This window comes from Hyperolius riggenbachi, chromosome 8, assembly GCF_040937935.1.
Source record: "Hyperolius riggenbachi isolate aHypRig1 chromosome 8, aHypRig1.pri, whole genome shotgun sequence".
In the NCBI taxonomy this organism is placed as follows: Eukaryota; Metazoa; Chordata; class Amphibia; order Anura; family Hyperoliidae; genus Hyperolius; species Hyperolius riggenbachi.
In genome coordinates, this window is record NC_090653.1 from 35,372,483 (window position 1) to 35,444,571 (window position 72,089).

The 72,089-nt window shown below is 44.7% G+C and overlaps 1 protein-coding gene across 1 annotated transcript; it reads left to right on the forward strand.

The window, feature by feature from the left end:
- The first annotated feature begins 9,305 nt into the window (after nt 1-9,305).
- Nucleotides 9,306-50,901, forward strand: LOC137527278 (class I histocompatibility antigen, F10 alpha chain-like). Its single transcript, XM_068247786.1, has 5 exons — nt 9,306-9,427; nt 23,199-23,459; nt 33,603-33,881; nt 37,395-37,670; nt 50,840-50,901. The coding sequence occupies exons 1-5, from the start codon at nt 9,373-9,375 to the stop codon at nt 50,899-50,901; spliced, it is 933 nt and encodes a 310-aa protein (XP_068103887.1). The 5' UTR covers nt 9,306-9,372.
- Nucleotides 50,902-72,089: the final 21,188 nt, after the last annotated feature.

Genomic DNA, 72,089 nt, shown 5'->3' on the forward strand with positions numbered 1-72,089 from the left:
ACCCCTGCAGACGCTCGGGACTATGATCGGTTAAAGGCGGAGATCCTGGCCCGGCTAGGTGTAACAACAGCGGTTCGGGCCCAGCGGGTGTACAGTTGGAAATACCTGTTGGATCGGCCAGCCAGGTCCCAGATGCATGACCTAGTTCAACTGGTGACAAAATGGCTACAACCAGAGGTCCTCACCGGTGCCCAGATGGTGGAGCGATTTGTGTTGGATCGGTTTCTGCGTGCCTTACCAGTGGACCTACAACGCTGGGTCAGTCATGGGGACCCCAAAACAGCGGAGCAGCTGGTGGAGATGGTGGAGAGATACACTGTCGTGGAGGATCTGCTATCTCCAAAGGGCCAGGCGGGCCCCACCTCATCCCGTGTTGCTAGGTTATCTTCCTTTGGAAAGGGTGCTGCATGGAACCCTGGAACCAACACCTCCAGTAACAGGGAAGGGCCCCCAGGAGCCACTCAGGGGCTGCCACCTGTTTCTGCACCTAGGAGGGGAGGTGCTATCCAGTGTTGGCGATGTTCTGCGTGGGGCCATACCAGAGCCCAGTGTCCACTACAGGAGGAGCCCATGCAGTGTGATGTACTGCGGAGGGTTTCATATTTTGCTCATGATGTGTGCCTGGCGGAGTGCCAGGAAAACTTTGTTTGCACTATCAGTGTGAACCAGGTACCTACGAAAGCCTTGCTGGACTCAGGCAGTATGGTGACCATGGTGCACGCTGATCTCATTAAAACGAAAATTATTTCTGGACTAAAACCACTGAAGGTGGTATGCATCCATGGAGACACAAAGACTTATCCGGTGGTTCCCGTACTGATTGCGACTGACTGTGGGACAATCACTCATGCCGTTGGAGTGGTAAGAAACCTAATGTGTAAGGTGGTTTTGGGAAGAGACTTTCCACTGTTTTGGGAACTTTTGGAGAGGGTAAGGGGGACGTCTGTTAGAGATGTCTTAGCCCCTACTCCCTCTCCAATAGAGACTGATGGTCAAGGTTTGAAAGAAAATGTGTTATTGAAAAATGATAATGTATTGGCGCAAGTTGATAAAAGGATGTCCGAACGTCCATTTCGGGACCCTGAGCTGGTTTCTGAGGGGGGGGAAGATTCCCCATTACAAATTATGTTGGGCGAGGATGATGAGGAATCTTCTCCCCAATCTAGGCTCCCCGATCTGGATGTATCAAAAGGGACATTTATTACTGCACAGATGCGAGATCCCACGCTATCCCACGCTAGAGAGCAGGTAACCGTAATGAACGGAGTGTCCCAGGAGCCTGGGGCTGATGAGAGATTTCCCCATTTTTCAGTAAATGGAGATCTACTGTATCGAGTCTCAAAAGTAAGAGACGAGGTGGTAGAACAGCTGCTTGTTCCTCAAACTTTTCGGAGGATGGTACTAGATTTGGCGCATAACGAAGCATTGGGAGGCCACCTGGGGGCTGAGAAAACGGAGGCGCGGATTGCTGACAGGTTTTATTGGCCGGGTTTAAAGGCCGATGTAAAGAACTTTTGCATTTCCTGCCCAACCTGTCAGTTAACCGCGCCAATGTCCCGTTTTCGAAACCCTTTGGTGCCCTTGCCAATAATAGAGGTTCCGTTCGAGCGCATTGCCATGGATATCGTGGGACCCTTGGTAAAGTCTGCCAGGGGGCACCAATATATCCTGGTAGTGCTCGATTATGCCACACGTTACCCTGAGGCATTCCCTTTGAGGAAACCAACGTCCAAAGCCATCGCCCGTGAGTTATTTAATATGTTTACTCGGACGGGTTTTCCCAGGGAAATCCTTACGGACCAGGGGACTCCTTTCATGTCTAAAGTTATGGCTGATTTATGTAAATTGTTCAAAATCAAACAGATGAGAACTTCTGTCTACCACCCCCAGACAGATGGACTGGTTGAGCGGTTTAACAAAACTCTGAAAATGATGTTAAAAAGAGTAGTACAAAAAGACGGAAAGGATTGGGATTGTTTAATACCTGCTGTAATGTTTGCTGTCCGGGAGGTACCCCAGGCCTCCACCGGTTTTTCCCCATTTGAGTTGGTGTATGGGCGCAGACCTAGGGGGTTGCTTGACCTGGTAAAAGAGACCTGGGAAAGTGAGTCCAGTCCCCATATAAGCGTGGTGGAACATATTTCCCAGATGCAAGAACGCATTGCTAAGGTAATGCCCCTGGTCAAGGAACACCTAGTGGCAGCCCAAGAAGCGCAGAGACGCGTATATAACCGTTCAGCAAAGGTCAGGCAGTTCCAGATAGGAGACAGAGTGGCGGTGTTAATCCCCACCGTGGAAAGTAAATTTTTGGCTAGGTGGCAAGGACCATTCGAAATTGTCGAAAAAATAGGAGATGTGAACTATAAGGTACATCAGCCTGGGAAACGGAAACCGTTTCAACTATATCATGTGAATTTGTTGAAGCTCTGGAAAGAGAGAGAGACCGATCCGGTTATGGTGGGTGTGAGTGTGGTGCCCCAGGTCAGCATCGAGAGTGTGAAAATAGCTCCCACACTGTCTAAGCCGCAGGTTCAACAGGTGAAGGAGTTTCTCCAGAGAAACAGGGGGATATTTTCAGATTTGCCGGGTCTCACCCATTTGATCGAGCATAACATTATAACTGAGCCCAGGACAAAAGTTTTCATCAAGCCCTATCGAATTCCGGAGGCCCGCAGGAAGGCCGTATCGGAAGAGGTAAAACGGATGTTAGAGCTGGATATCATTGAGGAATCACAGAGTGATTGGTCGAGCCCAATAGTGTTGGTACCGAAGCCCAACGGAACTTGGCGGTTCTGCAATGATTTCCGGAAATTGAACGATGTGTCCAAGTTTGATGGATATCCGATGCCCCGGGTAGACGAGCTGATTGAAAGGTTAGGCCCTGCTCGTTACATTTCCACGTTAGATCTGACCAAGGGGTATTGGCAAATACCCTTGGCCAAGGAAGCTCGGGAAAAAACTGCATTTTCCACACCCGAGGGGCATTTCCAATACAAGCGGATGCCTTTTGGGTTACAGACTGCCCCCGCCACCTTCCAGAGAGTCATGGACAGGTTGCTGCGTCCCCATCAGAGATATGCGTCAGTCTACTTGGATGACATTGTCATTTTCAGCTCAGACTGGGAGTCCCATTTGCCGAAGGTGCAAGCAGTCCTGGATGCGTTGAGAAAAGGGGGTTTCACCGTGAACCCCGAGAAATGTGCCCTAGGTATGGAAGAGGCGAAGTACTTGGGGTACATTGTCGGAAAGGGGTTGGTGAAACCCCAAGTGAACAAGGTTGAGGCAATCCAGGAATGGCCCCGCCCCATCAGTAAGAAGCAGGTTCGTGCTTTCTTAGGCATAGTGGGGTACTACAGACGATTCATCCCCAATTTTTCCACCCTGGCAGCCCCCTTGACTGATTTGACGAAGGGCCGTAAGTCAGTAATGATCCAGTGGACTGGGGAAACCGACAAAGCGTTTATGGAGTTGAAGTTGGCATTGTGCCAAAATCCTGTCCTGGTAGCCCCAGATTTCACCCGAGAGTTTGTGGTGCAGACAGATGCCTCAGATGTGGGATTGGGGGCAGTACTCTCCCAGGTGATTGATGGTGAGGAACATCCAGTAGTTTTTCTCAGTAGGAAGCTAACAGCAGCTGAGAAAAACTATGCGGTCGTGGAGAGAGAATGCCTGGCCATAAAATGGGCTCTGGACTCCCTGCGCTACTATTTGCTGGGCAGGAAGTTCAGGCTCATTTCCGACCATGCACCTCTGTACTGGATGAAACAGAATAGGGGTACGAATGCCAGAGTGTCCCGGTGGTTTCTCTCTCTCCAGGAGTTCAATTTTTTGGTGGAGCACAGGCCTGGAAAAGAGCATCAGAACGCCGATGCTCTTTCCAGAGTTCATTGCATGGTGGGTCAAAGTGCCTCCACCTCCTCCTCGGGGTTGAGGCAGAGGGGGGGGATATGTAGAGGTCATCAAGGCTGGGTCCTGGACGGGAGATATGTTTCCCCGCTGTTTGGACTCTGGTCCCTTTAAGCACGTGTGGTCCGTGGAAAGGAGCCCGGGTTTTATAGGCAGCAAGCAATTGCTGCCTGTGTGTTTTTTCTTTTCAGGGCCGGACTCCTGGGATGGGAGGGAAGGAAGGGCGGGCCTTCCCATCCCACCTCGGGCCACACCTGTTTCCTCTGGGCTGTTCAGCTCAGGTAATGAGAGTCATAAGGACTGCTCTGACAGGCAGTCATGGTGGGTGTTTGGAGGAGTAGCATGCTGGCTACTGAAACTCTTGTCTCAAGAGTATTGCAAATAAGATTGCTGAAAGCTTGCTGAAGGCCAGGCCACACACTGGACTGTGATTTATGTGTGGTTTGGTCCTGTTGGAGACTTGCTGTGTCTGAACAAACTGGACTTTACCTATACCAAAGCTGAAGTAAGCTTCCTGTTATATTCCGTTTACTGCTGATGTCAAGCTGTTTAATTTCCTGCTGGTAAAATAAATGGACTTTGTTTTCATACAAACTGTGTACTGCGTGCTGGCTGCGAACCCCAAACTTTACAGAATATATACAATAATACAATATATACAGACACGTCTCAGCAGAATCAGCACACGGAAGAATAGTCGTACACGCCAAGATCAATAACCAGTGAATACAAGGTACAAAGGCAGAAGACAGAGAATAGTCAGACTAGCAAGGATCAAATACCAGGAGTACAGAATACTGGAACAGAGTTCAGGAACACAGGACTTGATGGCCAGAGTCACAACTGCAGCGAGCAGACAAACGGAATGACCTAGCCATGTGCTGCTAGGAAGTCCGGCCTCAAATATGCAGCACATTGCTCAGGTGACTGGCCAGAATCAGAATCTTTATCAGAAATGCGTCATGAATGACATTGTTTAGTCTCCATGTCTGGGTCAGCCAACAGACAAGATGGCTGTTGACGTCCATTTTTAATTACGTGCGTCAGAAATGACCTAAACAAGGTCAAAATTAAGCACTCCAAATGACGTTAATTCCCACAAGATAAGGTAATTAAGAATTTTTATAAACAATAATATTGTGACTTAGGTAATCAAAACATGATAAAGCATTGACGCACGAAAGCTTTAGCCAATCAGAGCCTGGGATTCAGGGAAAGTCCAGATTAAGCAGCCATATTGCCTCCAACCCCTATAAAGGTAGGGGCTGAAAGCTCATAGTTTGCAGAAGCCCAACAATCTCCTGAGAAGACACATGAGGCAGAAGCTACCTTCCCACAAGTGGTTCTAGATGCTGAAGAGATGGCAGAGAAGGGGTAATATGCTTAATATTCTGGTGATTTACTTTATTAATTTTTCAGCATTAAGTTTTATTAAGATGTTAGCAAGAAGTTTTTAGAAGCTATTTTTTATGCTATTTCTTTAAGAAGATTACTACAAGTTTTACACAGCTATTATATACACAGCTATTGATACAGATGAGACTACTTTTGATCTTATTCTACATAACACAACTGTTATATTCTTTTTTGAATGTGCAAGATTGATGATCGCTTGGCTATAAAGCCTTGATAAGATGGAATACTGTTATAAGGAAACACTACTTGGAACTGTTCATATTTTGTATATATGCTGTATGATAAGCAAATACAATTTTTTATATAAAATCATATACTGAGTGCTCTGATTCATTTCAAGGTATACCGTCAATCTATAATTACTGTTATAGAGTGTGCAAACCCCACTATGCTGGATTTATATGATAGCAATGCTTTAAGGGCTGGTCCTTTACTGAGTTAGCAATCATGAAAAAGGCAAAAACCGCTCAGGTTTTTGACACTCAGATAAGTCATCATCGCCGGAGAGAACAGATCTTTCCCAATCCCCCAGGTACAGGTTAGCGTACGACGGGGCACAAGTAGTCCCCATCGCCGCTCCCTGCACCTGGAGGTATCTCCTACCATCAAAGGTGAAAAAATTGTTAGTCAAGAGGAATCTCATTAAATCCAGAATAAAGCCATTATGCGCAGCATCCTGCACCCCCAGCTCTCCCAAAAACTTTGCCACGGCCTGGACCCCCAGGTCATGGGGGATACAAGAATAGTTACAGTGCAATATACACCACCAGGGGGGTGGTTAGGTTTAGGCACCACCAGGGGGTCTTAGGTTTAGGCACCACCAGGGGGGTCTTAGGTTTAGGCACCGCCAGGGGGGTCTTAGGTTTAGGCACCATCAGGGGGGTCTTAGGTTTAGGCACCACCAGGGGGGTCTTAGGTTTAGGCACCACTAGGGGGTCTTAGGTTTAGACACCACCAGGGGGGTCTTAGGTTTAGGCACCACTAGAAGGGTCTTAGGTTTAGGCACCACCAGGGGGGTCTTAGGTTTAGGCACCACCAGGGGGGTCTTAGGTTTAGGCACCACCAGGGGGGGTCTTATGTTTAGGCACCACCAGGGGGGGGTCTTAGGTTTAGGCACCATCAGGGAGTCTTAGGTTTAGGCACCACCAGGTGGGTCTTAGGTTTAGGCACCACCAGGGGAGTCTTAGGTTTAGGCACCACCAGGGGGGGTCTTAGGTTTAGGCACCACCAGGGGGGGTCTAGGGGTTAGGGATAGGTACAGGGAGGGCTCTGTCTGAGAGTAAGGTTAGCTATAGTTACAGTACAATATATGTAATATATACAATTTATTACATTATGTGTATTTACACAAAGGGGGGTCTAGGTGTTAGGGATAGAGATAAGGAGAGATATCTATGACGCTACAGTTAGGTATAACTGCAGTAAAATACCTGTAAAATCTACCATTCTATTACTATGCTTAATACAAGTGTAAATATTGTTTTTGTTATAGACGCTATTTGACATTTCATTTCAGAATTCGTTTGCTGTTATAGACGGTATTTTGCCATTTCATTTCCGTTTATTTAACCTATTTAGCACTACATTATCATTTATAACCTCTTAAACGAAATATATGATTTTGCATTTAAACTTACAATTTCGGCTATACCCCGTGCCCTTTTTTCCAGGCGCCCTTTTTTGATACACGCCAGTCACCCAATGACCAACTGTAGCAGGTTTAAAGCCTCTGCTATTAACAGTGTAAAAATGGCAGCAATTTAAATATTCCACTTGAAAATCAACAGGTGAATTTTGATTGGCTATTATAGGCTCCACCCACTTCCCTGAATATTAATCTGGGCAAAGTTTGGGAACCCTGCCATAAACAGTGTAAGAATGGCTGCAGTTTATATTTTCCCAGTGAAATTTGTTTTTGGCTCCGCCCACTGTTTGTAACCTGGACACACAGTCACTCAATGACCAATTTTATGAGCTTTGGGGTCCTTGGCATCAATAAGTTGCATTTTACCATTGAAATTAATCAAATCTGATTGGCTGTTTTTGGCCCGCTCCCTTCAGAATTTAAACCCCAGTCTCCCAGTGACTGACTGTAGCAGATTTTAGGCCTCTGCCATTAAGAGTGTAAGAATGGCAGCAATGTAAATATTCCCCTTGAAAATCAAAAGGTGAATTTTGATTTGCTGGTGTAGGCTCCACCCACTTTCCTGAATATTAGTCCCATTCATCCAGTGACCAACTGTGTCACCCACCCACCCAGTTTGAGAACCCTGCCAATAACAGAATGGCTGGAATCAATCTAACAAATCTGATTGGCAGTTTGTGGCTCCACCCCTTTAGTGAATTTGGACCCCTGTCACCCAGTGACTGACTGTATCAGGTTTGAGGCCTCTGCCATTAACAGTGTAAGAATGGTAGCAATGTGAATATTCCCCTTGAAAATCAATAGGTAAATTTTGATTGGCTGTTGTAGGCTCCACGTACATTTCTGAATATTCATCCCAGTCACCCAGTGGCCAATTGTGTAAAGTTTGGGAACCCTGCCATGTTAAAAATTTAGTTGTTGGCACCGCCCACTTTTTCTAACCTTGACATACAGTCACTGAATTATCAAGTTTATCAGCTCTGGGGTCCTTCGTATCAATACTTTGTATATTCCCATTGAAAAATAAACAAATCTGACTGAATTTGTAAAAAAAGTTAACTACCTGCATGACTTTGTAAGGCACGGAGGGCGCGGACGCAGCTCTAGGGCCAACCCCCTGATCCACGTAACAGGTAGCGTGGATCGGGGGGTTGGCCCTAGAGCTGCGCAGCCACAGTAGCGGCTATGCGGACTGCGCAGCCGTGGCCAGCTCCGGCGGCCATCTTTATGCAGGCTGCAGATACCGACCCGGACCGTGGGGTCGCAGTCTTTCGAGGGGGTATTGAGCAGAGGGGACCAGGCGGAACGGCACGGAGGGCGCGGACGGCGTCCTCCGTGCCTTACAAAGTCATGCAGGTAGTTAACTTTTTTTACGTTTTGGGGGCAGATTTTGGCCTCTGAAGTCCTTTAAGATGCGGAAACTGACAGTATAAGTTGTTGCACTCGTCACTTATTGATCAGCAGCAAGGAGAAAGTGGAATATCTCCCTACCCACAGTACATAAAGACATCAAGAGAATAAAATCATCTGCACTAGAGCAAATTAATGCATAAATGATGACCGTTTATCATCAATTGGCCCCATTAATAGCACTTGCAGGGGCGTAGCAATAGGGGGTGCAGAGGTAGCGACTGCATCGGGGCCCTCCCTCAACTACAGTATTAGCTCTCTATTGCTCCTGTGCTCATAATAATCACTTCTATAGATACTTTGAATAGTGGTAATCATTAACACACTGTTCCCCATCCCCTTCTTGCACCTCTGACACTGTGGTTGTCCTTGGCAGGTTTTGGTGCGCCGTATCACTTGTTATGTATAGAGTGCTTTGGGGGGGGGGGGGGGGGGTTGTAAAACTTGCATCGGGGCCCACAGCTCCTTAGCTACGCCACTGAGCACTTGATCCGATCAATCGTACAGCTGATCATTTTGGAGATTGTACTGTTAATGGGCACCTTTAGATTTGGAAAGTGGGACAGAGAGTTTTGCCACCAAAAACAGGACAGTCATGAGCTCTGCCACTGGTGTCTCCAATCTGCTACAATATCTGCAACCTCCTGTTTCCATTACTGGCAGTGCGCTGAAAGCTGCTCTCTGACTACAGCCTAGGTCGAGTCCAGACTGGTATTTCTGGTTTGTGAAACAGTCTGGATTTTAGTTTCACTTTCTCCCTTTGTATGTTTTTCTGTGTATTCCCTGTCTATGCTGCCATCCTCTGCTCTACAGCTACTAAATCATCAGGAAACAATCTTCTATTGAAAAAAGCCACAGATCCGCCCAGTGAACACAGAGCCCCTCCCTTCTGTACACAGAGTCACTTATTCACTTTGTTAGTGTTTATGAAACTTCTATGTATGTAGTTAAGGATAACACATATTGTATACTCCTGATATAGGAAACTATGGAAGATGAAGCTGATCCCCATCCTCTTGCTCTTTCTGGGGTCTGCAGCTGTACATGCTGGTGAGTACAGAGGAGTCGTATCTTGTGAAAACATTAAAATCATGTAATTTATACCTGCCGATTTCATTATGTCTGAACAGTGACGTACCTGGGATATTTGATACCCGGTGCTGATTTTTGACAGGTACAACTGTCTAATAGGACTATAGTAGAGATTAGATTGTGAGCTCCTCTGAGGGAAATGACTATGTGCTCTGTAAAGCGCTACAGAAGATGTGAATGCTATATAAATGCATCATAATAATGTGGTAGGACATTAGACTATGACTGTGGCAGGATTCGATTGAGAGCTCCCCTGAGGGCAGTCAGTGGCATGACTATGTGCTCTGTAAAGTGCTGCTGAAGATGTCAGTGCTATATAAATGCATAATAATAATATGGTAGGACATTAGACTATGACTGTGGCAGGATTCGATTGAGAGCTCCCCTGAGGGCAGTCAGTGGCATGACTATGTACTCTGTAAAGTGCTGCTGAAGATGTCAGTGGTGCTATATAAATGCAGAATAATAATATGGTGGGGAATTAGACTATGATTACAGTAGGATTAGATTGTGAGGGCAGTTAGTGACATGACTATGTACTCTGTAAAGTGCTGCAGAAGATGTCAGTGCTATATAAGTACATAGTAATATGGCAGGTCATTACACCGTGACTAAGGTAGGAGTAGATTGTGAGCTAGTCCAGTGTCATCGCCTTCCCCCTGTGGTGGAGTTAGTGGCCCCCAAAGCTAAGGCAATGAATGCCGAGTATGCAGAATGCAGCACGTGGAAGGCATGCTGATATCTCACCTCATCCGCCTTGCAGCATTTACCGACCCCCTGTCTGCTCAGCTCTCCTCCTAGTGTCCGGCATCTCTTCCTGTATCACATGATTGCACGAGTGCAGGAAGCGGTGCCAGCACTAGGGGGAGAGCTGAGCGGACAGGAGGTCAGACCACACTGGACTCCAGCAAGCAGGTGAAATATCAGCATGGCTTTCGCACGCGGCGCAACACTGAATTCATTGCCTAAGCTGGAGGAGCTGAGCACAGTGGACATGGGCACTGCACCGGGCTCCAGGTCCCACCACTCACCATGATAACACACGGGGCGGGCCACCCCTGCTGCTTCCCCCTAGGAATGTTATAACCCCTGAAAATATATGTGACTGAATTGTTAGGTCGCCTGAAAAAGAGGGGCCTAATTCTATTTTGAAGCTTGTGTAAAATTCTGCCATATAGCCATCTGGACCTGGAATTTTCCCTGGCACTAAGTTGTCAACTACTTCGTAGAATTCTGTTTCAGTAATAGGTTTATCTAATAATTGTTGGTCTTCTTCACATAACTTTGAGAGTGAGTCTTTCTGCAAAAGTTTTGGGGAGTTGTAGCCTTGGGGATGTTATAGAGGTCTTCGTAATAGGCCACAAAGACTCCAGCAATATCTTGTGTATCATACCTGTTTTCTCAATTTTTGTCTTTAATTTTACCAATAAATTTAAGAGCTCTATTTTTACATAGCATGTTTGCCAAAAAAATTTCCTTTGCAGTTTAGGCCCAACACATAAGTTACTGATTTCTTTAAATTGCTTTTGGAGAAATTGTGCATTTTTTTCATTTTGTTTCTCTTTGTTCTCTTTAAAATGCCTAGAGAATAAAATAATTACTAAAAAAAACACCCTCAAAAAGCCTAATTTGTCTTGACAAACACAAGACATAGATCATTTAGGTGTGATAAGTGGACTGAAGTGGTTAAGAAAGTAACATTGTAATTGACATAGTTTATTAGTAGTTTGGTCTGTTACAAAATATTAGTGGATTTGATTCTCCATGACTTGAATGGGTAACACATCTACCTCTGAAGTCCTATCACACTGTGTCTGAATGTATGCCTTGATTTTTAGAGAATGATTTGCCACTGACTGTCCTCAGAAAAAGGGGGAGAAAGGGAGCAATTATGTAGAAAATATGGCATCCAAATCACTGGTCACAATTGTTTTCCCATTGATGAGACACACATTTTGATTAGGCAAAGCTGCTCAAAATGATACCAGTTTCCTCTATTTCCAGTTCTGGCAATTACCACCATGGCCAGATTTTTTTATTTGCATATTTACTCACTTTCTGGATGTGATGCATTATAGGGATTACTTCTTGGTGTTACTGCTAACTGTGCAACCACTTTATGTCAGTGGCATAAGTACCGGAAACATTGCAGTGCGCTACCTGCGCATAGCACTTTTACTGTCTTTCAGAGAATATCTCTCAAAATGAGCTGCAGGGATTCCAATCTAGAAATTCAGAAGGAATTGTTGCAGAATCAGTTTAATCCCAACAGAAGACATCCACTGTGGTACTGCAATTCAAATAGACGTGTACTGGCATAGGACAACAGCAGTGCATAGCAAGACACCCCCATTTTGCCCTCTGTCCCTCTACCAAGTTTTTAGTTCAAATCACAGGTAATTAATTCAAAAACATAACAACAAAAATTGTTTAGGTAATACCTATAATGACTAACTGTACATGATTTTTCTGCAAGCTTTTAAAACTTTAAGTTTCTTCTTCAGGCAAGTTTCAGAACTGGTTAAGAACTATAGGTACGATTCTGAACCAGTTCTGAAACATTCCTAAAGAAGAAACTTAAAGTTTTGAAAGCTTGCAAAGGAATCTTGTACAGTTAGTCAATAGAGGTATCACCTAAACAACTATTGTTGTTATGTTTTCAGATTCTTTCCATAACTTACACCAGACCACACTCAACAGTTAATTAATTGCATTTTAAATGTGGGGTGAAGGTAAAAAAAAAAATCCTTTAGAATAGATCATACAATATGTTGATGTTAACTGAATGGTATTGCTGTGGTGTTTTCTCTCCCTTTTTTCCTCCATCTTAGTGGCTGTGGCTTTAGCCTGACATTCAGGTTCACCAAGTAGGTGTTTTGGGGAAACTTCCCTGTGATCGGTGCTGGCTGTCTGTTGGCTGACTGTGTCCTAATCATTTGGAGGCTCATTAGGAGTCTGCAGCAGTCTGTGGCATCGTTTTTTTGAGACAACACCACCCATCCTTTTATATACACTGTCAATGGCACTTTATGGGGTATGTCACCCAGGGGCGTTGCTAGGATCCTGAAAGATCCAGGCCACCCTGAGCTACCAAGTAGAGGCTGCACCAAGAAATGGGTGTAGCCATAAGATGAGGTGGGTTGAGCCAACTATAATGCAACTGCATAACTCAAAGGCAGTGGCAGTCGTAGCTCGTAACTCAGAGGGAGAAGTAGTTCGGAGTCTGGCAATCGCCGAATCCCCAAATTACCCTTGTGTAGCTAGACATAATAACATTATGTCTGTCTATGGTGGCACCCAGGTCTGGGCAACGCTGGACAGTGTGAGAACCAAAATGACATGCTTTCCCCCACAAAAAACATACATACATAATAAAGCAATGTTTCCCCCATGATGTGGTGAAACTGGAAATTTACATCATGGATGTTGGTTGATTTTGAATTCCATTTCAAGCTTTATTGATATACCCCTATTATACCCCTTTAACCCTAAAAAAGGGCTGCAGCCTGTGGTGGAGTATTTATTTTAGTGTAAGAGTAAGTATTAACCACTTCACTACTGAGGGGTTTTTCCCCTTTTGTACCAGAGCAATTTTCACTTTACAGCACTCCTTCCATTCATTCGCCAATACATTTATCACTACTTATCACAACGAAATGATCGATATCTTGTTTTTTTGTTTTGCCACCAATTAGGCTTTGTTTGGGTGGAACATCTTGCTAAGCACGTTTTTTTTGTAAATGCATTTTAACAGGAAAAATAAGAAAGAAAATGGAATAAAAATTATTATTTGTCAGTTTTCAGCCATTATAAATTTAAAATAGCACATGCTATTATAATTAAATCCCACACATTGTGTTTGCCCATTTGTCCAGGTTATTAAAATGTTTAAAATATTTCCCTAGTACAATGTATGGCGCCAATATTTTATTTGGAAATAAAGGTGCATTTTTTTTTAGTTTTGCATCCATCACTTAGGCCCAGTGCACACCAAAACCGCTAGCAGATCCGCAATACGCTAGCGGTTTTGGGAGCTGATTTCAGAGCGATTCTAGGTATGTTTAAAGAGGTTTTCTAAACATACCTAGCGGTTTTGCGTGCGTTTTTGTGTAGCAGATTACACATATTGTTACAGTAAAAACTGTTACTGAACAGCTACTGTAACAAAAACGCCTGGCAAACCGCTCTGAAGTAGCGTTTTTCAGAGCGGTTTGCGGTTTTCCTATACTTTACATTGAGGACGAAACGCTTCCGAAATCCGCAAACGCGCAGCAGGAGGCGCGTTTGCGGCTTGGCAAAAAACTCAAACCACCGATGTGCACCATCCCATTGCAATACATTAGCCAAGCGTTTTTCCAGGCGGATGCGGCCGGCGGATCGCTCCAAAAACCGCTCGGTGTGCACTGGGCCTTAGATCAATGAATGGGAACTGCGGTGATGAGTACCCCGCACTTGAGCGAGTTGAGTACTTGCGCGGGAGCGAGTGGTGGCCACGCGCCGCAATAGACAATTATTTACGTCCCTAAACAGGAACTGAAGTCCTGCAGAACACAGATTATCCATCTCAAACCACTTAAGTGGTTAAAACAAAATTTTCTTTCAGGTGGTAAGTATATTTTAGTGGGCAGTATAGTACGGGGCTAGAATAATAAAGGAGACAGTTCAGAATAAGGTCAGATAGTCCAGGTAAATTACAGGAAGTAATGCCCTGAAAATAGTGTATACAGCAGAAATCAATTTTGTTGCCTTTTCCAATGAGACAGTTGTAAGTGGAAAGTTTTGTGGCTCTCCATGAAGCTTTTCTTTACATAAAACCCCAAACATCACAAGGCAGATGTTTCCTGTTTTATTGACTTCTGCACCTGTAAACACAGTTGTTTTATGAGCATCTTACATATATCTATAATTCTCATCACAGGCTGTATATTCAAGATATAACACATGATAGAGTATGAAAGACAAACTGGCTGTTATTAACAGGACAATCATATTACATTTCTTCCAGTTACAGTATTTAAAGACCAACTGACAACGCACTCTGTAAAGTGTTATTAGACACGGTTATGTACTTTGTAAAGTGCTACAGGAGATGTCATCTATATATATAAAATCGGATGTATGTATGTATGTATGTATGTATGTATGTGTGTATGTGCCGCGATCACGCGAAAACGGCATGACCGATTTGAACGAAACTTGGTACACAGATCCCTTACTACCTGGGATGATATGTTCTGGGGGTCTCGCGTCCCCCCTGCACACGTGGGCGGAGCTACAAACAGCGAATCAGATTTCACCCATTCAAGTCAATGGGAAAAGTGTAAAAGGCTGCCATTCTGCCAGTAATCAAGCCAGAGTCCCCACACTTGGCACAGTTGGTCACTTGGTGACCGAGGTTACAAATCCAGGAAAAGTGGGCGGAGCATAAAACAGCCAATCAAATTGCAGCTATTCATTTTAAATGGGAAAATGTAAACTGCAGCCATTCTTAGACTGTTAATCGCAGGGTTCTCAAACTTGCCACACTTGGTCACTGGGTGAATGCGATTAAGATTCAAGAAAGTGGGTGGAGCCTAAAAAAGCCAATCAAAATTCACCTATTGATTTTCAAGGGGAATATTTAAACTGCTGTCATTCTTACACTGTTAATGGCAGAGGCTTCAAACTTCCTACAGTGTGTCTTTGGGTAACTGGGGTCCAAATTCACTAAAGGGGCGGGGCCACAAACAGCCAATCAGATTTCCTTGGTGGATAAACTGCTTCCATTCACACATTTTTGATGCCAGGAACCTGAAAGCTCACAAACTTGGTCATTGAGTGACTGTGTGTCCAGGTTACAAAAAGTGGGCGGAGCCAAAAACAAATTTCACTGGGAAAATATAAACTGTAGGCATTCTTACACCGTTAATGGCAGGGTTCTCAAACTTTGCACAGTTGGTCACTGGGTGAATGAGATTAAGAATTTGGAAGGTAGGTGGAGCCTACAACAGCCAATAGAAATTCACCTTTCGATTTTCAAAGGGAATATTTAAGCTGCTACTATTCTTATACTGTTAATAGCAGATGCCTCAAACCTGCTACAATCGGTCACTGGGTGATTAGGGTTCAAATTCAGAAAGGGGGCGGAGCCACAAACAGCCAATCAGATTTGTTTATTTTTCAATGGGAATATACAAAGTATTGATACCAAGGACCCCAAAGCTGATAAACTTGATAGAGTGACTGTATGTCAAGGTTAGAAAAATTGTGCGGCGCCAACAACTTAATTTTTTACATGGCAGGGTTCCCAAATTTGACACAATTGGCCACTGGGTGACTGGGATTAATATTCAGAAATGTGGGTGGAGCCTAAAAACAGACAATCAAAATGTACCTATTGATTTTCAAAGGGGAACATCTACATTACATTTTACTCCGTCTAATCTGGGCTGCGTGTGTGTTCCAATAATGGAGCGCACACGCAGCCCAGATTAGACGGAGAGGACAGCGTGCTTCTGAGCCGAAAGCTATGCGCTGGCCAGAAGTGAAGAGGGAAGAAATATGTTCAGGTCAAGGGTCAAGCAAGTCGCCGGGACACCGGCATGAATAGTGCACGAACAGCGGCAGACGGAGGGGGCAGGAGGAGGTCACAGTATGTACTTTTGACCCCCCACACACTGGAGTTATCTGTTTATTCAGCTGTGGTATCCTTTAATGGCAGAGGTCTCAAACCTTATACAGTCAGTTATTGGGTGACTGGGGTCCAAATTCACTAAAGTGGGTGGAGCCACAAACAGCCAATCAGATTTTTTAAATTGATTTCAGCCATTCTGTTATTGGCAGGGTTCTCAAACTTGACACAGTTTGCCACTGGGTGACTGGGACTAATATTCAGGAAAGTGGGTGTAGCCTACAACAGCCAATCAAAATTCACCTTTTGATTTTCAAGGGGAATAATTACATTGCTGCTATTCATACACTCTTAATGGCAGAGGCCTCAAATCTGGTACAGTCAGTCACTGGGAGACTGGGGTTTAAATTCTGAAAAGGGAGTGGGCCAAAAACAGCCAATCAGATTTGTTTAATTTCAATGGTAACATGCAACTTATTGATGCCAAAGACCACAAAGCTCATAAACTTGGTCAGTGAGTGACTGTATGTCAAGGTTAGTGGGCAGAGCCAAAAACAACTTTTTACATGGCAAAATATAAATTGCAGCGATTCTTACACTGTTAATGGCAGGGATCTCAAACTTGACACAGTTGGTCACTAGGGGACTAGGATTAATATATGGAAAAGTAGGTGGAGCCTACAAGAGCCAATCAAAATTCACCTATTGATTTTCAAGGGGAATATTGAAACTGCTGTCATTCTTACACTGTTAATGGCAGAGGCCTCAAACCTGCTATAGTCGATCATCAAGTGACTGTGGTTCAAATTCACTAAAGGGGTGGAGCCACAAAAATCCAATCAGATCTGCTTTTTTTTGATAAACTGCTTCCATTCACACAATTTTGATGCCTGGAACCCAAAAGCTCACAAACTTGGTCGACTGTGTGTCAAGGTTACAAAAAGTAGGTGGAGTCAAAAACAGATTTTCTGGGAAATTGTAAACTGCAGCCCTTCTTACACTGTTAATGGCAGGGTTCTCAAACTTTGCACAATTGGTTACTGGGTGACTGGGATTAATATTCATAACAGTGGATAGAGCCTAAAAAAGCCAATCAAAATCACCTGTTGATTTTCAAGGGGAATATTAAAATTGCTGTCATTCTTGCACTGTTAACGGCACAAGCCTCAAACCTGGTACAGTTAGTCATTGGGGTTCAAATTCAGAAAAGGGGACAGAGCCACAAACAGTTTCATTTTTTGGAAAATACAAATTATTGATGCCAAGGACCCCAAAGCTCAGAAACTTGGTCATTGAGTGACTGTATGTCCAGGTGACAAAAAGAAGGCAGAGCCAAAACCAAATTTCACTGGGAAAATGTAGACTGAAGGCCTTCTTACACTGTTAATGGCAGGGTTCCCAAACGTTGCCCAGATGGTCACTGGGTGACTGAGATTAATATTCAGGGAAGTGGGTGGAGCATATCATAGCCAATCAAAATTCACCTGTCGATTTTCAAGGGGAATATTTAAATTGCTGCCATTTTTACACTGGTAATAGCAGATGCCTCAAACCTGCTACAGTTGGTCATTGGGTGACTGGGGTTCAAATGCTGGAGAGGGGCAGAGCCACAAACAGCCAATCTGATTTGTTTAATTTCTATGGGAATATACAAATTATTGATGCTAAAGACCCCAAAGCTCACAAACTTGGTCATTGAGTGTTTGTGCGTTAGAGTTAGAAAAAGTGGGCGGGGCCCAAATCAGTAAAATACATACACGGGCAATGCCGGGTCTTCAGTGGGTGGAGACAAATACAAATTTCCCTGGGAAAATGTATACTGCAGCCATTCTTACACTGTTAATTGGAGGGTTCTTAAACTTTGCACAGTTGCTCACTCAGTGAATGGGATTAATATTCAGAAAAGTGGGTGGAGCCTACAATAGTGTATAAAGCTTCACCTATTGCTTTTCAAGTGGAATATTTAATTGCTACCATTCTTGCACTGTTAATGGCAGAGGCCTCGAACCTGGTACAGTTGGTCATTGGGTGACTGGGGTTCAAATTCAGAAAAGGGGGTGGAGCCACAAACAACCCATCAGATTTTTTCATTTCAATACAAATTATTGATTCCAAAGACCACAAAGCTCACAAACTTGGTAATTGATTAATTGTTAGGGTTAGAAAAAGTGGGTGGAGCCGACACCAGCCAAATATATTCCCGGGCAACGCCGGGCAATCAGCTAGTTGCTATATAAAATTGCATAGTAATAATAGGGTAAGACTATAACTGTGGCCAGGATTAGATTCTGAGCCTCTCTGAAGACCGTATAATACAGAACTTCTGTAAATTCTGCAGAAGAGGTTAGTGATATATAAATATATAGAACTTGCAAATTCAACTCTGGTGGGGAATGCACAGGTTGTAGACTAAGTTATTGGGTTATGGGACATGAGTATGGGTATGCATGAAAAAGCAGTAGACAGCAATAGCGAATGAGATACAGCAGAGCAGTAATTGTATATGGAAGGAGCAGTGAGGTAGCTAAGAGACTACCCCCCCCCCCCCAAACACTCTATGCAAGAAGGGATGGGGAACAGTTTGTTAATGATTGCTACTATCTACTATTCAAAGCTTCTATAGAAGTATTGAGGTGTGGTGGGGGGTTGATAAAAGGTGCTTCATCTGAGATACCAAATGCCAGGCTCTTGCACTTAGGGGCCTCCCTCCCCCTGCAGTGTGCCTCCTGGTGTCTGATGTCTCTCAATCAGACCTCAGATTGCAGTGACCCCCACGCCTCCTTCACTCACTCACCCCCCCACCCCCCCCGTACAGATACACTAAGCAGCTTACGTAGTCCAGTCTTGAACGCAGACCTCTCTCTTTCTCCTCACTGTTGCCCTAGTGACTGGCTTTTGCTGATGACACTGAGCGTGTCATCAGCAGAAGCCAAGCACTAGGAACAGCGAGGAGGAGGACGAGAGAGGTCTGTGTTGTAAGCTGGAATGCATGCATAAGGTGCGAGAGGCGGACATGGGGTGGGGAACGGAGGGGGAGAGGAGGATGGGGGGCTACCGCTATCAACTACTTATACTGGGCACACCTTTACCTAGCTACCTATACTGAAGGCACCTATACCTAGCTACCTATACTGAAGGCACCTATACCTAGCTACCTATATTGAAGGCACCTTTACCTAGCTACCTATACTGGGGGCACCCTTACCTAGCTACCTATACTGGGGGCACCTTTACCTAGCTTTCTATATGGGAGGCAACTATACCTGGAAAACCTATACTGGGGGCACCTTTACCTAGCTACCTAAATGGGGGGGGGGGAGGTGTCAATGATACCTGGCTACCTATACTGGGGGAAGCTATACTTGGCTACCTGTGTCTGGCTACCTATACTGGGAGCAACTATACCAGCGAAGCCATAATTTAATGAAGTCTTCAATTGGGGCCTGTGGCAGTTAATATGGGATAGGTTATTTTCATATGGGAGTGTAGGCTTTAATTTGATTGGTTAGATCTAAGTACTAATGCAAATGAGGTCAGATGGCAGTTACGATGGCAGTTGGGGCCTGTGGTTGTTAATAGGGAAAGGTTTATTTTAATATGGGAATGTAGGCTTTAATTTGATTGGTTTAAATCTAAGTGCTAATGCAAATGTGGTTAGGATGGCAGTTGGGGAAAAACAACTGTCAAGTTCTGTTGATTGGCTGAAATGGGCCAGATGGAGGGCTAGTTTAGGGTATATAAAGAGGAGAGTGCAGCCTATTTACCTGCAGTAAATCTGGAGCTGTTTGGACAAGCACCCACTCACCCATCCCACATAAGAATAATAATAATAATAATATATAAATAAATAAACATTTTGTTGTGATCAATTTTTTTGTTGGTTTCGTCATGCTTTATGCATGGACCAAATTTTCTTTTACAGATAGGTGTTAAATATCTTGATTACCGTATATCTTATCTGGGCCGTAGTGGTCAGATAAGTACTGGTGTTCGGATTTACCAGTAAGTTTATTGTGTTACCAACAAAGGTGTTGCTTTAAGTTTCACCTTAGCTGTAAGTTTTTTTTTTTATCCAATAAATAATTGACACAGCCTTTTTTCTCCAACATTTGGAGTGTCTCATGGTCTTTATTTATTAGAAGTTTAAGATTTATAGCAATTATACTGCCTACGGCCCCAATAGTGGATTCGTCCCCCCTCTAGCAATAATAAAATCCAGTTTTACTCTTTGCAAGCCAGTTTATGTCCCACCACTATTTAATTTGTTTATTGTAAGGCACCCAGCTACTTAATTATCTTATCAGTGTGACTACGTAATATTTTTATTTAGCGGCATGTGACTACTTGATGAATTATCATGAGGCATGTAACTACTTGATTATTTTATCTATTTTTTTTCTGGGCAGACCCACTCTCTGTAAATAACAAAGCTATTCATTTCATGTACCTTTGGGTCTGCCCATGACCCATCAAGACCACACCCATGTTCCAGTGCATGGCCACACCCCTTTCTTTGCTGCAGTGCACTCTGCTGCATATAACCAGATCCCTAGCTAGTTTTTGCTGGGTGGCTGGAGTTTGGGTTTGCTGGCTGGCTTGTTTAACCACTTAATGACAATGTATCGTATTAAAACGTCCTGTTTGAGCCTGTTAATGGCAACAGGACATTTTAATACTTTGCTCGTTCCCGCCGCTGCTCCGCACATGTGCGCGCAGCTCCCGCCGCCATTTCCGGTGGGATTTCGTGTTCAGTGATTGGGGAAGAGGATCGCAATGCCTGGAATGAATGGACATGACCGCGATCAGTGGCCACGTCCATTCATAAAACAGGAAACAGTCACAGTGTAGTTAAATGTAAAAAAAAAAAAAAAAAAGTGAACACTTCCTATAACGGGAGAGTGTTCACTATCTCCATCTTGTGGCCAAAAAGTAAAATTACACATACAGGCACATACATACATACACAATATTAATAGAATTAACAACTTACACTTCCAAAGCCCCCCCCCCCCCCCCAAAAAAAAAAAACTTGTTAAAAGAAATTGGTTTTAAAAAAAATACACAAATAGTTGCCTTAGGGACTCAGCTTTTTTGATCTATATTTTATGAGGGAAAATTACTTTTACTTTATTACATAGGGTCTTGTAATTATGGACCGGACAAAAAAAAAAAAACAAAACAGAAAAATTACGCCTATATTTCAAAATAATATAACATACATTGGGATCGGGACATCATTTAAACGGTTTAATAATCGGGACAACTGGGCAAATAAAATGTGTTGGTTTAAACCACAGGAGAACGTTTAATTTGAAAACTATAATGACCGAAAACTGAGAAATAAGTTTTTTTCCATTTTTTTTTATTTTTCCCATTAAAAAATGGGAATAAAAAAAAAAATAGCAACATGTACTACCCACAGAAAGCCTAATTGGTGGTGAAAAAAGGTGGGAATAAAACGGGAATAAAAAAAAAATAGCACAATGTACTACCTACAGAAAGCCTAATTGGTGGTGAAAAAAAACAAGGTATAGGTCATTTTATTGTGCTAAGTAATAATAAAGTTATTAAGGAATAAAAGGGAGGCGCACTGGCAGGTGAACATTGCTCAAGTCCATTAGGGTAAAAACCCTTGGGGGTGAACTGGTTAAAATGGCGGCGCTGTGGTGACTGGCGGGCAGCATTCTGTGACTTGGTTGCACAGATCAGATGATGTAAGAGTGTGTGCGTGTCTGACTGAAAAAAGAGGTTTCAGAGTCCCATCAGCTAGGTCACCTGCACCCCGACACATACTTTCCCTCCTGGACTACTGCACACAGCAGTAAGTGGGTGGGCTTGGGGAGGGGGAGGGGCCCAGGTCTGATGATATGTGGGGGGCCCCAAAATTTCTGATGGCGGCCCTGCTGCAAGAATGAAAACTGTCAGCACAGAGAAGGTTATTTTTTTCAGAGTTTACAAAATAATGTAGTTGCAATTCTGTTCCCTTTTCTCACTAAATACATCCAAATAATTCAATGCAAATATACTGTACATGTATCTTGTTAGCTTCATTGATCATCCACTGAAACCCTTCTCCCAAAGCACAACAATATCATTCACAAATCATAAGTACAACATGATGAGATAAACATGAATATGTACAGTGCAAAACATATTATTAACCAGGCTGTGTTACTGTTTTTATTTTGCTGCCTGTAAGAGTTAATTTTCAGGCCAGCAAGTTTCTGTCTTGTTGTTACCTTTGGTAATAGAGTACACCTCACTGCAAATTACAGCCATGAAAGTTTCCCTGGCAGAATACAACTTCTGAGGGCAGGAGAGAGATAGAAAAAGACTAATAGTTCCTGTATTTTAATTATGGGAAACTTAATAGACTGCCACTGGGCAGAGACAATAAAACATTTAAAGAGAACCCGAGGCGAGGTTCTAACAATGAAATCCCCATACAGAGCCTGGGTCTGCTTATAGAGCCCAGCCTCTGTTGCTATTTAGATTCCCCCTAAGCCCCCCCCTGTGCTCAGCGAGACCCCATTATTCACAGCCGCGCTGCCGACACTGAGCGTGTCAGCAGCGGCTGAGTTTACCTTTGTAATGCCAGTCTCCACTCTCCCCCGCCTCCTGAATCGCTCCGGTCCCCGCCCACGTCCCTTCCCTCCCCGCTGATTGGAGGGAAGGGACGCGGGCAGGGACCGGAGCTCTGCAGGAGGCGGGGGGAGAGCGGAGACTGATGTTACAAAAGTAAACACAGCCGCACAGCGCGGCTGTGATTAATGGGGTCTCGCTAAGTGCAGGGGGGGGTTTAGAGGGAATCTAAATAGCAACAGAGGCTGGGCTCTTTAGGCAGAGCCAGCCTCTGTATGGGGATTTCATTGTTAGAACCTCACCTCGGGTTCTCTTTAATCAACTTTGTAAATATTTAAATATAAAATAAGAAAAATATATATGTAAAAAGGTCATTTTTAGGAGTAGGAGGATAAACACAGTTGTTTATCTCATCAGTTTATTCTCACCTCGGGTTCACGTTAAGCACCACTAGGGTGCATTGTCATTAATGGGGGGTGGTGGTGTTACATTTGTATGCTGGACAATGATATGCATGTGTATCTCTCTGCCTTTCAGACAGCCACTCTCTGCTCTTCTATGAAACAACGGTCTCAGCTCCAGGATCCCGGCTGCCTGTGTACTTTATAGTCGTATATGTGGATGATCAGCAGATAGCAAATTATAGCGGTGACACTCAGCAGACCCTTCCCAAGACTGAATGGATAAAGAAAATGGAACCAGAATTGTGGGACGAAAGCACAAAATTAAGTCAAACTGCAGAACCTTTTATGAGGCACAATCTGCAGGTGGTGATGAAAGAATTTAACCACACTGGAGGTTGGGTGATTCTTACACATATTTATATTGAATTATTATATCAAAATAGAGATAATTCTGCAGAAAAACACAGGGCACACTCCATTATTAGGTAACAAATGTGCCCCCAGTATTAGGAAGACCACCGACCAGTATAATCAAATATGCCCCCAGGATCAGGATGCCCTCTTCACGAATATAGACTGCCAGATGAGCCCCAAGTATTAGGTAGCTCTCCTCCCCAGGATAGATAGGCAGGATATGCCCCCAGTATAAGGTAGCCCCCTCCTCAGTATAGATAGCCAGATGAACCCCCAGTATTAGGTAGCCCCCCTCCTCAGTATAGATAGCCAGATGAGCCCCCAGTATTAGGTAGCCCCCCTCCTCAGTATAGATAGCCAGATGAGCCCCCAGTATTAGGTAGCGCCCCTCCTCAGTATAGATAGCCAGATGAGCCCCCAGTATTAGGTAGCGCCCCTCCTCAGTATAGATAGCCAGATGAGCCCCCAGTATTAGGTAGCGCCCCTCCTCAGTATAGATAGCCAGATGAGCCCCCAGTATTAGGTAGCGCCCCTCCTCAGTATAGATAGCCAGATGAGCCCCCAGTATTAGGTAGCCCCCCTCCTCAGTATAGATAGCCAGATGAGCCCCATTATTAGGTAGCCCCCCTCCTCAGTATAGATAGCCAGATGAGCCCCCAGTATTAGGTAGCGCCCCTCCTCAGTATAGATAGCCAGATGAGCCCCCAGTATTAGGTAGCCCCCCTCCTCAGTATAGATAGCCAGATGAGCCCCTCCAGTATTAGGTAGCCCCCCTCCTCAGTATAGATAGCCAGATGAGCCCCCAGTATTAGGTAGCGCCCCTCCTCAGTATAGATAGCCAGATGAGCCCCCAGTATTAGGTAGCGCCCCTCCTCAGTATAGATAGCTAGATGAGCCCCCAGTATTAGGTAGCGCCCCTCCTCAGTATAGATAGCCAGATGAGCCCCCAGTATTAGGTAGCGCCCCTCCTCAGTATAGATAGCCAGATGAGCCCCCAGTATTAGGTAGCCCCCCTCCTCAGTATAGATAGCCAGATGAGCCCCCAGTATTAGGTAGCCCCCCTCCTCAGTATAGATAGCCAGATGAGCCCCCAGTATTAGGTAGCGCCCCTCCTCAGTATAGATAGCCAGATGAGCCCCCAGTATTAGGTAGCGCCCCTCCTCAGTATAGATAGCCAGATGAGCCCCCAGTATTAGGTAGCGCCCCTTCTCAGTATAGATAGCCAGATGAGCCCCCAGTATTAGGTAGCGCCCCTCCTCAGTATAGATAGCCAGATGAGCCCCCAGTATTAGGTAGCCCCCCTCCTCAGTATAGATAGCCAGATGAGCCCCCAGTATTAGGTAGCGCCCCTCCTCAGTATAGATAGCCAGATGAGCCCCCAGTATTAGGTAGCGCCCCTCCTCAGTATAGATAGCCAGATGAGCCCCCAGTATTAGGTAGCCCCCCTCCTCAGTATAGATAGCCAGATGAGCCCCCAGTATTAGGTAGCGCCCCTCCTCAGTATAGATAGCCAGATGAGCCCCCAGTATTAGGTAGCCCCCCTCCTCAGTATAGATAGCCAGATGAACCCCCAGTATTAGGTAGCCCCCCTCCTCAGTATAGATAGCCAGATGAACCCCCAGTATTAGGTAGCCCCCCTCCTCAGTATAGATAGCCAGATGAGCCCCCAGTATTAGGTAGCCCCCCTCCTCAGTATAGATAGCCAGATGAGCCCCCAGTATTAGGTAGCGCCCCTCCTCAGTATAGATAGCCAGATGAGCCCCCAGTATTAGGTAGCCCCCCTCCTCAGTATAGATAGCCAGATGAACCCCCAGTATTAGGTAGCCCCCCTCCTCAGTATAGATAGCCAGATGAACCCCCAGTATTAGGTAGCCCCCCTCCTCAGTATAGATAGCCAGATGAGCCCCATTATTAGGTAGCCCCCCTCCTCAGTATAGATAGCCAGATGATCCCCGGGTATTAGGTAGCCTACTTCCAAAGTGTATATAGTCATGAATACCCCCAATATTAGCCAGTCTTCTCTACCCAAGTTTAGACAGGTGTCCCCCAAGTATTAGGCAGCTCACCTCCCCAAGTATAAATACTCAGATGTGCATCCAGTATTAGGCAGCCGCCTTCCTAGAGATGGCCCGAACAGTTCACCGGCAGACAGTATCCGGCGAACTTCCGCTGTTTGTGTTCTCCGCGAACTGCAACATATGACATGTTCGTCCCGCCCCCTATACATCATCATGAAGCCAAATTTACCTCAACAGTCAACAGACACATGGCAGCCAATCAGCTAGCACCCACTCCTGGACCCCCCATCCCCCTATCAAAAAGCAGTTGTGGTGGCTATAATGGATTCATTCTCTGCTGGCTGCTGACTGTTAGTGAGAGCAGGGTCAGACTTGCTGCAGATAGGTAGGGAAAGCATTAGCTAGGCCTGTGTTCTTGTTCCTTACTTGCTGTGAAAGCACCCCAAACAGCCCTTTTGAGTAAAGTAGATTGGGGTTGATTCACTACTAGAGATGTCGCGAACCGCCAATTTCCGGTTCGCGAACTTCCGCGGAAGGTTCGGTTCGCGGAAAAGTTTGCGAACCGCAATAGACTTCAATGGGGAGGCGAACTTTGAAAAATAGAAAAAATTATCCTGGCCACAAAAGTGATGGAAAAGATGTTTCAAGGGGTCTAACACCTGGAGGGGGGCATGGCAGAGTGGGATACATGCCAAAAGTCCCGGGGAAAAATCTGGATGTGACGCAAAGCAGCGTTTTAAGGGCAGAAATCACATTGAATGCTAAATTGCAGGCCTAACGTGCTTTAAAACATCTTGCGTGTGTATACATCAATCAGGGAGTGTAATTAGAGTACTGCTTCACACTGACACACCAAACTCACTGTGTAACGCACCGCAAACAGCTGTTTGTGTAGTGACGGCCATGCTGGACTACTGCGCAACATGGCGAGATTGCTCTTCCTCACTCAGTGATGTCAGGTAATGTGTGACTTCCTTCTCAACTTTCCATGGCATTGTTAAAAAGCTTACGTTTTGTTTTTAAATTACATTTTCTACTTGCTGTGTACTTGTTCAGTACCGCTACAATGAGAATCCTGTGGAGGCGGGCAAGTCTGCCATTGTGACCCCGGGTAATGGCCGGGTAATGAGGGGTTTGAATCCGGTGTGGAGCCTGAGCAACGGCTACCACTACACATCCAAGGAGGGCAGCAGGCAGGCACGCCCGCCCGCCCGCCCCGAGGTAGTGACCAAAAATAACAATACAGGAGGAGGACTTTCGAGGCCCTGCTGTGTATTTGAAATGAATGTACTTTAAATCCTTTAACGAGAACCAGTTATGGCAGGCAAAGATGACACCACATTCCTTTCACGAGAATCATATGGAGGCGAGCAAGTCCTGCCATTTGTGACCCCGGGTAATGGCCGGGGAATGAGGGGTTTGAATCCGGTGTGGAGCCTGAGCAACGGCTACCACTGCACATCCAGGCAAGGAGGGCAGCAGGCAGGCATGCATGCACGCCCGCCCTGAGGTAGTGACCAAAAATAACAATACAGGACTCAGGAGGACCTTTTGCGGCCCTATTGTCATGAATCAACTTTAAATCCTTCAACGGGAATCCGTTATGGCGGGCAAAGATGACACCGCATTCCTTTCACGAGAATCATATGGAGGCGGGCAAGTCTGCCATTTGTGACCCCGGGTAATGGCTGGGGAATGAGGGGTTTGAATCCGGTGTGGAGCCTGAGCAACGGCTACCACTGCACATCCAGGCAAGGAGGGCAGCAGGCAGGCAGGCATGCACGCCCGCCCTGAGGTAGTGACCAAAAATAACAATACAGGACTCAGGAGGACCTTTTGCGGCCCTAATTGTCATGAATCAACTTTAAATCCTTTAACGGGAATCCGTTATAGCGGGCAAAGATGACACCCACATTCCTTCCACGAGAATCATATGGAGGCGGGCAAGTCTGCCATTTGTGAGTGACCCCGGGTTATGGCCGGGGAATGAGGGATGGAATCCGGTGTGGAGCCTGAGCAACGGCTACCACTGCACATCCAAGGAGGGCAGCAGGCAGGCATGCAATACAGGACTTTGAGGCCCTAATTGTAATGAATGAACTTTAAATCCTTTTAACGGGAATCCGTTATGGAGGGCAAGTCTGCCATTGTCACCGCGGGGAATGAAGGTTGGATTCCGGCCCGAAGTGGGAGCCTGCTGAGACCCATGCTGTAGCTGCCCTGACCGTGCTTTGCAGACCAGGCATCTGTGGTCAGATGGACCCTTGACCCAGCGGAAGACAAACCAAGTCGAAAGCATTTGCCAAGAATGTTTGACGGAGGGCAAGTTTTTTTGCCTTTTTTTAAATTGTTTGAAAATGTAGATGGTTGTATTTTTAAATTGTTTGAAACTTTAGATGGTTGTATTTTTTAATTGTTTGAAACTTTAGATGGTTGTATTTTTAAATTGTTTGAAACTTTAGATGGTTGTATTTTTAAATTGTTTGAAACTTTAGATGGTTGTATTTTTAAATTGTTTAAAAGTGTATCCATTCTTCCTCCCCCCAGCCACGAACAATACCACGGGAACGTGGAGCAGCAGAAGCCCCCTGTGACGGCTGCCGTGGTTGTTCTCAGCGGTTTGTCTTTTGAGGGGTGCTGCTTTTCCTCAGGTGTTCTTGCCATAGCTGTTTGTGCCTTCTCTCCAGGTGCCTTCGTAAGGCACTTGTCCCTACGTGACAGTTGGCCTTTCCACGGCTCAATTTTTGCTGGCAGAGACAACAGATGGCTTTGCTCCGATCTGAGACACACACGTTAAAAAATTTCCAAACCGCTGAGCCCCCCTGGGCTGATGGCGCTACGGTGGCATCAGCAGCTGATGTTGAAGGGCATGTTGGCTGTCTGGCCATAGCTGCCGAAACATGGCGCCGGACACTGCCCCCAGCTGTTTCTGAGGACGAGCTCCCTCTGCTTCTATCATGGAGTCGTCTCCTCCTAGTCCTCTCTGACTCCTCCTCTGAACTGTCCCCCTGGTCATCTCCTCTACCGGGAACATATGTGGTATCCGTATAATCGTCATCATAATCCTCCTGGCCAGCTGCACTTTCCTCAGACACCTCCTCACGGTTTTGGGAAGTGATGGCACGTGCCTTCTTTTGAGCACTGTATTTTGGGCTAGGTCCGCACGAAATCACAGCAACACCACCTCGCACAGACCTGCCGGTGCCTGGTGGCCTTCCTCTGGGTCTGCCTCTACCTCTTCCTCTACCTGGTTTGTCCATTTTGTCCATCTCGGGGGGATGCTAGGTATATGCAGTGAGCTGGGTTCACTCAACACAACAGGTAGTAGGTATATGCAGTGAGCTGGGTTTACTCAACACAACAGGTAGTTATGTGCAGTGATGAGGTGGGTTAAGTAAACACAACAGGTAGTAGGTATATGCAGTGAGCTGGGTTCACTCAACACAACAGGTAGTAGGTATATGCAGTGAGCTGGGTTCACTCAACACAACAGGTAGTAGGTATATGCAGTGAGCTGGGTTCACTCAACACAACAGGTAGTTATGTGCAGTGATGAGGTGGGTTCTCTCAACACAACAGGTAGTAGGTATATGCAGTGAGCTGGGTTCACTCAACACAACAGGTAGTAGGTATATGCAGTGAGCTGGGTTCACTCAACACAACAGGTAGTTATGTGCAGTGATGAGGTGTGTTAAGTAAACACAACAGGTAGTAGGTATATGCAGTGAGCTGGGTTCAGTCAACACAACAGGTAGTAGGTATATGCAGTGAGCTGGGTTCACTCAACACAACAGGTAATTATGTGCAGTGATGAGGTGGGTTAAGTAAACACAACAGGTAGTAGGTATATGCAGTGAGCTGGGTTCACTCAACACAACAGGTAGTAGGTATATGCAGTGAGCTGGGTTCACTCAACACAACAGGTAGTAGGTATATGCAGTGAGCTGGGTTCACTCAACACAACAGGTAGTTATGTGCAGTGATGAGGTGGGTTCTCTCAACACAACAGGTAGTAGGTATATGCAGTGAGCTGGGTTCACTCAACACAACAGGTAGTAGGTATATGCAGTGAGCTGGGTTCACTCAACACAACAGGTAGTTATGTGCAGTGATGAGGTTGGTTCACTCAACACAACAGGTAGTAGGTATATGCAGTGAGCTGGGTTCACTCAACACAACATGTAGTAGGTATATGCAGTGAGCTGGGTTTACTCAACACTACAGGTAGTTATGTGCAGTGATGAGGTGGGTTAAGTAAACACAACAGGTAGTAGGTATATGCAGTGAGCTGGGTTCACTCAACACTACAGGTAGTTATGTGCAGTGATGAGGTGGGTTAAGTAAACACAACAGGTAGTAGTAGGATGCAGTGAGCTGGGTTCACTCAACACAAAGCTAGGTATATGCAGTGATGAGGTGGGTTAAGTAAACACAACAGGTACTGGGTATATGCAGTACTGGGTAGTACAATGTGCAGCTCCCTGTCACACACACAGGTAGTCAGTCACTGAATGTGCTGGGCTGCTGGCAGTGGCACACACACACTATCAATTAGCAAGGCTGTGCATGCAACAAAAGTGTCAGTTTGACACACAGTAAAAAAAATAAAGTACAGGATGAGCTCTGAAAAGAGCTAGGTTGCTATAAAAGCAATAACAATCAGCCAGGAGCAAACTAAGCAGCCAAGAACCTAACTAATCTGTCCCTAGAAGAACAAGTCTGCAGCAGCTCGCCCTAGTCTGTCTAATAGCAGGCACACGAGTGAGTGTAATGGTCGTCAGACCCTGCCTTATATAAGGGGGGGGGGGGGGGGGGGGCTCCAGGGCTTACTGTAGCCTGAATGGCTACAATGTGCCTGCTGACTGTGATGCTGAGGGTCAAAGTTGACCCTCATAGTGCATTATGGGGCGAATCGAACTTCCGCAAAGGTTCGTCTGGCGCAGGCGAACACGAACCCCCAATGTTCGCCTGGAACCGTTCGCCGGCGAACCGTTCGCTACATCTCTATTCACTACACTGCGCTGCTTCAGTGAGTTAAAAAACAACTTGCGCCCACTATGCACGGTTTTGTTGCGTATCATACCTTACTTAGTTATGTGCGCTGCTTACATAGCAACGCACGCTCTTTTAAATGCCCGGTGCTGCTGTGGAGTATCGCAACTGATACGTCACTAGTCAGCCGCTACTATGTTAATTACTTTGCAAAGTATTTCCAATTTTTTAGCTTTATTTCAGCAAGAAAGACCTCCCCAAGAAGGCAAATTTATATGTATTTGAATTGAAAACTACAATGCCATATGGGCCTCAATTCAATAAGCATTACCGCATCCGGTAATGCTGAAAACAGCCAATTTTACTGATCACCTTCCCACATTCCAATTCACTAAACCATTACCACACAGAAAATTAGAATTACCGACTAGTGAGGTAAGTTACCGACTTGTGCGGTAAATGATTCAAGAAATGGCAAGAAATTGCAATTCACAAAGATTTATGCATTCGGTGAACCAGGCAAAAGTGTTCAATATTTTTCTCCAGCTCTTACTAGCTGATAACTCACTCTCACCATGCTGTAACATTGACAGACAACCAGTAGAGAGATCCAGGCTGCCAATAGGGAGAGCCACACAGCCCTTCTTCTCACGCTGATTTGATGCGACATGGCGGGAGGCGGGTCTTCACTGTACCAGAGCAGGGGAAGGTGATATTTCATGAGGCTTTTCTGCATCCCTTTAGATATGAGTATCTGTATACTGGTATACAGAAGAGCTCCCCCTGGTGGCTGCAGCACATCTAAAAGGATGTCAGGGATGCACTGCACAGAAAACCCTGACTCATACACACAGCTTCCTTCTTCACAGCTGGTAAGTCACACTTACTGAGCAGGGCTTAGTGAATTGAAGCATGTTTGTGCAGAAAATTGCCAAAATTCTGCCCCACGTGAAAAATCTTTAGTGAATTTGGAAAAACACTGCAAAATACCGAATGCGGTATTTTACCGAACAAAATGATTTTACCGAATTGCCTTTAAAAAATTAAGGCCATGTCTCAGTAATGGATGAGATGTTAGTTACTATTATGAATAACTATATCTGATCTGGTCTGTATACTGTATGTGTGTGCTGTTTTAGCATTTCTCCATTTTTGCTTGAATTATCAGGCAATGATCAAGGCACTATCTTCTACATATCTTACACCAAACTATAATGGTGATGTGTAGACTTAAAGAAAACCTGGAACACAAACCCCCCCTGGGGGATACTTACCACGAGAGGGGGAAGCATATGGATCCTGACAAGGCTTCCCCGTCCTCCGCTGTCCCGGCAATCCATCGCTGTGACCCCCCCCAACAGCGGCAAGGTAATCTTCATTTGGGCTAAGGCGGAAATAGCCGAGCCTGATTGTATCTGCTCTACTGCGCAGGCGCAAAGGACGGGTCGGGTTATAATTCCCCCCCTCAATATGGCCGCCACAGATTGCCATGGCTGCGCAGTCCGCACAGACACGATTGTGGCTGTGCAGCTCTAGGACCTCCTCCCGCCGCGTCATCAATCAGTCATGGATTGATGATGCTGCGGGAGGAGGCCCTAGAGCTGCGCAGCTGCATTCGCGTTGATGTGGACTGCGCAGCCGTGGCAATCTGTGGTGGCCATATTGAGGGGGGAATTATAACTCGACCCGTTTGGAGGGGTTGGGTCCCAACCGGGGGGCAAGGCGGAATGAATGGGAGGGTGTGAATGGTGTCCTCCATACATCAAGAATTTAAAAGGTATTTAACTTTTTTAAACATTTTGACCTCATAAGTCCTTTAAGTATTTTCTTTGTTGCTAGTAATTTAAAAGGCCTTTTATTGACAAATTTTAAAATACCACTTAGGAGAAAACTCAGGAGAAAAAGTGAATTGCATATGGGCCCGTAAGGGTCAGTTAACATATCGATGAGATTTCCCACCAGTATAGGGAGTTTAATTGCAACCTACTTCATGTAACTTATCTAAAGACAACCTTGAAAGCACGCCCAAAGTAATTAAAGTTTTTCTTGACAAATTCAGCTCTAAACCAATCCAGGAAGCACAAGTTCGAGATCTGGAAGACTCTTTACATAAAGAAAAAGTATTTGGAGCCATCAGCAAAAAACAAAAAACGAAAAAAAACCTTATGCTGTGGAAAAAGTAAAACCTGTATAGGTTTTGTCCCCATATTTTAACATTTTTCACAACATACTTTTATCTCCACCCAGGAAGATCTTGGAAAACAAGTTTGCTTTCTTAAAGGGAACCAGAGAGGAACGTAATAAAAAAAAGAAGCTTTTATACATACCTGGGGCTTCTTCCAGCCCCATAAGCCTGGATCGCTCCCACGCCGCCATCCTCCGCTTCCTGGATCGGCGGTACCGGGTCCCGTCACTTCCGGCGGACGCGGCCAATTGTCCGCATCACAGGGGCTCCCTCCATACCCGTACGCATGCGGCTGCGCAGTAGGCAGCCTCATGCGTACGTACATGGAGGGAGCTCCGTGTGATGCGGACTATTGGCCGCGTCAGCCGGCCGACTGGCCGACTGGCGGCCATGACGGGACCCAGTACCGGCGGATCCAGGCAGCAGAGGACGGCGGCGTGGGAGCGATCCGTGCGTATGGGGCTGGAGGAAGCCCCAGGTGTGTATAAAATCTTTTTTTGGGGGCCTCTGGTTCCCTTTAAAAGAGAAAGTATTTGCAATAATTCAGGTTGAAGGGAGCTCCGAGATGTCTCCCAGTGCATCACTGCTGAAATATACAAATTATGCATTGTTGTCCCTGGAAGCTAGCCACACCTCCAGATCTGCTGGAATGCAATGATGTGTCAGCTTTTTAATGTTACAGAGCCATAATAATCCAACATGCATACAGACTGTTTTGGATTGATTGATCCTCATCAGTGCATGACATGGATTAATGTGGCTCTATGGGGTAGGACAAGAAACACCCAGAGTTACTGAGTACCCAGCAAGCTCATGGTGATCTTCAGTCCTATTCAGCATGGAAATTGTCTTTCCTTATGTCTCCATTCACCAAAAGGTTACAGCGTATAGCTGTAATTCTATGTAACATGTTCTCTACTCTGTGCAGGGACCCATACCTACCAATCACTATACGGCTGTGAGCTGAGAGATGACGGCAGCACTGCGGGAAACCAGCGGGATGGATATGACGGCAGAGATTTCCTGTATCTGGACACACAGAGAGGGATCTTTATCCCAGCAATTCATGAGGCTCAGCTTACAACACAGAGATGGAACAGCCCGGAGGTCAGAGAGGGGGAGAGAATGAAGAGTTTTCTGGACACTTTCTGTCTGGAGTGGCTGAAAGTATTCACTGAATATGGGAGAGACGATCTGGAGATTAGAGGTAATTACTACTCACTATATAGACCCAGGGCCGGATTTGTACTTTTTACCGCCCAAGGCCAAATACAGTATACCATCTGTATGGTTGTTGTCTCTGTGTGCCCCAATGAGAAATCTACTTACTTTCTATCATTGGATGTCACAGACAATAGCTATTTCAGTAATATGCGTATAGATTATAAGTTATGTTTTCCTTAACAACTTTTATGTTATGTTTGCCATCTCATTAATGATGGACCCATTGTGTCTCCATGTGAGTTAGGCTGATGTGTACCTGCAGGATAGAGCTTACAGGACTTGCAGGGATGACACAAGTACAGGACAGAGAGTTCAAAGGTTAAAGCTTTCCTTGTAGATAGGGATGGCTGCATAAAACAGCTTTACTGCCCCTCACTGAGCCGCCCCTAAATTTCTGGTGCCCTAGGCCATGGCCTATGTGGCCTTGCCAGAAATCCGGCCCTGTATAGACCCCATATATACCCACAACGTTATGTACTCACTCCATATACTCAACATACCTGTAATTCTGTTCTGTACGCATATCATACTTACTCTTATAAACTCTGCATACAAATTACTTCGCATATAAAACTTATATTTTTACATTCAAGCTGTAAAAAATAAAATGGCATACAGCTGGGAACATCCAATTTGGAGAAGAACTTGGAAATATGGGTTGATACAAGTTAAGTAACCATTTATAATGCCAAGCAGAAGCTAAAAGTAAAAAAAAAAAAAAAAAAAAAAAAAAAAAATGAAATGAGAAATAAAAGCATGAGATGCTAGTAAACTACTCCCTCTGTATAAATCACTTGTGATGTCACATCTGGATTATGGAATACAGTTTTGGGCACCACAGGGATTTTATCTGATTGCCATCTGGAGTCGGAAATGTTTTTTCCCCCTTTTGGGGCTAAATGGGGGTTTTCACCTTCCTCTGGATCACCAGGGATATGTGAGGGTGCAGGCCAGTGTTGTACTTTATTTTCTGGTTGAACTCAATGGACATATGTATTTTTTTTAACATAAGTAACTATGTAAATAACTATGTAACTATTGAATAGACATGAACATAATAGAAGAGGTACAAAGATTGGCAAGTAAATTAATCAGAGGAATGGAAGGTCTCACTTATCACAAAAGGCTGGAAAACCTGTGTTTATTTAGCTTAAAAAAAAAAATGATGACTAATAGGGAAACCTGATTAACATATATAAATACATCATAGGGCAATACATAAGCTTGGTAGGTAAGATTTTTTGTCCATAGGCTTCTACAACGGACAAGGGGACATGATCTGTGTATGGAGGAAAAAAGTTGTACCATCTATTTAGAAAAGGTTTTTTACAGTTAGGCTGGATCCACACTATAAGTGCTTTTCTGAGTGCTTGCTGAGCGCTTGTGATTGCTGAGCGCTTTCTGAGCGCTTTTTAAAAATCACTCCAATTCAACTTAAGGATCAAGATGGTGACTATAGTTAACAGTGCTTGTTGCCTCTGAAGGGGAGGTAACCTCAGAATGTATCTTTGATCACTGATTGTCACCAAGATATCTGCTGTTCATTAGCCATGTTGTGGAATATTAAGCATTTTTTATTCCTGTATTGTATTTTGCTATTTGCGTTGCTAGCCCCAAAGATCAGTGGCACGTGCCCCAGATCTATTCTGGGGTGCCCCAGATGTCTCCCAGGCAGAATCAGCTGTGGTGCCTTAATGGCGGACATGCTGGGTGCTGTGGTGCCTCTATGTGGGCATACTGGGTACTGTGGTGCCATGCTGGGCACAGTGATCCTTTATGGGGGGCATGCAGGGAGCTGTGGTTGTTCTGTGGGCGCATGCTGGGAAGTTGTGGTGCCTCAATGGGTGGTCTATGGGAGCATGGAAGGGGGTCCACTAAAAGGTCGGGGAATGCCAAATAACCTAGCGGCAGGCCAGCCCACCCAGCAGAAAGCCAGACCAGCCAGCACAGAAGCCAGGTAACTCTGCTTAGTAACACTGGCTATTTATGCAATATATGCCGCATTTTTTTTTGTATTAATGGAGAGGGGGATATTTTTTTTGGGGGGGGGGGGGGCTTCTCCAACATTTTGTTGTGCAGGTCTACTTAGACTGCTGTTAAAGAGACTCTGAAGCGAGAATAAATCTCGCTTCAGAGCTCATAAATAGCAGGGGCACGTGTGCCCCTGCTAAAACGCCGCTATCCCGCGGCTAAACGGGGGTCCCTTCACCCCCAACCCACCCCCCGCAAAAGAGTGTCGTAGAAAGGTCGCAGATTTATTGCTTCCTGGAGGCAGGGCTAACGGCTGCAGCCCTGCCTCCAGTCGCGTCTGTCAGCGGCGCATCGCCGCCTCTCCCCCGCCCCTCTCAGTGAAGGAAGACTGAGAGGGGCGGGGGAGAGGCGGAGATACGCGCTGACAGACGCGCGTGGGGCAGGGCTGCGGCGGTTAGCCCTGCCCCAACCAGGAAGCGCTCCCCCACTGCACGGAGGGGGATTTAGGGGTGAAGGGACCCCCGTTAAGCCGCGCTATAGCGGCGTTTTAGCAGGGGCACACGTGCCCCTGCTATTTATGAGGTCTGAAGCGAGATTTATTCTCGCTTCAGACTCTCTTTAAGTGCATGTAAATTTGGCTCCACCCATGGCCACACACATTCTAGTGCGTGGTCACACCCATTTTCCAGCTGGAGTGCCCCAAATCTCTTAGGATCCTAGCAACGCCCCTGGAGACAACCACATGAGCTGCAAGTGCCAGGACACAGGAAACAACCACATCTGGGACCCCAAAGTCCAGAAGGTCACAACAGGTTATGAAGGGACAGGGTAGTAGACTAATACATTTGGTACTGCAAGAGCCAGTAGACCACAAGAAGGAATGCAGTGTTCTGGCCAGGTCCTTGCAATCCTTGTGGTGGTCTCCTGTCCTGGCACTTGTGGCCTCTGTGCTGGTCTCTTGCTCCGGCACTTTTTGTCCCTGTGGTGGTCTCTTGTGCTGAACCCTTGCAGTCCCTATGGTTGTCTCCTGTACTGGCAGTTCATGCAGTTCATGTGGTGGCCTCATGATAAGACCACCACAGGGACTTCAAGCTCCAAGACATGAAATCCCTACAGGGATTGCAAGGGCCAAGACAGAGGATACCACCTGAAGGACTGCAGGCAGAGGAAAGACCATACTGAAAATTATAAATAGGGGCTCTTCTGGCTTAATTAATGTTAGGGAGCTCTCATAACTGCAGTTTTTTTGAATGAGCATGTTTTTTTATGGTACACGTTGCAACTGCTGTTGTGGAAGCAATTTTTCTCAATTACTAAAATAATATATAATTTTAAAAAGAATCAGACGTGAATGCTTCCTGCTCTTCTGAAATAGTCACACAGAGATGTGAGGAGGTTTTGCATGCTTTGGAGTTGTCTTGACTGTGATAAACAGTATTGTAGGGAAAATAGGCAAAATAGTCTTCAATATGTGCTTTATTTCTTCATCCTGCTGACATTATTATATATTGTTTTCTTTTCACAGTGCGTCCGGAAGTGAAGGTGTGGGGCCGTCAGCACCCAGACGGGGTGACAAGACTTCAGTGTCTGGCGTACGGGTTTCACCCCCGAGCTGTGGATGTGAAGTGGGTGAGGAATAGAGAGGACCATATTCCTTCAGATGAAGCCAGTCCCATCCTCCCCCATCCTGATGGGACCTATCAGACCAGAGTCAGCGTGGAAGTGCCAACAAGGGAGGGCGACACTTACTCCTGCCATGTGGAGCACAGCAGCCTGGAGGAGACCCTCACTGTCACATGGGGTGAGTGTATGGAGGGCTGCTAAAAATTATTGGATTAGTCACCGAAATACCCGGAGATACATTAATTCTCCTGGAAGGACAGTACATGGTGCTCATTTCATACAGATTCTCTTCTATCATGACCCATATGACAGCAAGTGTTTATCTCTCTAAGGTAACTTCACCATCTAGCTGGTAGTAAGTTTAATGCTGATGTTTAAATGTTAAATGGATAAAGGCTGGGGGTATTGCACTCTTTCTGAAGAACTCCACCTGACATAGTAATAATGAAGCCAGGGAAAGTAGTCTCACTTTCAATGTGGCATCTACCTGCACAATGTAAAAGTTTACAGGGGATCACCAATTTCCTATCAGATTTTATACCCCAATCTCAACCATAATCTTCCCCCAAGGTCAAGTCCCTGCTTGGATGGGAAACTACAAATGTCTAATCAATGTTGCCCCAGGACTTATTTGTGCAAGGTATAGGAACTGAGACCAGGGAAACCAATGAAAAATCTGAGAACTAAACAGTAATAGAGTGTAGGAACAAGGTCAAAGGTCAATATAGTAAGTCACATGACAGTCCAAGGGTCAGACAATTTGAGGTCAGCAACAAACCAACAGTCAAAACACAGTAAATCAGGCCACCTGGCATATAAACCAGGGGTCATTAAAAGAAGTAGTCACAACAAGCAGTGTTCAGTACAGTCCAAATGATGACAGCAGGTCAACCTAGGCTGTAATGAGAGGTCAATCTGAATTTCACCCTAGCAGCTAGCACTCAGCCACTAACATTATCACAAATGAGGAAGCACTTGATGGGGCAGAACTTTATAGGAGCAATGGCCAATCTTGTGGGACTACTACAAAGCCGACTGAGTGAGCTGGCTTTCGGTGGAGCTGGACTCATCACTGGAATGCCAGCAAGGTACATTTGTGGCACATGAGAAGGCTATCCTATGAGTTGAGGAAGGAATCTCATGTCTGTGGAGGTAGCAGATGATCACTGGCTGTTTTTTCAAGGTTTATTTTGCACTAGAAAAAGGAGAAATAGACGTTTCCTCAATAAAGCTAATAACTTAGATGTGCAGAGATCAGGGGCGTAATTAGACTCAATAAGGCCCCCTGCAAAAATGATAGCCTGGGGCCCCCTTGGTCTCCGAACCCCATGCAGGTCACGTGATCGGGAGCCAGCGAATGGCAGCAGGGTGTGTTCTGCTGTTAAGCAGCATCTAGTAACAGGAAACAATTACAGACGCTCTCACTACTCACTACTCTGCATGACGAAAGGAGGTGGCAAGAATGTTTTTTGTGAGCGAATAGGAGATTTTTTTGCTAATTGGCTGTAATTTCAGTTTGGGAGAGGGAGGAGGAGGGCCCCCAAAGCCTCCAGGCCTCCTGCGATGGCAGGGGTTTGCAGGGGTAATTGCTAAGCCCATGGCAGCTGTAAGTGAATTGTTGCAATGCAAATAACCTCAAAAAGGGGAGAGATTAAAAACTGCACGCACCTGTCGTTTGCTGGAATCTATCCATGCTTTTTGCATGCAATTACTCTCATTCTTACATACTTTTCCATGGGAAATTGGGGCATAAAATGTATACAGGGGCTTCAGTACCTGCACACTGTGTGACATCTCACTCTGAGTGAGATTACAACAATGCAAGATCAAAGAAAAGAGGAGGAAAAGGAGAGTTCTTGCAACACTAATGCATACATGCACACATCTGTGAATACAATTGTTTCCCTTTTTCTTGGACTGTGTAACAACATTATTCCAAATACAATGTAAAGTGTCGTCCCAACCTTACTACACCCCACAGCCTCCTGTATCCGCAAAAACTGTTCCTCCCCACTAACGCTTGTCTCATAATGCACAAACAAGGTGTCAGACTAAAACAGTCGTGTATAAAGCTGTTTGGTCAATAATGCACATGCATTCATAGTTCAATCCTTCAGACCATGTGTGTTTATACAATAAATGGGAAGGAAGCACATGAGGATTCAGGGTTGCAGGAAGCAGGCTAGATCCACATAATTGTTCATCCCTATAGGGCCCATGGCCTCAGTTCTTAGGATCCAATCTGCTTCCCTTTGTAATAATACACATTTCCTGTCCCCACCTCTTCTTGGCAACAGCACTTCTGTGTTCAGTACGAAAGTGGTCTATGAGTTTAGGGCAACCTTACCCCGATTTAACCAAACTCATATGCTCTGGCACTCTAACTCTGATTGGTCGGGTAGTCTCTCCTATATAAAAATGATAATTTAAACTCAAAAAGGACGAGCCAGCAAAATTATCATTGTACAATCTCAATAACCTATGTAGGTATCAGTGATAGGGGGGGGGAGAGGTCATCGACCTCAAAAACTGACATTTGAAACAAAAAAGAGAAAAAGAGCCCCCTCTTTTATAATCTAATAATAATAAGCATTCAAACAGGTACAACTCAAAACACCAAGAATAATGAGAAAGTCTTTATTGATACCAGCTAATAAATTTAAAACCAATTAAAAACAAACAGCCAGACCTGGTGCATAAGTCCTAAATTATCAATAAACAAATGAGTCTGATGAGAAGTATCAGTAATGTGGTTTCTTCTGGTTGCTCCCGTGATAATTGTAACAGAGTCCAATTGATTTATAAAATATTGGTAATAAGGACTTCTGTTTCACAGATAGCTATCCCAGAAGGAACACACAAATAAATAGAATGACTACTACTATCACATCCCTCCTGCTAAGGAATAAGGTGCTAGTGCTTAAAGAGAACTGGGTATGGATTAGGCAGCTCCCTAATAGAATTAAAGTGACAACTGTGCATAGACCACCAATCAATTTAGTAAATATAAACACTACAAACAACACAACATCATATATATAAACCGTGCAAACTGTAACAATACATTCTGGCAAATAGAAACAAGAGCTGAAATAAAGTGAATGTTAGTGCAAAGGGATGGCCGCAATGGCCAATATAAATAGACCTAAAGTGCAAGAATGAACAGGGAGAAGGAACGTAGAAAACCAAAAGACTCACCAAGTAAATGAGGTTGAAGGACCAGGAAAGGCTGTACAGCGCTGCCCGCGCTGTCCCACTAGTTCCGCCGAAGCTGCCAAGGGACAATCTGATAAGGAAGCTGGCGCAATTTAAATAACCCCCCTGGACGCGGCCGCGTCATCAGCTTGACCCCACGCGCCGTCACAAACGTCAGCGCGTAAGGTCAGCCAAGCGTACATTGGGACGCATAAGGGCAAGGTGGTACGCATAGAAAATCCTATCGCTGCCATCTAGTGGGCTCAAAGCAGATTGCATCGAAAATCAAGTATGAAAATAAAAGATGCTACAGATAGAGGAATTTGCCGCCACCCAGTGGAGAAAAAAGATATTGCAAACATAATAGTTGTTCATAGAAAAAAAGACCTTCAACACAATTCCTGGATATCAAAAGTAAATACCCAATTACTTGGAGTATATATGAATAGATGACTATAATCATATTTTGGAAAGCTTCCTATAAGCATCATTATCAAAACATCTTTATATTTATTAATACAATAAAAAACACATATAAAGACAATATTCCAGAATATGCCCTCAATCAAAGGAACAGCCAAAAACTAATCAAAGACCATAGGAGTTTTTCTTTCTTTCTTTTTTCATATCAATGCCCGAGGCCAAATCACAAGAAGTCCAAACAGGAAGGTCTTCTCATCCCAGACAATCAAGGGTATTCCAAATCCCACATCCTGAGATCACAATCTCATCTAATTAGTCCTAAAAAGGAGACAAACAATATGCATAAATGTCCACATATTTAGTCAACACAAACGAGCAAACAAGCAAATGTCTCCCAAGAGGTACTCAGGGCCTAATAATAGGTATAAACAGTCTCAGGAAGGAATAAAAGAAGACCAGTCCTCTTACCTCGGACCGTAGAATTGTAGACTAAGATCACCATCTACTCACCAAATGGAGATCAATATACAGATGTGTTCATTACTAACAGGCCCTCTTCAAAGAAGCATGCAATTGAAGCCCCAAGTGTACATCATAGAGCCAAACAAGTGTAGTCTGACCTCCTCACCTTAAGGTCATAGAAAACAGTTTAAGACAAGCCAAAAAGGGACAAGAAGGGAATAACCCAAACGTGACAGACAGGTATTTTATTGTGGCAGATAACAGCCTAAATTATAGTCCTCATTAAGGCCCGCTGGGACCCGCGTACCTAACTTGTGTATCCAGCGTAGCTCCCACTGAAGCAGTTTGGTAATAAAATTTCCTCCCCTGATATTAGGCAATAGTCTCTGTAGTCCATAAACCTTCCATCTCTCTATCCTACTAAATGAACAGGTCAGGGAATGTGCTGCCACAGTGGTCAAACAGCCAGGTCTGGCTGTTTGTTTTTAATTGGTTTTAAATTTATTAGCTGGTATCAATAAAGACTTTCTCATTATTCTTGGTGTTTTGAGTTGTACCTGTTTGAATGCCTATTATTATTAGATTATAAAAGAGGGGGCTCTTTTTCTCTATATAAAAATGATTACAGATGCACCAGACCACATACTTCACATCAGGAAATGCCTAACCTTAAAGAGGAACTCCAGTGAAAATAATGTAATAAAAAAAGTGCTTCATTTTTACAATAATTATGTATAAATGATTTAGTCAGTGTTTGCTCATTGTAAAATCTTTCCTCTCCCAGATTCACATTCTGACATTTATTACATGGAGACATTGTTACTGTGGGCAGGTTATTTAGCTGTTTCTAGCTGTTCTGTCTGTTAGACAGCTAATAACAGCTGTTTCCTGTCTCTGAACATTGTTACATTGTGGCTGTTTGCCAGGAGTACCGCGGTCTTCAGAGGTTCTTGTGGGAGGGATTTCAGCACAAAATCAGTCACACAGCGCCCCCTGATGGTCTGTTTGTGAAAATCATTGTCTTTCTCATGTAAAATGGGGTATCAGCTACTGATTGGGAAAAAGTTCAATTCTTGGTTGGAGTTTCTCTTTAAGATCTATTTGGCTTATTCTCACATACCGCCAAGGCTGCATATTTTCACACTGCAGTGCCTACAATGGCCACGCCTATAATTTCCTTCTGACTGCAGCCTAACTAACCAAGTGAGATTCCTTTCCGTTCTAAAGTCCCCTGAATTCAAAGCAGTCCCTATCGTTGGGGAGCTTTCAAAGGACACATGAGGTGTCCCCCCTGACTTACGCCAAGCAGAAAGTCCTGCCTAATTACATACCTATTTTTTTCAGAATACTTTTCCTGCTATAGGCGTAAAATTAAAAGTATGTATGCGTAATGAGGGAGATACGAAGCTTTGCTTTAGGATGATACCATTTATTGGACAAAACATGGCTTAGCTAAAACTGCCTGATCTTACATCTTCCAAAATAAGTGTAGCACATCATAATTTTCACTGCAAACTCCCCACACTCTTCCCAAACAGAACATCCTCTTCATCTACTACATACTGCGACCTTATTATGCCCAACAGCCACCTATCTGCTTCTTCTAATAAGTAAGTTACTGCCATCTTGCAGACATCAGGGGAGGCTCCTTAATATTAATGGCACCTCTCAGGTACCACCAAAAGTCCAGCCCAGGGCATACCTCACATGTGTGTGGTGGTAAACCCCAACTTCTCTTCCCCTCTTGAAGTAGGGATGAGCAAGAGGGGTTTGTACGTGTGGGAGAGATTCCTGCCCCCCCTCCCTCCCCCATTGCAGAGACCTTCCCACATTATGCACCACACCATGCAGACTGGGATTGTTCAGGTGTTGGAGTCTAATGCTCAGGCATTTAGACAATTCCAGTCTGCATGAAGGAAAAAGGGGTAAAAGAGGCTGGGGAAATAAAGCTTTTTTTGTTTAAAATGTACCAAAACAGGGAAAATAGTGTTAAAAGCATCATTCTGGGATCAGTGGTATGTCTCAAAACTTGGGTAAAGCAGCTTATAAGTGCTGATCTGCCTTCATTTTTTTTACATAAAGCAATAACTATGGTTTATAACTGGCACAGATCTCTGTTCATTAGAATACAAAGGTCTCTATTATTCTCCTAAGAAATCTCGGGAGATTTGAAATCCAAGTATCGGTATGTAGTGGTATTCAATCAATAAGCTGGTCTTCTGGTCTTGCAAGTGTCACAACCACTGTTATCCCCAGCCAGGGACTTTCCACCATCTGCTTGTCCTCTAGTATCCTTCAGGGCCCATTCACACCTGAGCGGGAATCACACGATTCCCGCTCACGGCAAACCGTTAGCGGTTCTGCAAGAACCGCTACACAATGTAGCGAGTGGCAGTGTTCTCACTGCCGCGGTTGCGGTTAGCGATAACCGCAACTGTGCTGCATGCAGCGGTTTGCCGGCGACGAGCGTTCCGCGATTTGCGATCGTGATTAGCGTGCATAGCACGCTAAGGCCCGGTTCACATTAGCGGTGGCCGTCCGGAATCGCCGTGCCGGAGCCGGACCGCTTGCAGAACGGACGGAACGGACGCACGGCATAGCAATGAAAGCCTATGCGTCCGTTCACATGCGTCCGTTCTGCCGGACCGGAGCCGGACCGGATCCGGACTCCGGCGTCCGTTCCAACATGCGCTATTTTTTGGTCCGGCTCCTCCGGCAGCCGTATCCGGAGCGGAGCCGGACTGCACCATCCGGCCAATACAAAGCAATGAGAGCCGGAGAGCGCACAACACACTGGCTACAAAAACCGGACGTTCTACCCCACTTCCTATGCATTTTGGGGACCACATGGGCGTTTAAAGAGTGGGGCAGCAGCGATTTCATGCTGGAGCTCTTTTTGGCAGCAACATGTCTGATATGTCTGACAAGGAGGCGAACAACAGGAAGGAGAGAATTCCCAGGTTTACGAGTAAAAAATGCCTGGATCCATGGTCCCAAATGCAGTCTCTGTATCCACGGATGGTCTCCACACGTCCACCTGTCTCCAACAATGACCCCAGACCCCTCTGCTGACCTCCCAGACCCCAGGTATTTACAGGATGTTATCTCCTTAAGAAACCGGATCCGGACCGCAACCGTGTTCACACCGCACGGAAACCGGATGCAAACGGACCGGATCCGGACCGGATCCGGATAGGAACCGTACGGATCAGGTCCGGATACGGTGCGGTCCGGACATCCGGTGCGGTTTTTACTAAACCGCAAGTGTGAACAGGGCCTAATCACGATCGCTCCAAAACCGCCGCAGTGTCCAGTGATTTTTCCGCGCTAATCGCAGGAAAATCACTCCCACAATTCTGCTGTTTTAAGTGTGAACGGGGCCTCAGTGTACCTAAGAAAAACGTGTATACGGTAAAACCTTGGATTGAGAGTCACTTGATTTGAGAGCGCTTTGCAATGCAAACAAAACATTTTGTGAAATTTTGACTTGATATATAAGCAAAAAATGCATACGTGCATCAAGACCTCACAGCTAAGCTGATGATTCATTAAAAAATAAATAAATAAATAAAAAATATAAAACACCATCCTGAACCTGCACTTATCCCAGTTGATCCAGGGAAAGGTTAAAAACCTTACAAGGTCTGGGGCAATTAGCCCTAAAAGGGAAACATTATTTCCCGACTTCAGATGGTAGTCAAATAAATCCCTGGATCAACTGGCCCTTGGGCAATATGCCATTCGTTTTTTTCCTAAATTTTTTCCCTAGGTGAAAATTTAACTCTTTCATCATAAAATGGCTTTTAAGCCACCAGCAAGCATGGAAATAGTCTGAATAATGTTGAATGTACTTTTTCAACTAACTTTTACTACTTTTTTCAAGCTGAAAATTTAGTTCAAATAGAAAATGACAAATTTTCTTCTAGGAGAGAACTTTGGAAATAAAGTGAATGGCATATGGCCCCATTTGTCTAGAAAGAGGTTGTCTCTGTTAGATTGTAACCAGGAGAGAAACCAATTTCCCATCTAGAACGAGATCCTGCTACCTCAATGGTGTGCCCATTCTCCAGCATATGTAACCATGTGCATTACAACCCGGGGAAACAGAGAGTTATTATTATTATTATTTAGTATTTATATAGCGCCAACACCTTATGCAGCGCTGTACAGTGTATATTGTCTTGTCACTAACTGTCCCTAAGAGGGGCTCACAATCTAGTTCCTACCATAGTCATATGTCTATGTATGTATGGTGTACTGTACGTATCTTAGTCTAGGGCCAATTTTTAAGGGTAAGCCAATTAAATTATCTGTATATTTTTGGGATGTGAGAGAAAACCGGAGTACCCGGAGGAAACCCAGTCAGACATGGGGAGAACATACAAACTCCTTGCAGATGTTGACTTGGCTGGAATTTGAACTGGGGACCCAGTGCTGCAAGGCAAGAGCGCTACCCACTACGCCACCGTGCTGCCCCATTAATCCCAGAGTAATCCAACAATGGGATTAATGGGGTGGGCCACGGGGATATTTTGTGACAAATTCCTGAATCTGGATAATTTCATTAAATGTTGAATTACAGGAAACTTATTTATTGGAAACTAGCTGATGAGCCGGCGTTGCCCGGGTATGTATTTGGCTGGTATTGGCTCCACCCACTTTTTCTATCCCTAAACAAACAAACACTCAATGACCAAGTTTGTGAGCTTTAGCATCAATAATTTGCATATTCCCATAGAAATTAAACAAATCAGATTGGCGGTTTGTGACTCCGCCCCTCTCCAGCATGTGAACCCCAGTCACCCAATGACCAACTGTAGCAGGTTTGAGGCATCTGCTATTAACAGTGTAAAAATGGCAGCAATTTTAATATTCCCCTTGAAAATCAAACTGTGAATTTTGATCGGCCATTATAGGCTCCACCCACTTACCTGAATATTAATCTCACTTACCAAGTGACCATCTGGGCAAAGTTTGAGAACCCTGCAATTTAACAGTGTAAGAAGTGCTGCAGTTTAGATTTTTTCCAGTGGAATTTGTTTTTGGCTCTGCCCACTTTTTGTAACCTTGACACACAGTCACTCAATGACTAAGTTTGTGAGCTTTGGGATCCTTGGCATCAATAATTTGTATTTTCCCTGTGTAATGAAACAAATCTGATTGGCTGTTTGTGGCTCCACCCCTTTTCTGAATTTGAACCCCAGTGACCCAATGACCAACTGTACAAGGTTTGAGGCTTGTGCCATTAACAGTGCAAGAAAGGCAGCAATTTTAATATTCTCCTTGAAAATCAACAGATGAATATTGATTGGCTTTTTTAGGCTCCACCCACTTTTCTGAATATTAATCTCAGTCACCCAATAACCAACTGTGCAAAGTTTAAAAACCCTGCCATTAACAGTGAAGAAGGGCTGCAGTTTACATTTCCCCCGGGAAATCTATTTTTGACTCGACCCAGTTTTTGTAACCTTGACACACAGTCACTCAATGACCAAGTTTGTGAGCTTTTGGGTTCCTGGCATCAAAATTGTGTGAATGGAAACAGTTTATCCAGCAAGGAAATCTGATTGGCTGTTTGTGGCTCCACCCCTTTAGTGAATTTGAACCCCAGTCACTTAATGACCGAAATTAGCAGGTTTGAGGCCTCTGCCATTAAGAGTGTAAAAATGGCAGCAATTTCAATATTCCCCTTGAAAACCAATAGGTGAATTTTGATTGGCTGTTGTAGGCTCCACCTACTTTTCTGAATATTAATCCCAGTCACCCAGTGACCAACTGTGTCAAATTTGAGAACCCTGCCATTAACAGTGTAAGAATGGCTGCAGTTTATATTTTCCCATGTAAAAAGCTAGTTGTTTTTGGCTCTGCCCACTGTTTCTAATCTTGACATACAGTCACTCAATGACCAAGTTTATGAGCTTTGGGGTCCTTGGCATCAATAAGTTGCATTTTTCCATCGAAATTAAACAAACCTGATTGGCTGTTTGTATCCCGCCCCCTTTTCAGAATTTAAACCCCAGTCTCCCAGTGACTGACTGTTTTAGGTTTGAGGCCTCTGCCATTAACAGTGTAAGAATGATAGCAATGTAAATATTACCCTTGAAAAATCAATAGGTTGATTTTGATTGGCTGTTGTAGGCTCCACCCACTTTCTAAATATTAATCCCAGTCACCCAGTAGCCAACTGTGTCAAGTTTGGGAACCCTGCCATTAACAGTGTAAGAATGGTTACAGTTTATATTTACCCATGTAAAAAATGTAGTTGTTGGCGCCGCCCACTTTTTCTAGCCTTGAAATACACTTAATTACCAAGCTTATGAGCTTTGGGGTCCTTGGTATCAATAATTTGTATATTCCCATTGAAATTAAACAAATCTGATTGGCTGTTTGTGGCTCCGCTCCCTTTCTAAATTTAAACCCCAGTCACTCAGTGACTGACCAACTGTGTCAAGTTTGAGAACCCTGCCAATGGCTGAAATCAATCTAACAAATCTGATTGGCTGTTTGTGGCTCCGCCCCCTTTAGTGAATTTGGACCTCAGTCAATGACTGACTGTATGAGGTTTGAGGCCTCTGCCATTAACAGTGTAAGAATGGTAGCAATGCAAATATTCCTCTTGATAATCAACAGGTGAATTTTGATTGGCTGTTGTAGGCTCCACCCATTTAATGAATGTTAATCCCAGTCACCCAGTGACCAACTGTGCAAAGTTTGAGAACCCTGCCATTAACAGTGTAAGGATGGCTGCAGTTTATATTTAACCAGTGAAATTAGTTTTTGGCTCCGCCCACTTTTTTTTTTACCTTGACACACAGTCACTTAATGACTAAGTCTGTGAGCTTTCAGGCTCCTGGCATCAAAAATGTTTGATTGAAAGCAGTTTATCCAGCAAGGAAATCTGATTGACTGTTTATGGCCCCGCCCCTTTAGTGAATTTGGACCCCAGTAACCCAATGACCGACTGTAGCAAGTTTGAAGCCTCTGCCATAAACAGTGTAAGAATGGCAGCAGTTTAAATATTCCACTGGAAAATCAATAGGTGAATTTTGATTGGCTGTTGTAGGCTCCACCCACTTTCCTGAATATTAATCCCAGTCACCCAATGACCAAGTGTGGCAAGTTTAAGAACCCTGCAATTAATAGTCTACGAATGGTTGCAGTTTTCATTTTCCATTTAAAATTAATGGCTGAAATTTGATTGCTGTTTTATGCTCCGCCCACTTTTCCTGGATTTGTAACTTCAGTCACCAAGTGACCAACTGTGAAAAGTGTGGGGACTCTGGCTTGATTACTGTGAGAATGGCAGCCTTTTACATTTTTTCCATTGACACGAATGGGTGAGATCTGATTTGCTTTTTGTAGCTTCGCCCAGGTGTGCAAGGGGGATGCGAGACCCCCAGAACATATCATCCCAGGTAGTAAGGGATCTGTATACCAAGTTTCGTTCAAATCGGTCAAGCCATTTTCGAGTGAAACACGCACGCACGTGCGCGCGCGCACACACACACACACACACACACACACACACACACACACTCAGATTGAGAAAATGAATTATCTTAGTGTCCGCCTAGGCTGCCATCATATTGCGCTAATTATGATATTCTTACACATACAAGTTCATTAAGACTTTCTGGGCTGTACATTTCCATTTAAAGTTAAATTATCTATGTAACGTTTCACACGTCATATTTCTTCACTCCGTAGATCTGCTAACTTTTCTGTTTCAATGATTTTTATTAGGAATTTTTAAGCATAACACAGATAGGCAGACATTGGAAAATACCAATAACTTCAATGTAGGATCTACTTACTCTTATTCCGGGCTATTGGCGGCCAACAAAGTCTGCTTGGAAGTTTCCAACTTCTCCAGATGGAGAATAATAGACTAAAGAGATGCAGCATCTGCAGTTACCTACAGAGCCACATCCCAACTTCCTTTATGTACTCTAGAGTTGGTTTGGTACCCCATAAAAGAAAGGACAATGCTCTCTCTACTAGTTGTTATAAGAAAGTCAATGCACTCTCTCCAAACTTGAGTGATCATCTCACTATGGGATGGCTTGGAGGTAGCTCCAGGCTTTTGTTAATTTGGGAGTTCTGATATATAATGTAATTTGGGCTCATTGACCTGTAGGTGATAAATATTGAAACTCCTTGTCATTAGGTGTGGTCAATGAGATACAAGTAATTTTGAGTTGATCCAGGATTCTGTAAATTTAGTATGCAAGCTTATGCAGCTTGAAAATTGACTGATTCACCTTGGCAGATTTCAAGTGGTCCATGTTCATGCTGCATAACTTTACATACAATTTGCATAATCCTTCATTGACTTGGAATTATTTGCATCTCATTGACTCATCATTCAGTATATGGTACATCTATCCAAACTTCCTCTAAGCAGCCGTCTCAATTTCTCCTTAAAGTGGGATCCCAATCCTACTATGTGATAGGTATTCCTACTGATAATAAACCTTCAATCTCTGCTCTGTATCTGTTCTGCTTTCAGGAACCATGTGCTTCTATGTCACTAGCTGGTCCCGGCATTGCCCCTCTCAGTATGACATATTTTCCTGCAGACACTAGATGATGTCACCAGGCATGGGCTCAAATTTGGATCCGGGTGAGTCCGGATAGTGCTATCCGGTTCTCACCCAGTAATGCTGTGCGGGCTGGGCGGGGGGGGGGGGGGGGGGGGGAGGGGGGGGGGGTGTGTGTGTCAAGCTTACCTGTGTGGCATCTTCTTCATCCGTCCCTCAGCGCCTCCCACAATGCGTTCCAATGGCGCTCACGTGACTACAAACACTTCCTCCTTCTGGGTTGAAGGAGGAAGTGTTTGTAATCACGTGACGCACTTGGAGGCGCATCGTGGGAGGTGCCGAGGGACGGATGAAGAAGATGCCACACAGGTAAGCTTGACACCCCCACCCCCCCCCCCCCCCCCCCCCCCCCCCCCCCCCCCCCCCCCCCCCCCCCCGCCCAGCCCGCACAGCATTACTGGGTGAGAACCGGATAGCACTATCCGGACTCACCCGGATCCAAATTTGAGCCCATGCCTGGATGTCACACAATGAAGGGACCATGTGCTTCTATGTCACCAGCTGATCCTGGCATTGTCCACTCAATATTACATATTCCCTGCAGCCACTATATGATGTCACACAATGCAGAAACCATGTGCTTCTATGTGACCACCTGACCCTGGCATTACATACAGTAGTATCTCAGCACATCTCATGTGATGTTTCCTTTATGTTCCCCTCTCAGATCCCAATGCAGAGTCTAAGGACAAGATGCAGATAGTGATTATTGCGGTGTCTCAGCACTGATTATTACTGCTATGGTTTTTGTATACAAGAAATACTCAGGGTAAGCGTGACAATAGCCATGTGTTATATACTGTATACACCTGAGTATAAACCAAAATAATAAAACGCAAACTATTTTGTTCCTAAAATGCCTCAGAGCAAATCGCGGTTTATAATTGGGTCATATGTCTAGTGGTCTCCCTCTTTATCCCATAGTGCATTCCCTGGTGTCTATTGCCTGCCCTTCTCCTATAGTGTGTTCCCTGGTTTGTGGTGGCCGCCCTCCCTCTCCTATAGTGTTTTGTGGTGTCTTGTGGCCACCCTTCCTCTCAGTGGCGTAGCTTAGGAGCTAGGGGCCCCGGTGCGAGTTATACCTGCCCCCCCCCCAGCACTTTATACATAACAATTGATACGGGGCACCAAAACCTGCCAAAGACAACCACAGTGTCAGATGTGCAAGAAGGGGATGGGGAACAGTGTGTTAATGATTATTATTATCATTGAGAAGCATCTATAGAAGTGATTATTACAAGCACAGGACCAGTAAAGAGCTAATACTGTAGTTGAGGGAAGGGGCCCTTAAGGGGCCCGGCCCCTCTGGCCCAAGGGTCCCGATGCGGTGGCTACCTCTGCAACCTCTATTGCTACGCCACTGCTTCCTCTCCTTTAGTGATAGTGAGTTCCCTGGTGTCTTGTCTTGTGACCACCCCCCTTTTCCTATAGTGTGTTCCCTGGGGTCTTGTGGCCATCCTCCTTTTCCTTTAGTGTGTTACCTGGTGTCTTGTGACCACCCTTTGTCTCCCATATCATGTATCCTGGTGTCTTGCGGCCACCTTCCTTACCTGCATGTCCTTACAGAGTACTTCCAATGGAGGCGGTGGGTGGAAACACTAGAGGGTGAATCCAACCTAACAGAAGACATGAGCCCCAGTGCTGTGTCCAGTCCTGGTTCAAGTAAGATGCTTTTCTCCCGCCTCTGCTGCCATTACTCTACAAGAGTACCACATGACACCAGGTAATGTATGGTTGAGTGAGGAGGGACCACTAGAAACCGGGACACTGTATGAGAGAGTGAAAACATTAATACCAGGTATGCTGTATGGAGGAGGGAAATCACCAGAAAGGCAATATGGGACGTTAAAAGTAACAGCCTTGGTGTCTACCATAGGTTTATCCTTGAGTCAAACTATTTTTCTGGATTCTAAATTGAAAACTAAATAGCTTGGTTTATATTCGGATTGGTATTTAAATATATACAGTAAACACCAAAACGTATGTATATTCACCATATGGGCAACCCAGACTAGCCAGGGGGGAGAAGAGAGGCCTACAGCCACAAGGCTAAAGATGATGGAAGGTGCAATAAAGGGACATGATTGTTATTTTGTAAATCACAAAACAACTTATAATGTGATTTTTAAGCTTTTTTTTTTTAAGTTTCTCATATGCTTCTTTTTAAATTCCTTATTATGAAACAAACAAACAAAAAATTAAACAAGACAGAACATTTGATTTTAAAGTGGACCTGAACTCTTGCACTGGACAGAAGGAAAACATAGAAAAATGCACCCTGTATGTAATTACAGAGTTTGCCCGTCTAATTCCCCCTCATCTGTGACTTATCACACGTTGTAATTTGATCCCTTAGCTGTGTCAGCTGACTGCCATAGCACTCATTTGTAAACACAGAATGTTAACAAAATGTCTGCTTCCATGAAAGCAGGAAGTAGACACACTGCAGAATGATTGCAGGATTTGTATCAGCTGTAACAAATAAATGTTTTTCTTTAAAAGGGTATTATGCTGTTGCTTATCTTTTAGAGCTAAGATGAAGTTCTGAGTTCAGGTCCACTTTTTGTGAAAAAAAAATTAATAAAAAAAAAATAGATACTTACCTCAGTAGAGGGAAGGCTCCGGATAGCTTAGAGACTTCCCTGATCCAGGAATGATTCCTAAGCTCTGTGCACTAGCGGCATTGCACTACTGGGCCTGCGCAGACCGTACTTGCACTTGTGCAGTATAAACGCACTCACACATGGACAGGAGCAATTCCATAAAGAATAAGAGGGTCTTAGGGCAGAAGCAGTGGGCTCAAGGGTGATCTGGGAAGCCGCTGGACCATTCTAGACACTTCCCAGTACTTAGGAAGTCACCATGTCACCTGCAGTTATACTGCAACGCACCTGCAGTACTGTGAACGTCACATAGGTGGTGCAATGCAATGTGCTACAAAGCATGTGTTAGGTTGCACCACAGTGAACATAGCCTTAACCTCCTCAGCGGTATGGATGAATATATCCGTCCATCACCGCCAGAGGTCGCCGCTCAGGCCCTGCTGGGCCGATTTTCATCAAATAAAAAGCAGCACACGCAGCCGGCACTTTGCCAGCCGCGTGTGCTGCGATCCGCCGCGAGCAGCGGTGAAAGAGGGTCCCCCCAGCCGCCCGAGCCCTGCGCAGCCGGAACAAAACTTCCAGCCAGCGCTAAGGGCTGGATCGGAGGCGGCTGACGTCAGGACGTCGGCTGACGTCCATGACGTCACTCCGCTCGTCGCTATGGCGACGATGTAAGCAAAACAACGAAGGCTGCTCATTGCGGCCTTCCTTGTTTATTCTGGTCGCCGGAGGCGATCAGAATGACGCTCCCGGAGCGCCCGCTAGTGGGCTTTCATGCAGCCAACTTTCAGTTGGCTGCATGAAACAGTTTTTTTTTTATTAAAAAAAAACCCTCCCGCAGCCGCCCTGGCGATCTTAATAGACCGCCAGGGAGGTTAAGTATAATTAGTTATCAGATACAAATTCAAAGTTTAGATTGATTTCACAATACAAAGGAAGGTGCATCAGTAATACAGAACAGTATGGAGCGTCTCTGTATCTCTCTTTACCCTTCCACCCAGCAGCTTATCCTGCGTACAAAATGAGATAGCACCTTCTCATAAGTTATACTTGTGTGATGAGCTCAGTCCTGACATCGGTCCGCCTTTGGATTCCAAATCACGCGTGCATGACAAAAGGGCGCCAGGAAAAAAAAAGGGCCCGGTTGCATAACGAAATCTCAATAATGATAAACATACAGTTTTAAAAGCAGACGGGAGCTGATAATGAAAATATATTAACTTAAAAAATTGTTACGTAATTCAACAATACAGCTTAACCCAACCCTACTCTCACACAGAACCCTCCCCCGGTGGTGCCTAATCCTAACCACCCCCCAGTAGTGCCTAAACCCTAACCTGTGTGGTGCCTAACCCTAACCAACCCCCCTGGCGTTGCCTAAAAAGTAACCGCCGCACAGGTGCCTAACCCTAACTACTCCTCCTGGTGGTGCCTAACCCTACCCACTCCCTCTGAAGAAACACCCTTTTTACACATAAAAACAATATCTTTGATAACGTAAAATCTGTACATACAAATGAAATAATATGACAAAAACTATAACGTTGTAAGCTTGTAAAACAATAACATACTTCAAAAACTGTAATGTTCTAATGTTGTTAATGATATTTATCGGGCACCCTTTTTTCTGCTGTTTTTGCTGTAATGATAATTGCATTAGAGTCTATGGCGGTGCCCTTTTTCGCCACCCTCAACCGGTGCCCTTTTTACCTGCTACCTAAGTCATGGGACGTTTAGTTGGAAGTTTTACTATCTATCCAGAAATTCCAGAATGATTTAAACTCCCATCTCAGTTTTCTGCCATGTTTAGAAACTGTTCATTATTCTATTATCTCCCAATGTAGGTAGTGCCTTAGCTACAGATAGCTCTGCTGCTGATCATCATGAACTGGATCTTATCCACCCAGCGGGTGACTCAACATGTCCTTCAGGGCCTCTGGATCACACTCATGAGGTTGGTGAAGCTAATTATACAGACTGGGGAGAGAATGGGAGCTGAAACGTAAAGAGAATCTGTAATTTAAAAAAAAACTGTTCCTAGGGGTACATCTTGGGAGGGGGAAGCCTCTGGATCTTATTGAGGCTTCCCCCGTCCTCCTGAGCAGCACCGATCCAGCGCTGGTTTCCTCAATCCACAGCAAATTACAATATTTACCTTCAGAATACAGCACGGGTGCAGTACCATCTTCCCCCTGAGGCACCTCCAGAAATAGCTGAGCCAGATAGGGTCTGCCCTACTTCAGTAGAGTGGCCTGATCGGCTCAGCTATTTCCACTGGAATCCGAGGGTGAAGATGGTACCGCACCTCCACTGCGTTCTAAAGGTTAATATCGCTGCAAGCACTACTGCACCTGCGTGCATCCACCCACCAGCAGGCAGATTTTTGGGGGGAACCAGCACTGGATTGAGGCTGCACAGGAGAACAGAGGAAGTCTCACTAGGACCCAAAGCCCCCCATCCCCTCCCAGGTAAGTACCCACTTTTTTTATTTACAATTCTCTTTAAGGTCATTTTAGGATTTGTTTTTATGTACAATATTTTGTAATAATATGTTTGGCTGTTACTAGATAATAAGATAGTGGTAATATGATGATAGCAGGACTTGGTCTAAGTTTTGTTATTGCTGTTTTTGTCATGTGGGAATGCGTAAAAATGTACGCAATGCGGCCTGCCGACCCCGAGGTTGGCAAAAAGTGAAACTAGCTGGCAGCGGGGACTGGAGCAGCAGTGAGTGACTACGAGGGCACAGGATGGCTGCATGGGGCTGGTAGAAGCCCCAGGTAAGTAAAATTAATTTTTTTTTTTGCCTGATGATTCCTTTCAGGAACCTAAGTGCTCCCAAAGACTTCCGAAGCTTTGGGAAGTGGCAGAGAGCAGTTGCCGACCCATCGGTCGGAGACTGCTACCGGCAGATCCAGCGCTGGAACGCACTGACCGTGAGAGGAATGGGAAGGTTCCGAATCTGGATAATAGTGATGGTCATGTCTAGGAGAACTCATGGAGAGGCATGTGATGTGTTTGATCAGCTGATAGATTTTCAAAGCTCTGATTTGCTGTGATTACATCTTGCTTTAGCACATGATCATGACTAGCAAATCAGAGACTTACGCATCTATCACCTGATCAAACTGATCACATGATCTCCATGAGTTCTCCTAGACACAGGACCATCACTACTGGATAATACCATTTTTGGGGGGTTAACTTTACAATAACACCTTGACATAAAAAAGTAAAAAAAAAAAAAAAAAAAAATACTAACCCAATGTCATCCAAAACCCACCTGCTACTGCCCTGGACCCTCTTCTTGTTTACAGCCATGCTCCCCTCTGTGTATGAGCATGGGCATATTGAACCTGCCTGAGTATAGCCCACATGTGTTGTGGAAGCACAAGGGGCTCTGTGCTACTGCAAAGGATCAGATCATACTCACATAGGAGCAGTACAGCCACGCTCATACTCAGATAGGAGTGTGGCCACAACAAGATATCCAACAAGCTCTTGTCATGTATGTTCAGAGGGAACCAGCGCTGGAAAAATGCTCTCCAGGATAATCTGGGAAGCCTCGGGATTATCCAAAGGCTTCTCTCTACTGAGGGTTTATTTCTTACTATTTATTTTTCTTCAGGTTTCCTTTAAGAAAGATTACATTTTCAGTATAATATAGTACCCTCGGTCACCCACAGACAGTATAGTCAGCACCAGGCTGTGGGATGTGTGTGTGTATTGGAGAAGGGGGGTAAGTGAGGTGGATGATAGTTCTGACAAGCTGAGCTGGGATTATTTGTACTAGTAATCTGAAATGTCTGGTTCATGGAGTTGCAGAGAAGTGACCTTTAGCAATGCAAATAAATGCAAAAACTGATGCATTTACACTGTCCAATGAAACGCAAGTGCAAGACAAATTGTCGGACTGCAAATGAAAATTGCTGACATGCAGCATTTTTGCATAGTTGGACCTGTGAATGCTGCAAATTAGTGTCAGATTAGGAGAGAACAAAAGCAGTGGACATTTTGTGGTGGGAAGGGGAAGAGGGTTATTCAAATGCAGATGTCCGGTGTGCCAGCAATATCTGAAGCGTGCTCAGGTTGCAGAGGCATCTGTACATTCAGAAGAGAGAAGAGAATGCTGGCACTGCTATCAATTGCCTTTAAAGAGAACCTGTAACAAAAAAAGTCCCCTGGTGGGTACTGACCTCGGTAGGGGGAAGCCTCAGGGTCCCACTGAGGCTTCCACCTCCGCTGTAGCTGCAGGCAATCCAGCGCTGCCTCCCCTGAAGCATCCCGCAATCCGGGCTCCACAAGGCAAATATATTTACCTTCCCTGGCTCCAACGGGGGCACTGTTGAGGCACTCAGCATGGAGATAGGCAGAAATAGCCGATCTATGTTGGGTCCGCTCTACTACACAGGCGCAGGAGACTTGCGCCTGCGCAGTTGGGCGGCCCGACAGCGATCAGCTATTTCCGCTTATCTCCGAGCGGAGAGCCAATACTGTGCCTGCGCTGGAGCCGGGAAGGTTACGTTATGTTTCCATCCTAGTGTGAACCCAGCCTTATACTGTGTATAAATAATTAAAAAGAAAAATTGTAATTGAACACAATTCTCTCTCTTTCCAGCCTGATTATCTGAAGACCAACAAGGATCAGACTCAGATTCAGCCACTTCCGCAATATTTATAACCTATCTGCTTGTTTTGTGATTGGGGAATACTGCAGGGAATAAGCAGCGCTGTGATTGGGGAATACTGCAGGGAATAAGCAGCATTGTGATTGGGGAATACTGCAGGGTATAAGCAGAGCTGTTGCTGGGGAATACTGCAGGGAATAAGCAGCGCTGTGATTGGAGAATACTGCAGGATATAAGCAGAGCTGTGGTTGGGGAATACTGCAGGGAATAAGCAGCGCTGTGATTGGAGAATACTGCAGGATATAAGCAGAGCTGTGGTTGGGGAATAGAGATGTAGCGAACATCAAATTTTGCATAATGTTAACAACCAGCTCCAATTGGTTTAAATTGCAGGCGAACAGCTGCCAAATGTAGCGGTTAATATCAAAGTACGTGCTTGAAACACCAAATTTGCAGGCAGGAATATGAAGGAGGAGAGTGGGAACAAGAGGGAAACATTTTTCAAAAAGACCTTATAGTTTTGGAGAAAATTAATTTTAAAATTCTTGTTCTGAGTGTGGGAAATGGTTAATGGCAGATGACTTTAGCGCTTAATAGCAAAGCCCCTAAACGTGCTAGAAACATCAAATCGGCAGGATATGTTAAGGAGGAGTGTGGGAACAAGAGGAAACAAATTCAAAAAGACCTTATAGTTTTTGAGAAAGTAGTAAAGAAAAGAATTGGCTCTTGGGTGCATGCTAGTATAAAATGTATACATTTATTAGTTCACGCTAAAAAGCATATACCGGTAATTCAACACTAAATATCCCCACAATAATACCAGCTTTCTAAAAGGTAGACCACACCCCGGAGAGAAACCGATACAGGGCTGGTGGACACCGAGCGGGTTTTTTGGCGTTTTTTGGTCAATGTATCTCAATGGGCTGGTGCACACCAGAGCGGGAGGCATTTTTCTGAAACGCATACTCCCGGGGTGAGGCATTTTTTGGATTGCGGTGGCGTTTCTGCCTCCAATGTAAAGTATAGGAAAAACACAAACCGCTCTGAAAAACGGCAGTTCAGAGCGGTTTTCCAGGCGTTTTTGTTACAGAAGCTGTTCAGTAACAGCTTTACTGTAACAATATATGAAATCTACTACACCAAAAACGCTTTACAAAACCGCAAAATGGTAGGTGAAACGCTACAGAAAAATAAGAAAAAGCGTTTCAAAATCTGCTAACATTTTGCGGATCTGCTAGCGGGTTTTGGTGTGCACCGGGCCACAGTGTGGCTGCATTCCTCACAGTTTGTAATTGCAGTCAAAACCTATCCAATAGTTCCATGTATATATGCATGCAAATTGCATGCCAATAGAGTCCCTCCAGTTACACCATGGAGGGAATAAAGGATCCAGTAATAAATATGTAGATAATCCAGATCAACATTCAAAGTAGTTGCTTATGCTGCAAATACTCACATAGCAGTGAGGATCAGTCCCAATCGCAGAGAACTCCTCAATATATGCTAGTATTCATTCCTTAGATAGAAAACATTCTGCGTGTCCAGCACTTCTAATATATTCATATATACACCTCAACAGGTCAGGCAATAAGTTCCTTGTTGCAGATCCACACCTTGTAAATGATCAATGTTCATGGGTAAAGCCACAAGCCCAACTAGGACACGCGCATGCACACAGTTCATCATAAAAGTGATGGGAGCAGCTAGATCAATGCAGCTGCATACATATTGGATGGGAGATGGGTATAGTTACCACTACAGCAGGGACCCAAGTTAGATGGCATTTGCAGGTTAGGATGGCAGCAATGTGTAACAAGTCCTCCAGTGGTGTGGGTTCAATTTGAGGGTACCCACTAATCGACATGTTTCGCTGTTACTAACAGCCTCATCAGGAAATCGTAGCCCTTTAGATAGTTTGTCTCCGCACATTGGTCAAAAACAAACATATGAATAATGAGACAACTGTCAGCCTGTTGGAACTATTGTCGCTCAAAACCCTGTTCTATGCATAACAAATGACCTATTATCACAGAGGCGCAAAGAAAATGGGCATAATCAAAGTTGTTTATTTTTAGCAAAAAATATCAGAATGGACAGAATACCACCCCCCATCAAATTCAAACAACCGCTCTTACAAGCGCATTGTAAATTGAAAACTATGGATCCTTCAATAAAAATAGTAATTAAAAAAAAAAAAACACTTTCAGGGAGGATCCCTTTAAACATGCAAAATAAGACTCCATCACAAAAAGGCACCTGTGACTGGTCAGTATTGTCCACACCATATATAAACAGAGCAGATCCTCTAGCCAACGCTTAAAGAAGAACTCCAGTGAAAATAATGTAATAAAGTGCTTAATTTTTGAAATATACATATAGATGATTTAGTCAGTGTTTACCATTGTAAAATCTTTCCTCTCCCTGATTTACATTCTGACATTTATCACATGGTGATATTTTTACTGTTGGCAGGTGATGTCAGTGGAAGGAAATGCTGCTAGCTTTTTTTGGCAGTTGGAAACAGCTATTTCCCACAATGCAACAAGGCTCCCACAGTGTGATGTCAGCACCTCAGTGCTGTGAAGCAATGACATCACACTGTGGGAGGGGTTTCACCACAATATCAGCCATACAGAGCCCCCTGATGATCCGCTTGAGAAAAGGAAAAGATTTCTCATGGGAAATAATGTATCAGCTACTGATTGGGATGAAATTCAATTCTTGGTTATGGTTTCTCTTTAACTAGTCAGTCATATACATACCTGCTGTGGTAAAGATAAACACTGAAAATGGCAGGCTTTGGGTATGGGTATCCATACAGTACATGACAAGGGCCACTCATACACAAGCTTCACTTCTCAAGTCTGCATGCCCAGAACACTATGGGCTGTTGTGCACATCCGGGAAGGAACACAAAGTTACAGGGAGGGTGAGTGGACAGAGCATGTGCTGCATCTTTGTTGAATAGGGGATCTGAGCAGCACAACAGAGGGGAGCCCTTTGAAAACCAGTGATAGCTAGTCAGGGTGTTGGACAGAATGGTGTTGAGTGGGTGGGGGGGAGGGGGGCAGTTGATGACAGTGGGCCTTGGGTCCTGTAAAATAAAAATACGTCCTTCCTGCATATGTATAAAGAATAAAGATGGCCCGAACTGTTTGTCCGGCGAATAGTTCACGGCGAACAATGCATGTTCACGAACATATGGGGCTCGATTCACAAAGCAGTGCTAACTTAGTTAGCATGACTAAAAGCTTTGGGCGTGCTAACTACAGTGCTAAGTAGTTAGCACGGCCAAAGGTTTCAGTTAGCGCGTGCAAAGCTATGGGCTTTTAGGGCGTGCTAACCAGGGCCATGCCGAGGCATAGGCTGGAGAGGCTCCGGCCTCAGGGTGCAGTGTAGGAGGGGGCGCAGAATTCATTCAGCTGTCATTCCTAATTGTGTTTGAAGCAGAAAGTAATAAGAAAAGGGGATACATGGCAGTGACTGCAAGCCATATAACTATATATTAAGGAGTTGGGAAGGTTGTGGGCCCTGTGGCGCCTCTTAGTCTAATAGCAATCAGTGTGTGATGGCTGGGGTGGCAGGGATGGAGGGGCGCACTTTAGTGTCTCAGCCTTGGGTGCTGGAGGACCTTGTCCCGGCTCTGGTGCTAACTAAGTTAGCATTGCTTTGTGAATCGAGCCCATGGTGTGTTCGATTCGCACCTATACATTATAATGGAGCCAAAAATCGACCCCTCACCCCAGAGTCAACAGACACATGGCAGCTGATCAGCTATCCCTCCCACCTATCAGAAAGCCAGCACAGCAGCCATTTTACACTCTGACTGTGGCTTTTGTGATGAGATTAGGGACAGAGTATTTCTGCAGATAGGGAAAGTGTTAGTTAGGCCTGTGTTCTGTGTCCCAGGTGGAGTTTTTTGCTGCTACATTACTGTCACAGGAGCCCTAGTGGTCGGAACGCGAAATGCCTTCCAAACGGTGCCAGCGCACGGATCGTGCGAACTCTGGTCGCAGTCAATGCGTAGGAACCGTTGGAAATTGGCCACAGACAAACCAGAGGGGAGCCTGTGAGGTACGGTAATTACAACTTACACACGATTTCAGGGTATAACTGCCACCACCACTGGTATGGGCCAGTGGACCCAACTGACTGACTAGTCCTGCGAATAAAAAACGGTTAAACACACTCTATTCTGTCTAGATATCAACAATAGTAGTAGCGTCTCTCCGGAGACCTGGGATCCGTTTCTGTGTATGGCTGAAAAGTAGGGTAGCGGAACAGTGAATGACTTTGATAAAGTCTTTTATTCACGGGCAATATAAATAATTAATATATACAGACAATTATTAAAATCAACAATTATTGAAACATTAATAGCCAGTATGAAAAATAAAAGAAGGGAGAAAAAATACTTAGTTCCTGGAAAGATGTCCTTTTGTGGGAAGAATCATAAAGTCCTTGGTAAAATCCTTTGTTTTAGCTCAAAGTTCAGAGTTCAGACCAGGTGGATGCCAGCATATCCTCAAGCTGGCACAGATGAGATCAAGATGATGTTTCAGGGTGGAGAACTGAGGGCCCGCCTGCCGGCCATGTGCTTTTGATGAAGCTGGTTTGGGGGTGTGGCAATGCCGGCCCCCTCTGAGTTACCAACCAATGACAGTTCATTCCCTCTGAGAGATTTTAGGGCTAAACTTATAAAATGCCTTAACTCATGAACGATACATGTCATATTTAGGTGGATAGCAGATTCATACTTGTCGGAAAATACCGATTAATATGACATCAGACATGGCTAGGGCAGCGGGTCAGGTTCCTGAGAAGATTCATACCGCAATAACCGGACGGGCTATGGCGATGAATTTCATATCAGCACGTTGGGCAGACTTTAACGAATAAGACTATATGAATTTTATAGCTGTGCGATATACGGTCTCCATTTAATAGGTAAGAAACCCTATCCCACAGGTTTTCATATCTGCCTTGTCGGTGCCACTCCGGCTGCTTTGTCATGGCCCCCTGGAGAGCCAGTTTCCTGGTTCTTTTCATGGGGCCATCTGGCTGTGGGGGGAAAGGAGCTGGTCCCTGCAGGGAATCTGGCCACGTGCGACATTCCTGAGGGGTGAGGCATTCCTGAGAAGTGAGGGGAATGCTTTGCTCACAGGGGAACAGATCTCTGGATTAAAAAAAACACAAAAGTGTCGTTTTCTGATCGCTTGCATGACTGCACAGATCTGACAGGGAGCGATCAGGAAATCGACTGTGAATTCTCTAGATTCACCTGCGTTTCTCACGGCTGTTCCGTGACAACTACCAATTCACATCTACTTAACCCCAAGAGCCCTTCTAAAGGCTGTGTTTTGATCTTGTGATATTGCTGTTCAGTGTGTCCATACAGTGACCCTTTAGCTGTTGCAGACAGGTGCAGTGATTGCTTAGTGTTACAGTAGTTCACCCTCCTAAGGGCGATTTGGGTGCCGAGCGATTGTAACTTTAAATAAAGTTATACATATTTACCTGGTGTCTAGCATTTGTCCATAGCCCCGCCCTCTAGCAGAAGAGGTCACAGGTGCTTCTCTGATTATTCCTAGAGAAACACCTGAGACCTCTTCCTTAAGGGGGTGGGGCTACGGATAGAAGCTGGACATCGGGACACCTCCTGAGTATAATAAAGTTTATTGAAAAAATGCAAATTGCTAATCGGAATCTTCATACAGTTTACTGTACAGTGCTTCTAATCATTGGAAAATGCAAGCGTAATCACCCTAGGAATCACTGCACACAGCGCTGCTGTGATTTTAAAGCGCTGCAGTGATTCCTAGTTAGTCAAAGCCCTATGTCTAGGTTCACAGTGGGATGTTGCATTGTGTTCCCTTTATAAAAGGAATGCAACACGATGGAATGAAAAAGTAGTACTGCACGTTATGGTCACATTGCGTCACACACAGTGAAGCATACCGTCAATGAAAGTATGCTTCACTGCATCTGTTACCACCTGTGTTTAGCAGTAACACACTGCATGCAGTGCGTTACCGTGCCACAATCTGTTATACTGCAATGCTATGCCACTGTGAACAATCAGCATCACAAACAGGCTGCAGTACCATTGCGATTTTCTCTGTTTATACTGAGCAGTGAGCACATTTGTAGCTGCGGTTTTCAAAGGGAGATGAAAGACTAATAATATGCCATTCACAAACACAGGAAAACTGTAGTATAAAGCGAGCACAACTGTAAAACTGTACAACGGTGGTAAAAGGTCCCATCGTGCTGCGCGGCCCGTCCTCTCGCTCCATCCACTGTTCCCCGGTGGCTTCTCATGCGTCACCTAATGACCCAATCAGGAGAAGCCCCCTAGTGGCGGTGCCTGCTAATGCGTCATTATGTGACGCATGAGAAGCCGCCTGGGAACAGTGGATGGAGCGTGAGGACGGGCCGCGCAACACGATGGGACCTTCTACTGCCGTTGTACAGGTGAGATGTCCTCTATGTACCTTCCGCTGCACCTACTCTGCATTAAAAACGGCAGCAGAAGAGGTAGTCTTAAGGACAGATTCAGGTTAAGAACGACCTGACAGTCCCTATCTCGTTTGTTAACCGAGGACTACCTGTATACATAAACGTGCAATGCTGATATATTAGTACAGTAAGATGGGTGGGTACCCTAGCTGTCCTGACTCCTGGAGTGAAACTAAAAATACAGTTAACAGGTAAGCTAACTTGTCGTTTTTCCAGTACACTCCAGGACAGGTACACTTTGAGATGGTAAGCAAGTAAAAAAATCATCATCACCTTGGGGCAGGTTAACTGCCTCCAGGACAATTCCCCCAAAGCTTTGATCCTTTGTTGAAAGTTGATCAAGCCTGTAGAGCCTTTTGAAGGTGTTGAGACTCTTCCATGTCGCAGCTTTACAGATGTCTGTAGGCGATATGTCTGCCTTGAACAACCAGGTTGTTGCAGCTTCCCTTGTGGAATGAGGATCTTTCCCCCATAGATTCATATGCTTCTGTTATAACGTTTTTAATCCACTTGGGTATGGTTTTACTTAAAGCCTTTGCCCCTTTAAATTTTCCTGAAAAATAAAGACTCTGTTTTCCTTAAATCTTTGACTTCATTAAAACACAATAATAGATTTTCTTTACATCCAATCTGCACCATTTGATTTCTATTTCTGTTTTAGGTTTTCTATGACATGAAGGTAAAACAATTTCATGAGTTCTATGGAATACATCTCCCACTTTAGGACTTGTTTTTAGAACCATTTTGTCGTCAAAAAAGCAACAGAATGGTTCTTTGCAAGATAATTTACTAACCCGACTAAGGGAGGTAATTGCTACTAGAAACACTGTTTTCAATAAACTTCACAAACCGACTGATAAGTGGATCTGTCGCTAATTTCTAGTCAAACTGATAAGGCCACAATCTGAACTTTTATCGTACTTAAAGCCAGACCCATCTCCCCACCTTCTTGCCTTGCAAAAAAAACAAAAAAAAACCTCCAAATAAATGCAATTTCTGTGGATTCAAAATTCGTGGTCTGTAACCATGAGTTAAATGTGTTCCAGTATTTCTGGTTAATCAATCTTGTATTCTGTTATCTACTATTAAGTGAAAAATGCTGCAGGACCCAAGTTTGAGTTTGGGAAAAAAGCTCATCGCTCTGGTGTGATCCATCCCATTCAAAACATTAGCCAATCGCTTTTTGAAGCACAAGCATTTCAAAAAGCACTCAGTAGTGCGCTTGGTGTGCAGCAACCAGAGACTGGTAACCCTCACTGATGTTCTACTGACAGAGCCAACAAGTAGATGGTACCAGGACCTTCTGGAGCAATCACTATCATTGTGTAAATTGAATTCAACATCTTCTGCAGAACAATGATATTAGATTCAATGGAGGAAATGCATAAATTAGAGTTTTGTTCCAATCTTGAGAGTGCATCTATTCCTAACAAATGTTCCATTAATTCCGTGTTCGCTGAGCGCACATGTTTCCCTACTGATATTTGGTGTCATCTGATGGAGCATCGGCCTCAGGTTACAAATCTGATCTTGGATTCTCAGTGGGCCAATCCAGACAGGAATGGCGAAAGTTATTGTTAAATTGTGTCATTCTGTGCTTGTATAAAACTCTGCCTATCTCACTCAGCAGGGAGTAGACAAGCCCATCTTTTAATAAAAGCCAGCCCACCAAGTCAGATTTTATAAAAATCTGGACCATCAGCCACCATCTTTGTCTTCCAAAATTCCACCATCAAAGAACTCTCTCCAGGCATGCGTTCCTAGGAGGACCGAACGCATGCTATATAAGGACTTTTGATATCAATGCCTGCATTTGAACTGAACTTTATTCATTCAATCCCACAAGGACTGCTAAGCTAAGTAAATGTTTTACAGTTATTTCCCTTTTTATTTTTAATCTTTGTGTTTCTATGTTAATTGGTGTATATAAATGCGTGTAATGCATTTTTGTTAATAAAACGTTTAAAAATCATTTTAACAGTAATGACCTGTTCCTGAACATACACAATCGTACTTGCTCCTCCGAAAGCGTTACCTTGTGTTCTATAGTATTTTGTATATACAACCCGTATGCTTGAATCGGGCACAGATAGACAGATCTGGTGCCGATCCCTGCATACTGCTAAGGGTTAATTAAGTGTTCTCAGTGTGTTAATATAGTTACAGTCGTGTGCTGACTCGCACGTGGTGGCAAGCATTTCAATTGTATGTGTGTGGTGAATCCTTTGGAGTCAGAATGCTCCTCTCGGCTAGTCGGTTCATAGATTGCGACCACATATGGGCATCTATGCACAAAGTGATAGCGAGACCGAGTTTCTGACTCTGAGCAATTAACCCGATCAAGGATCGACCCTTGCGGTTCTTGACACCTACCATACGGCTGCAGGTGCTCACAGCATCGGGTGTAGCCATGGCTAGGGGTGCCACTGTGGAGCTCAGTCACTGTGTTCTCCCACCAGGAATCTTTTTACATAGTTTTTATAGTTTCATAAAAAAATTGTTGTTTTTTTTGTTTTCTTTTTTTTTTTTTTTTTGGGAAGGTCTGTAAATAATCAGCACCGGGGGTCAAATTCCCTAGGTACGCCACTGAATTTCCCCATTGTTAAATTGTTCTCCATACACCACCCTTGTAGATCTCTTTTCACCTCGCTGTCTAACGACAATGCTAAGTCTAGGGGATGCAGATTTTTGTCCCAATTGCTCAGCATTCAATTTTCAAGAATGACATGCATTGTACCCCACTGAACTGCAGGTGCTGATGATATCAGAAAACTCAGTAATCACCTAATTTGTCTCAGAGTAATCACTTCCATCTGCATAAATTGATTTATTTCGTTTTTTACTTCTAAAGTAAAGTTTATACTTTTTTTTTTGCAAATATCAGCAGATCGTCCAAATAAGGAATTTATTAAAACTTTTTTTCTTTGAAGTGTCATGGACAACCCGTGAAAAAAACGCAATTGCAATTGGTTTTCTGCACCAATTATGATTAACGGTACAATCCCAATTGTATGTGTGTTATAGCAAAATGCAAATCACCTGGGGTTGCTTGTGCTTTTTGCTGACATCTACGTCTTAAAAAAAGACTAGAAAGTTCTATTCATGTGACACTGACTAGTAGGGCTGGTGCACACACCGAGCGGGATTTTTGGCATTTTTGCAGCCGCTTGCGGCTGCTGATACGCTTGGTCAATGTATCTCAATGGGGTGGTTCACACCAGAGCGGGAGGCGTTTTGCTGAAATGCATACTCCCGGGCTGCTGCAGATTTTGGATTGCGGAGGCGTTTCTGCCTCCAATGTTAAGTATAGGAAAAACACAAACCGCTCTGAAAAACGGCAGTTCAGAGCGGTTTTGCAGGCATTTTTGTTACAGAAGCTGTTCAGTAACAGCTTTACTGTAACAATACATGAAATCTACTACACCAAAAACGCTTCACAAAACCGCAAAATGCTAGGTGAAACGCTACAGAAAAATAAGAAAAAGTCTTTCAAAATCTGCTAGCATTTTGTGGATCTGCTAGCTGGTTTTGGTGTGCACCGGGCCTACAACTGTATCTAGGGATCACAATGTTTTCTGTAATAAACTAGAACAAAAAGGTTTCCCTTTATTGGCACTGGCAGATGACAGTTAAAGAGACACTGAAGCGAAAAAAAAATTATGATATTATGATTTGTATGTGTAGTACAGCTAAGAAATACAACATTAGGTTCAGAGGCAAACGTCTAATTGTTTCCAGTACAGGAAGAGTTAAGAAACTCCAGTTGTTATCTCTATGCAAAAAAGCAATTAAGCTCTACCACTTTCAAAGTCATGGAGAGGACTGTTATCTGACTTTTATTATCTCAAGTGTTATTGAACTATTTACTTTTCCTCTGCCAGAGGAGAGGTCATTAGTTTACAGACTGCTCTGAAGGAATCATTTTGAATGCTGAGTGTTGTGTAATCTGCACATATTAGAGAATGATGCGATGTTAGAAAAAACACTATATACCTGAAAATAAAAATATGAGAATATTTTCTTTGCTGCTAAACTTCTAGTAATTATTCATAGTACACAACCAATTCATTATATCATATTTTTTTTTTCGCTTCAGTGTCTCTTTAAGTGTGAAATGCCATTGCCAAGTGGTTACCTTTCAGTGCAAAGGAAGCCAGATAGATTCAGATGCCGCATCAGTAATTTAAAAAAAACTGCTTTTTACATTACTGTCATGGAATTCAATAACTGATCTTTAGAAGTATTTTAAATATTTTCACATAACCATTTTCTAAATTATAATAATAAATAGCCGCCTTTTTTCAGCTGCATGATGACAAATATAAAATATTTTACATTTATTGGAGGAACCCCTCCCTTCCTTTCATATTGCTGGGACAGAATCCGGCAGACTGGTGGAGTAGGAAGTGTCCGGCAAAGGAGCAATTGCTAATGGCTGCCACCTGTATAACCCAAGTTATGCAAAGAGGAGGGCGAAAAGTATGCACTGAAATGCACATAGGCTTGAGGGAGTGTTTATTTATCCTTGTATGTCTCAGAGTGGTGCAACCGTGCAACTAAATATTTTGAATTAAAAACATGTTTGGTTTGGGTCCGCTTTAAGAGGTATGATAGCAGGCAATTCATTTCCCCAGCATGATAGGAGCCTTTTGCTTTCCCCTCCATTACATGCCTTTCCCAGCACTGCTACTGCTCCACCCTCGGCGGCTCGTGTATCTCCTCCATTGCCACGAGGAGACTTCGAGTACTGGGATGCTTGGAGGCCGCTCCTCTGCAGCTCAGCGAGCGGCGGTGACGTTATCCGACCTGGAGGAGACTCCCTGGCCGACCAGAAGTGCTCGGGAAACATCCTCTGCTCTGCATTTACCGGCGTCTACCCCGGAGCCAAAAGCCTCCTGCCACACTGCTTCTTCAGAATGGCCCTCCCGCAGATCCTCTCTCGGCAGGTGACCCAGAGTTTGCTGCAAGGACCCCTGGGTAAGCTTTTAGGAGATGTCAGTCCGCTAGCCAGAGGCTGCCTATACAGACTAGCCCACAGCCACCCAGGCTCTCCGGGACAGCCGTACACATAGAGAGGCATGGTTCCTGGAACAGGAAACATCCAATACTGCCTGACCTCAGATTCTGTTAGAATTTTATAGAGAGACTCTTGGATGTTTCCTGTTCCTGGGAGGGGCAGAGTCTCAAAGTGTACCTGTCCTGGAAAAATACATATATTTACATTAATCTGTACATCATTCCTGAAAGAGGGACAAATGAGGAAGAAAGAGGGACAGAATGACAGGCTTCCCGAAGAGGGACTTTCCATCCAATAGAGCTATGCCCTCAAACACAACTTGCAAGACTCAACCACCACTAGCAGTTATCTGGGAAGGAATCTTCTAGACACCATACACACACAGATTCCTGTGCTGCAAATCTGACCCCGTCTATGGCAATTACAACAATTTCATACACTGCTCCCAAACTGCACTGATTGGTCCTAGAAAAGCACCTATGACCTCTTCCTTTAGGGGTGGGGCTACAGTTTGTAGCTGGAAATCAAAACACCTGGTAAGTAAAATAATAAAGTTTATTGAAAAAAACCCCGCATATCGCTTATTAGAAGCACTGTACAGTTTACAGGACGCACGGCACTTATAATCACTGGGAAAGGCGAGCGCAGCCGCCCTAGGAATCTCTGCACACAGTGCTGCCGTGGTTTTAGAGTGCTGCAGCAATTCCTAGAGCTGCAATGAAGTCTGTCCCTCTCTATGGCAATTACAACAATCTCATACACTGCTGCCAAGCTGAATTCACTCACGGGACAGATAAAAATGGTGCACAGCGCCGAGGGTATAAAAACAGCACCACATTGACATTATATAGCGCTTTTTTATTTTAGTTAAAAGTGTTAAAAAATGGCACATGCAGGGTGACTTAGTCTTATAACGCTAAAAAGGCTAAATAGCGTTATAAGTGTCAAAAAATGCAGGAGGCTAGTGTTAGGCAGTGCGGTCGGGGGGGGGGGGGGTGCTGGGGGGGGGTCGGGGTGGAAAGGGGGGGAGGCAGCGGGACACTGGTGTTAGACAGCGGAGGTGGAGGAAGTAGGATTAGGTAGAAGGAGTATGCGTGCAGAGGCATACATTACCTTGTCCCAGCGATCGATCCTTCACGTCCCCAGTTAGTTTGCTGTAGTCCTGCAGCCGCATACAGTGAAAAATGGTGCCGGTTAAATAATGGCGCACGCTTCTGTCCGATATTTGTATACAGCGATATTTATCATTTTAAAGGTTAATGGCACATACCTTGTGAACCTTATTTATCGCTTTAAATTTTGCTTTATTTGTCCTGCCTGAACGTTATTTATCGTTTTAAGCCCTGCTTTGCTGGCAGTTTGAAAAAATGTCTGCCAGCCGACTTTAACGTGTAATAGCAAAGTCCCCTTAAAAGCTTGAAACACCACATTTGCAAATATGCTGTGTGGAGCCCCGGCCGACTGGGGCTTCACACCCTGAGCTATACCAGCCGGCATGGTCCATGGTATGGGGGGGGCTCCGGGGGAGAGGGGTGGCCAAGTCTTCTCCTCCCCCCCTCGGAGCCCTTGTCCAATCCATGGACAAGGAGCTCTTCCCCGCCTCCGGTGCTCCAGGAGGAGGTGGGGGCGATGACTCCCGGGGGGGGGGGGGGGTTCATGGTGGCATCTGGGAGTCCCCTTTAAGAAGGGGACCCCAGATGCCCACCCCCCTCCCAGGAGAAATGAGTATAGGGGTACAAAGTACCCCTTACCCATTTCCACAAAGGGTTAAATGAAATAAAAGCGCAACAATCAGAAAAGTCCTTTAATATCCTTAATTACCCAGAAACACTTATCTGTACCTTTAAAAAAATGTTCCCACACTTATATCCTCGGGAAAAGGCCCCACGCCAATATCCTCTATCTTGCGATCTTCATTAAGTTGAAGATCACCGCCGACCGCCGCCACACACGCCGCTCCCCACTGCAGCTCTCAGCTATATTAAATACTAGCCAACCCGCGTCGTAGCATACGCCGCATCTATCTATCTAATAGAGTACGTGCCTCAACCTTGAAGCCAGAAGAAGTAGGCTTTCCATGAGAAAATGTATGCGTGCTCAAACACCAAGTTTAACTGTAGCAAGTTTGGCTTTGCAAATCCGGCCTAATTGGCTATTTATGAGGCAATGCTCATGCAAATATGCATTTGCTTTCGCATGCCAAACTATGCAGGGTCAAAAAACCAATACTGCAAAGTGCTCTCTCGCTGCCTGGGAACCACAGCGGCACCCCGGAGTGGGAGGCTGGGTGGCGCAGCTGCCCCCCCCAAGCGTGGCCAGCGCTGGGGAGAGCCGTCCGCACCCACCTCCTAATATTAAAAACAGCCACTTACCTTAACGTCCATTGGGTTCTGCTACATGCGCATTAATTTTCTCATGGAAAGCATTTTGTGCAGTTTGTATCCTTTGGAGGCAGGTGGTGGATGGCTTGCTCCGGTGGTGTGAACCCTGGAGTGAGTGCGCCTGTCCCCCCCCCCCTGGAGTGCTGTATGTGAGCCAGCCCTGAGCTCTAAAGCTCGGGGTGACCCATGCTTCTCTCCTTTCTCATGTGGTGCCCCCAAATTAATGCGCATGTAGCAGAACGCAATGGACGTTAAGGTAAGTGCCTGTTTTTAATATTGGGAGGTGGGTGCAGACGGCTCTCCCCGGCGCTGGCCAAACTTGGGGGGGGGGGGGGGTCGTCCACGCCACCCAGCCTCCCCCTCCGGAGTGCCGCTGTGGTTTCCAGGCAGTGAGAGAGCCTGGGACCCTGCGGTCCCCCCAGTTGTATAAAAAGGGGGCATTGGGAATCCTCCCCGTTGCGCTCTGGAGCACACCAAAAACTGCTAGCAGATCCGCAAAATGCTAGCAGATTTTGAAACGCTTTTTCTTATTTTTCTGTAGCATTTCACCTAGCATTTTGCGGTTTTGTAAAGCGTTTTTGGTGTAGTAGATTTCATATATTGTTACAGTAAAGCTGTTACTGAACAGCTTCTGTAACAAAAACGCCTGCAAAACCGCTCTGAACTGCCGTTTTTCAGAGCGGTTTGCGTTTTTCCTATACTTTACATTGGAGGCAGAAACGCCACCGCAATCCAAAAAATGCCTCACCCCGGGAGTATGCGTTTCAGC

Excerpts from the sequence above, each read along its gene's own strand:
- LOC137527278 (XM_068247786.1), top strand. The coding sequence starts at position 9,373 with ATGAAGCTGATCCCCATCCTCTTGCTCTTTCTGGGGTCTGCAGCTGTA. Across the intron at positions 23,460-33,602 it reads AGAATTTAACCACACTGGAG|GGACCCATACCTACCAATCA; the intron begins GTTGGGTGATTC and ends TACTCTGTGCAG. Across the intron at positions 33,882-37,394 it reads AGACGATCTGGAGATTAGAG|TGCGTCCGGAAGTGAAGGTG; the intron begins GTAATTACTACT and ends TTCTTTTCACAG.